The sequence below is a fragment of the Echiichthys vipera genome, assembly GCF_963691815.1.
Source record: "Echiichthys vipera genome assembly, chromosome: 1".
Classification (NCBI taxonomy): domain Eukaryota; kingdom Metazoa; phylum Chordata; class Actinopteri; order Perciformes; family Trachinidae; genus Echiichthys; species Echiichthys vipera.
The window spans coordinates 30642291-30714379 of NC_139826.1; the positions used below are offsets into that span (position 1 = coordinate 30642291).

A 72089-nucleotide genomic window follows, 5' to 3' on the forward strand; every position below is an offset into this window, starting at 1 on the left:
CAGGAGAAGGTGATGTACAGATGTACAGAACTGCACTGGGAGGTCAGATGTATGTGAGTTGATGCTATTAAGAAATAAAAAATACTAAATGAACAAAAAAAAAAAAAAAAAGACCATTCCCAAAAGATATAAGTAGATTTAATGAGCCAAATAAGGGAAATTATTGCTGGATTGTTTATTAATGTTAACCCTTTGAGAAGTACAAACATTATTGTTAATTACTCCTGCATTCAATATTTAACTTGAGTAAAAGTACACAAATATTATGAAATTGTAGAACACTTCTCTCAAAAGAATTCTTATATCCAGAATGATTAAATATTACTTAATTAGATTAATAACGTTGATACATTTACATGCAGCCTGAGCAGTTTGTATTTGGATCATTGCTTTCTTGCCATTCATTATTGGTGGGGGTGTAATATTTTGTGCACATTTAAAATCGTATATAAATGTTTTAAAACTAAAGTATCTTTTTTAGGTCTTTTTTTTTTAAACATCATAGGCTAAACTCTAACACATCAGCATTTTACCCCAGTTGTTGAGTGAGCACTGTCTATCAAATAATATTTTTGGTTTATTTCCCTGGAATCATTGAAGTTGACCTTATTAAAAACGTTTTATTTCTATCTCCAGTAACCTGTAGTGTAATATAGAGGAATAAAGAATGCAGTATTTCTCTCTGAAACGTGATGGAGTAAAAGTACATAAAGTAGCCTAGACACGTGTAGTATGTTAAGTGCCTCTAATTTATCTAAAGTACATTACTTGAGTAATTATGCTTGGATACTGTTACGGCCTCCTAACAATTGAATAAATTGACTAGTGGCTCAAACTGGAGACCGAAACATAAAAGAAGGACACCAAAGAAGATAGAACTTTTAACATTTTTTATTAAACAACTTATCCTAACAGGAAACAAACATTCCTGAAGGAAAACTAGCAAAATACAAATGAGGATCTTACCCAAAAATGAAATCAGCAAACCCAAGATGGGACCTGGAGATGCCGGCCAAACTCAGCAAAAATGGAGGGGGGACCAGGCCACCCCTTATAGGGACGTCGGAGCTGGCCCCCCTCCCAACCTAACAAAACCAAATTATAAACTAAAAACCAAACGAAGAAAGAAGGCTGCCAGCCATCTCCAGGCCAAAAATAAAGCAACTACTAAAACAAAGATTTTAACAAATCATAATGTGGGACCAAAGGTGCTGGTGGGTCTGTGTCTCTCGAGGGGATGGTCTTGCTGGCTTTATATAGCAGGTTGGCAACTAGGGAGTTGATCGGCTGCAGGTGTGTCAGCCTGCTTGCCAGCCTGCTGAGAAAAGGGAAAACAGGTTTAGGCACATGGAGGAGATCTTTCATGGCCACACGCAACAATACATTTCATAACGAACTATTGTTAAAAAGAAGTTGTGACAGCAAAGTCTATCCATACTCAAAAACTCCATATTTGGCTTAAAATTAAGAACCCCTTCCAAATTTTCCATTTGTGAAACTGTCACAGACAAAATGTGAAATACTTTGTTTCTTATCTCAATTTCTAAATCTGAATACTGAAATCTCAAATCATAAATGTGGCACAAATGTAGGTGCGAACGTTTTTCTTTGGCGAGGAGTCTGACCAAATGTTCCACATCAAATGTCACTTCAGCTGCACTCCAGGCCAGATGGTTTCTACATTTATCTGACAGCTTTAGATTTTAAAACACAATAAATGACAATCTTGTAAATGATGATGTAGTGTTAAAGCTAAATCTATCCAACAGTGTGCTTATTAGCTCCATCTCGATCAGCTACAGCATTAAAAAAGCTGCATTTATACCAATTGCATCAGTACTACAACCATTTAATAACACTTCCAAAACGGTCTGCATTATACATAATGAAAAGGCTTTTTTTTAAAAAAAGGAGGAAAAAAAACACTTTTCTCATATACTCTTCTTTTGTGTAGTTTTATTGGTACAATGAATTCGCCTACTTATTGCATTGTTCTGGTAGAAATGGTCCTCTGGCTGTTGGAGGGGGAAAACAAAGAAACATATTCATCATCCGCATACATTAATTGTTCTTGTCATAGTATAAAGCTGCTCTTATCATAATCATCATAACTGTAACATAAAGTTGTTGCAGTGAGAACAATGAGCCAAATGGAGGATGTGGAGGTCAAACAGAACACACAGTCTTTGGGAGGAAGGTGTTTTTTTTTCTGCAGCATTCAATGAAAAGAATATCTGTAACACCTGCTCATTACGAAACATACCGTGCATGTCTGTGAATCCAGTGAATTCACACTGACTTTGCCAATTAGTGCAGTCATGAAGGGGAGGTGTAGGTGGGAGAGAGTGGAAACGAGCTGCAGGAAGAGGTTTAATCAGTGACACAACATGGACTGACCAAAAGGGGGGATGCAGCAGCCCTATCAGACACTCACAGTGTGACATATGTGTCTTATTATAGGGTGATTCATATCAGGCATGTTTAAATATGTAACAAATTATGAGCTGGATTGCATTTCCATCCCAAAGTTTTATTTGCTCACAGCTCATACTGGATCTAAAAACCACTGCTGGAACGCGCAGACGTCCGTGTTTCTATTGGCTGTCCGCAGCGTCGCTCGGAGGAATGACGACGTTGCTGCTATAACCAGCTGATGCCGAGGCTATGAACACGGAGCCTCTGAAGAACTGTTGACGGTACATGGATACCCTGTCATCGGCGTTATGCCTGCGGATTCGGTCTCGTCTCCATCCAGAGATTGAGTGAGTAGGATATGTGATCGTGTCACGACGCACAGGCCCGGGCTTTTCCACCCCGCTGTCTCTCCACATGATGTTTCTTCGTCTTCCCACATCATCATTTTCATGGGCATGATGCTGTGTGCTTCACAGATTGAGCTTTCTCACCTCACCTGCAGGTAAAAAGGGGCTTCATTGGTTTGATCGCGGTCGGGGCTGCGATGGATTCTTATATTTAAATCTGTGTGTGTGTGCGTGAAATGATGCCTAATAATGGGTTTATTGGTAAACGCTATTTGCGGGTCTTGTTGTGCAACACTGTCGTGGACACGGTCCGTGAACTACGTTATAATGTATGCACGGGTTGCTGTGTAGGCTGAGAAACGCGTGGACAGCGACGGAATGGTGGTGCGCTCCGCAACGCAGCGATGAGAGAGACGCAGTTTCGATGCAGAGAGCAGCATTACTATCCTCGCTCTCTCACCTCAGATACACACGCACACACACATACTCTCGTGCACGCGGACGCACGCATCAGCCCATTAAATTCACACTCCCAAACTCACTCATCCCCGTGGTTTTCTTTGCATGCAAGACACCAACAGGCATTTGTTGCAACATCCATGCTTCAGCCCATTCTATCAATATTTTCTGGACGTCCACCTTATTTCCATTTACCAGCCGTCTGCCTGATGGCTGCAATAGGGGAAGCAGCAGCTTATCAATAACCCACTCTGTGCTGAACCCATTTTTAGGAACATTTCTCCTCTAGTACAAGAAATATTGCATCCTTGTTTGCTCCAATTACAGACTTTCAGGTTATAAGCTATTAAGACAAGATACAGTATGGATCTAATCACCCCTCAGAGGCAGCACCATATCCTTAAATGACTAGCCATGGATGGCCTCAACATCCACCTTATCACTTCCCTTGGAAAGACTGTGTGGAGTGTACACTGCATAGGAAAACGCCCACACAGGCACACAAGCCAAAATCAACATTAAAGTGTTTTTGCACTGCTGAATAAATCAAGTGTTAAACAAATGAAGTTGGACTGATACTGCGAGAAGCATTGATGGTTCCAGTCCAACCTTATTCGCATTACAAAAGAGGCATTTAATAATCGTGATCAGTTTTTGGATGTGTGACAGGAGGAGATCTAAGCTTTTGGATATAATTGTTCTGAGTCTTTTTTCTTCCTAAAACAATATTCTTTATCATTGAGTGTGTATACGTGTAGAATATGCTCTTGGAAAAATTGAGAGAAAGCAAAGCAAGGGCTAAATATTAGCACATAGGAGGAATCAAAGTTGTGAGAATGTTAAATCATCACACAATTCAACATCTTGAATGTGGCAACAACAAAAGAGCTGTATAGGCCTAATTATGTACAGTATGAAGTTGCGCAGCAGAGGCTGATGGGAATGACTTAGTTTTGCCGGTATTTGGTTACAAACCAAAGTATTGGAAGTGATTTTTGATGATGGCACTAGATTAAAAGTCAAAGACCACCAAAGTTATTACAATTCATCCTGAGGTGGACATCATTTTGTGTACCAAATTCCCTAAAAATCCATTCAATAGTTGTTGCTGTGCCAGCAGCTCTGTGAGGCTGTGCTTTGAGCTACACTATAACATCAGCATGCTAACATGAGCACAGTGACAATGCTAACATGTTGATGCTAAGCAGGTGTCATGTTATTGTGCTAATGCTACTTAACACAAATTACAGCTGAGGCTGATGGGAATGTCATAAGTTTTGCAAGCAGCCTTATTTGGTCATAAACTAAAGTTGGATCGCCTGTCTTTGAAATTCACCATGAATCCTTGTATCAAATCATTGCAATCCATCCAAATGTTGTTTGGGTTTCTCAAAAATGTCATTGAAAACCACACAGGTCAACCTGCTGGTGGTGCAAGAAGAAAAGTAATTTGATCACTAAAGTCATTAGGATGCATCGTCTAGGAACCATGAATTGATGTACCCAGAAGTGTGCTAAGCAATCTTGTTGATGTTGAGCTATTTTACTTGATAAGTGACCTTTGTCCAGTCCCTTGGCACCATGGATACATGTGCCAAATTTTATAGCAATCCATCAAATAGATGTCAAGACATTTTATTCTGTACCAAAATGGTGGACCAACTGACCAACAGCGAACGGCATGGCTTAAAAACGGTGCCAGTCATGAGTGTTACCCTTTCAGCATGCCCCAGATTGAATGTGTAGCTGATGGGAGAGGAATGTGGAAGTCATGCTTAAGTCATCCATGATTTAAATTTGTCCTCAAGGAAAATGCTGCCTTTCTGTACATGCACATGACCTAGTTAGCCACCATCTGTGCCAGGAATACCACCAGCATGCTACTGCCTGTGTAAGGCATGATGGGAAGTTGGACCGTGGAGTGACCCTCCGACAGCATGTCTTAACACATTGCTTCTCTGTTTTGTCCTGCAGGTACGACTGTGTGGAGGTTTGGATTTAAGCACCAGACAGACAACCTCAAAATATGGAATAAAGGGAGTTTGAATTGAAACAACTTGAGTCAGATTCATAAAAAAAAGAAAACTGACGTAAAAATAAAAAGTAAGGCTGGAAGAAAGCTGTAGAATAAGGAAGAGAGGAGTAGAAGAAGTTGTGCAGATGGCATGTGGTCAGACAACGTTTCTCCTGGACTCTACAGTTCACTCCGCCAGCCTCCGGTCAAAGCAGGAGTCTCCTCGCTAAAACCTAGAGCCGCTCATTTCGCCTGCTGGAGGAGCCCCCACCCTCGGTGATGTGATGAATAAGTTTGAAGTCCTTGGCATTGTGGGAGAAGGTGGGTAGTTTTTACACAAATGTTTGTAGAACATGAGGACTGCACTTGTGCTGTTAACCTAAAACTCTGATTCTGGTGATCAGACAAGGTCATATTCACTCATATTCAGTGCTGTTTACATTGTACAGCTTAGACATATACATCACAGTTGGCAGGTCTTGAATCTCCAACATGTCCTTGGGATTTATTACACAATACAAAGGGATTTTAAAGGGGTTTGTGACCCTGAGAGGTTGGAGAAGTCTCTCATCGACTAGTTCACTCCTTCAAGACTGTCCTCACAAGGGAAATGACCACATTAGTCATTTGTTTACCATATAGTTTCCAAGGCCTTTATTTACTTTGACAGCTGAAATAACCATACTTTTATCTGAAACCGGCATATATGTGGAATGTTTCTTTTCCTATATTTCTGTATTTTATATCTTAGCAGATTTTAGGAAGAAGCCTGCCCTTTTCCTGATTAATTTGCTGTTGATGCAAACACAATGTTTACCTTAGTTGTTTTTTTTCCCACAGCACTAACTTCATCAGTGCACTAACAGAATCCTGTCATATTCACCCCTCTGATACTCTGTTACCCCCTTTTGACTGAGACATTTTGAGGGCCGGTTCAGATCCCGTGCCCAATCTTGAACCAGTTCTTCCCGTTTTGACAGCCAAAGAACCGGCTCTAGGCCAGGAAAACTGGTTCCAGAGGGGCACCAACTCTTTGCTGGTCTTGAACCGGCACCACAAAGTCTTGCATGCTTTAAAAAATGTTGTGATGTTAGAATTTGTGTATTTTATTGTTGTTTTTTTTGTCAAAATGAACAACCTTTCTAAAGAGACATGCCTTCTTTAGTATGCTTAATCGACAGATTAAGTAAGTAAGTAACAGATTAACATAAATTAAGTTTTTTTTAAATGTTTCTTCACATTTATAGCACAATAATTATACACAGTCCTTTCAGAAAATCAAAGAACTGTTAACAACTCGGAAAGTAAACATACACATGTACAGTATATAAGTGTGTTAGTCCACCATTGTTGTTATGCTTGAAGTGGGCGTTAGCATTTATGGGGAAACCTCAGACGTAAACAGTGACGTAATGACGTGACGGGTTCTGAGAAGGTTCCTAAGTTGAACCAATGGTGAACCAGCGCCAGCACTAGAACTAGGTCTGGGTTGGTCGAAAAGGGGTATGCCTTACTCTGCTTTAACAGAAATACTGATTTATTCTGTAGTTTTTTTTCCAGTTGCTTCCATTTTAATTTGTTTTTTCGATCAAAAAACGCTGTTTGATCGATACCATCAGAGAAATGCCACACTTCCTGAATTGGTGTTTCACATTAAAAGCCTTCCAGGAGCTGAAATATAATGATCCACTTGCTTGTGTTTTTTAAAAGTCTGCAAGAAGTGTCCCCGCTAAACTGTTACTAAAGCGAATTATATTTAGTGATGCTTTAATGTGTTCATCACTTTAATGTTGCAGCTGGTAAAGACGTAGCTCATTTTACTTGTTTTATAAACTGCTGGGTAGTTTAATCTCTAATATAACATGAGAACTTATTAGTTGATTTATATTTTGTTTTATTAATCTGAAAATCTGGTCCCAAATAGCAAACAAACGACAGATATACTGTAGCATTGCAAGGGGACACAAAAGTGTCTGTGTAAGTGTGTGAAGTTATTTGGATGAGCACTTCTCACAAGCAATCAACCCATCACGAATGGGCACTTCACTAGTACATTTAAGCCATGGACAAGTTTAGAATTTAATAAGGGGCTGAACATATCCTGACCAGAATTGTATGTGCTTTTGGAAAATACCTTAAACGCAGCTGTTATAAGCATACGTCTTGATTGTATACATCAGTATGTTTGCGTTCTGGCTGGTCTCCTCTTGCCCCAATGACAGTGCTGATGGCTGGTCAGAAAATGAAATAAATTAGGATAAATCTTTAAGTCTAGCTGCAAATGACTCTTGAGTATTCCACACACAGGTCTTTCACACATCAAACCAGGCAGGAATGATTTCTTCCAGTCAGCAGCGTCACTTGTGGCTCATATCAGTGAGTTGGTCTGAAGTGTGTCCCAGAAATCACTCTAATGTGAAAAGACAGAGTATCACTAACTGTGATCTATATCAGTGCTTGTCATGAAACATAACTCAAAACGTTAAACACATGAGAACCGTAATTAAGTGATGAGAGCTTTAAAATGGGACAATTTGTTTGTTCTTGCCCAGTTACCCAGTTGAATAAGATGTTTCATGTTAAACAAGCACACGACTGGGAATGATCTTATTATGTTGCACCTGTGATTTGAATGGTAACAAAAGCAGTTTGGAAAGAAAATAATTAACGTCAACCAATGCAAGTCTGTACGACATGCTTAACATAGAGCAAATGTAGACCTGACATCTGAAATATGGATGAACAACAGAGAACATGCTGTGCTTAGTGTAGGGACACTGTGTGTGTGTGTGTGTGTGTGTGTGTGTGTGTGTGTGTGTGTGTGTGTGTGTGTGTGTGTGTGTGTGTGTGTGTGTGTGTGTGTGTGTGTGTGTGTGTGTGTGTGTGTGTGTGTGTGTGTGTGTGTGTGTGTGTGTGTGTGTGTGTGTGTGTGTGTGTGTGTGTGTGTTCAAAGGTATAGGCATACGTGTGTGGGAGAGTAAGTACACTACGCCTCCACCTCACCTATTAACTGTTGTTTCTCTGGTGGTTCTCACCTACTGCACTGCACTCTATAAACATGTTTGTTTGGTGTTTATGTTCATGAGGCCGAAATAGAAATTAAAATGTTGGAACTTTATTGACCTTTTGTGTCTTTCTCTCTGTCTCAGGAGCATACGGAGTGGTGCTTAAGTGCAGGCACAAGGTAAGGCATTGAGAGATTCCTCATTTCCTTGTGTTGCATTGCATTTTGAGATGGTAAAATCAGACAATGATGAAGAATTAAATCTAAATATGTAGCGCCAGTTCCCTTCTTGTATATGAGGATTTGTGGCTTGTTTTTGGACTGTTTGTTGTATAAAGCAAGCAATTTAAGGAAACTACTTTGTATTATGGGAGTTTGTCACAGGCATTTCCGCTGCATAAACTAAATGATTAATTGAGAAAATATTCAGCAGAATAATCAATACTGAAAATGTTTTGGTTGCAAGACTAAATGAAATAAAACTGGGTAGAGGGTGTCTGATATTTCGGTTTCATTGGGCTTCTAGTCAGTATAAAAAGTAAGTCGGAGTAAGTAGTTAATATCTCAGAAAAATGTAATAACAACACAGAAATTTATAATAACTAACTAAGATATTAGAAAACATCTAAAGCTCCTTACTGTCACTAGCAGATTCTAATTGATTGCTAATCAACAATGGTCATTTTCTACTGTAATAACTGTTGTACCCTAATGGCACCACCAACAGGGTAATCACACGTCAGTCACAGGACCTGACCTACTTTCTCACATGCTTTCTTTATGTCAGATTGTATGCATGAATGTGGAAGTTGAAAGACATGTATAATGTGAGTTCCAGCAATGGCCCTTAAGAGGCATTTAATGTATGCCATTAGTTTGATTGGTATGCATGCAAGGGAGGCCCGCTGGTCTGACTCATCCAGCAGTGCCTCATACGTGACTTCATGGTTCCCAGCTCATGTGTTGCGTCTTCCTCTACTTGCTTCTGCAGCGTGTTTATCAAGCAAAGGCAATGTTTTCATACTGTGCAGTGCCGAGTTGCAAATCGTAAAGTTTCTAAGGGATTTTTGGGAAAAAAACTTTTAAAAAGTCTGATAATCACCAAAAGCTCTTATGTGCTATTTAATTTTTCCCCTTTGACTTCAAATTCAAAAAGTTCTCAACTTTGATGCAAGACTTTGTTACTTGTGCTAATTAGCGGCCACTCTGAAAACAAGTGACAAATGTGGGAGGATGATAAATGCTAAAAGATATGGGAGCACAAAGTATTACCTAAATTCATTCAAAAATGAGCCCTTTATGCTTGATACTCCTTTACATTATTGTATATGAGTATATAAGAAACAAATTGAGCATCATAAGATATCGGATGGAGGAAATATAACATGCACTTAAGAGCTTCAGATTGTTTTTCAACAGTGAAGTTGACTCATTGAGGCATTTTGACAGTTATTGTAGTCATTGTTATGAATGAAGCATCAAACTGATGTCTAGGGCTGAAGAAATGAATCAAGTAACTTGAGTTACTCAATTACAAAAATGCATTGAGGCAAAATCTCTGTCATGATGATTTGTTTAATTCCTATCTCGTGCGTTATGCCACCTGTTCAGCGCACGGATCATTGTTCCACACGGACCGTTTTTACGGGTGCTCACTACTACATCCGGAAAAGGCAGAGAATAAGTTTGGGATCATTTCACACTTAAAAAAGAAGCCAAAAAGGTGCAATGTGTCCACTGCAAACTAGAACTGTTATGCCACGTCAGCACAACATCGATGCTTTAGCGTCTGAGCCGAAAGCAGCCCGTTGTTAAGGTCACTTCACGGAACGCCGCTGTTCCGGTTTAAGACGGGCAGTTGCTGTAGTTTTGGAGAAACAGGAAGAGAATGCGTAACGTTAGCTGTCCTCTTGAATGCCTCTATGTTTAGTTTTTCATGAATGTTAAACATAACGTTAGGTACCTGATCAGTCTTTATAGTTTTGTTTCAGTAAATGTGTCAATGGCGTTTTGTACGTTGCTAGTTGTTACAGTAAACAGGAAGTGAGCGACTTGCTCTAATATCTATTTCTCATTCATTTTATTAATAAATCTATTTGTCTTCGAAACATTTTAAAGTGAACACGTGTGTCACGTAGAATTTTAAGCAATACTTTGAATCGTTTAAATAGTAAACTTATTCATGGTAAATTGTGAGCGTATTGCCTCCAACACCCACACATCTTCTTGTCTCTCTCTCCCCCTCAAGCACACATGCACACTCAAACACAAACCAACAAACAAACAAACAAACAAACACACACACACACACACACACACACACACACACACACACACACACACACACACACACACACACACACACACAGACACATAAACAGACATGAGAGGTGAAATATTATCTCTTTAGGAATGAAGTTTAGGAAAGCAGGAGCTTTTTTTGCCTCAAACTCCCAAATAACTTTGGGGAAAATAATCCCACATATACTAATTTTAGATGTTATTAGATAGTATAATATAATATATATAATAGATAAATGTTAGATTAATAGATATTCAAGAACCATGCCAAAAAAATGAAACATTTTGAGGGATTATTTTGCAGCGTGTAAGACAGAAATAGAAGACTCATCCATTAGTTTAAGAAAGAGCTTCTCTTAAGTTTACTTTTCTTTATTTAACGAGGCGTAAAAAAGAAAGGTTTGAAATTGTAATCAAAGATAGCTGCAAACAAATAAGCATTTCCACATTTATTTCTGCTGAAAGAAAAATGTAAAGGAATCAGCATAACAGCTATTATGCTCATCCCATCTTGCCAGACATCATCTTTAGAAATTTTGCAAAATAATGTGACATTATCAGAACACAACAGAACAAAATATGCAGGAATTGATGTTTGGGCAACCCTGTCTAATAGATTTCGTGCTTATATACTAATTTGATTCACCAGTTATATTTTGAAGGGAAATTTACAGCCTGCAATTTGCTTCTGACGGCCGAAAAACATGCGGTGTACACGGTGCGACGCGGCAGCCACTGCATGCCCGTGGCTAAACGTGTCCATTATATTAAATTGAAGCTGCTTCATGGACCACAGAAGCTCCACACACCTGAGCTATTTTTACACGGCAGGTCTACTTTCCCCTCCCTACTCGCAGCTTCACTGCCTCTCAAAGGTAGAAAAACGAGTACAATCTGCTTAAAAAGTCTTGAGAGAAAAATACTTTTATATTTCACATTAAAACATAATATTAATGATTATATTAAACTTAACATTAAACCTGTAGTTAATATAGCTTCCGCTTCCAAACTGTTTAACCAACTGCATTATCACTTGGCAAAGCTCAATATGCACACAGTGAAGCTGACAGCAGCCACACACTACTGACAGAGTCTGTGCAGCAGGTAAAAAACAACCGGTTGAGCCCCGCCTACATACGCTGCGTGTCAATTCCTCATGCATTTTGACTGTTATGTGCATGCAAGTTGTAGCGAGGTGGTTTGGATGATGGGCAAACATGCATCAGAGGTGTAAGGTGCAAAAATCCTGTAATGTCATAGCTTATAAAACATTGCGGTTTCACTCCATGTTTCATTTTGTTAAGTCACTTTTTACCTTTTCCATATAAAATTCAACCCATTGAAAGACTTCTCACACAGCATAGAGTCTTGTCCTACAGATAGACCCACACTTTATCTCTTTATTTATTTATACATTTTACCTATATGCTAAAATAGATTTTTCTCATTTGTGGGAATACTTTCACACTTCTAAACTGAATCAAACTGAGCCACAGTAAGCAACAGGTTCTGCTTTGACTGCATATATTCACATATTTTTAGTCCAATTTTGTACCATTCCTTCTCTCAGCACATTTATGAACACAATATATTTGTGAAAAACACCTCATTCCACACGTAGAGCAAGAGAGGACTACTGTGGGAGGAGTGACAGTCGCAGCAGAGTCAACAGGAGAGGAGAAAGGCATTTTTAAAGGTTTAATGCTGCTGCTATCTGAATGTGTTTCTCAGAGAGGATTTAACATTTAAAAAAAGAGTACATGCTGTTTCCTTTTTGGTCATCCTTATTGTTTCCTGCACTCAGTTTTAAGTCAAAATGAAGTATGTGTGGAGTTAAGTTCAAATGCGTGCTTGTTCGCAAACAAATCTAGGTTGTTACTGTGTGACAGATGAAGGGACATTTAGCTAAACTGGGTTGATTCATTATGGAGTACAGTGAGTGCTTGGTGTTTGCCCTGTGGTCCCGAACATGCCATTTGTGCATGTTTCTTTAATTTGAGGCACCACACATAAGCATGTTTTCTCAACGCTACGCTTCATGAAAATTTTAAATGAGCCATGAATTATATAGATTGAGTGAAACTCAAAATATGCAGACACTTGCATTCTGGAGACATGAACAAAATGACACGGCAAGCAGAAACATGATGGTTAAAGAAGAAGTTGCAACCCCAGCAGAGGCAGATAAAAGATGAACTAGTCTGCATTGTCGGACGTGTTAAAATGCAGAATGCAATCGACTGGAAATTTGTTTTCACATTTCTATGATGCGGGGAACGCTAAAGTGTTTATGCTCTGGTTAAGGTCTTTGTTTGAAGTTAAATGCTGCATTTGTCAAACAAATTTTCTCTTCATCAACACTAGTTTAGAAAAGAACAAATATAAAATCACTTGGTTTGATGTTTTTTATTAGTGTGCAGTAGCTAACATCAATTATTTTGATGAGAGAGAGAGAGAAAGAACGTAGTTATTGATGACTCCTATTAAATGTTTTCACTGTGTTGATATTTTTAACACATTAAACACAAACACACAAACAGGACCTTCAGTTTACACATGCACTATTGGAGAGATGTTGAAGGGAGGGGGCTGCCCATGGACAGTGCCTACCTCAGTAGTGCTGAGGAGGCGAACCGGCACCTCTCTAGGACCAGTCCACACTCTATACTTAGTCCCTACGGGGGCTCGAACCGGCGTCTCTCGGGTTCTAAAGTACATTGAACTACTGTTGCTGCTAAAAATATGTCAGGGAATCAGAACCAATTTACTCAATGATATGTGCGTACCATACAAAATATACTGTTCTGAACCCCAATATGTTTTCATGCGTGTATAGCACAGATAAACCAAAGCCAATTGCAATGAATTCTCATTTGCAGGTTTGTATGATAAGTTATGAAAACTTACACACAATAATTTGTATGATATCTTATGAAATATGGCGTTAATGGCCATAATGGTAAACATAAGTTAGCAATAAAGCGATAGTTAGGTCCAAGATTAGAAAAAAGGTTGTGGTTTGGCTTTGGAGTCAATGGGTAAGAATCAGTATTGTTGTTTTTATTATATATTTTTTTCACAATATTAATACTTAATCATTATCAGTGCGGTTACAAGCGGCAAAAAATGGCTTGTCTCTCTCTCTTGTAGGAGGGTGGCTGGAGTCTCCCTTAGAGATAGGGTGAGAAGTTCAGGCATCCGTGAGGAACTCCGAGCAGAGCGCTGATCCTTTGCGTTGAAAGGAGCCAGTTGAGGTGGTTCGGGCATCTAGTAAGGATGCCCCCTGGACGCCTCCCTAGGGAGGTGTTCTAGGCACGTCCAGCTGGGAGGAGGCCTCGGGGAAGACCCAGGACCAGGTGGAGAGATTATATCTCCACACTGGCCTGGGAACACCTCGGGATCCCCTAGTTAGAGTTGGTTAATGTGGCCCAGGAAAGGGAAGTTTGGGGTCCTCTGCTAAAGCTGCTGCCCCCACGACCCGATCTCAGATAAGCGGTTGAAGATGAGTGAGTGAGTGAGAAGAGCCTTTTAATTGAATCAGCTCATTTTTCAATTCATAATTTTCCGTCCTCATCTCCCTTTGATTTTATTGGACTGCAGATTTCCCAGAAATTTCCAGTTTCATTAAAATTAAGATGCCAGCTGTCAAGTGTGGTTATGTTAAGACCTTTCTGTTGCACTAAGTTACTATAAAGTGACATGTGACATGTTTCCCACTTATATAAAACGGTAGTAAGGGATTCATTTTCACACGAAGAGCCGGAGACCATGGCAATAAAAGCCTTAAAGCTTTGCTGCGAGAGAGCAGTTATTTTTACTTTTCACAGCTGGAAGCAGGGCAAAAGAGACAAGGGTGGCAGAGGGAGAGAGAGTGTGAGTGTGAAAGAGAGGAGGAGATGCCGATTGAATGTGAGACTATGCTGATGGTAAATGGGTCACCCTGTTAGGCGTCGACAGCAGATCTGTATAGGCACCTTGCTAAAACACAGCCAGGTGACTCCAACTGTACCAATAACTTGAATGCATTATAAATGTGTGGTCCTCTGTAAATTATGTATATTGTACAGTACGGTATGTGTTTGATGGAACATTTTATTAGCCGGGCGAATTTTGTGCTGGCGTTTGTGCAATGTTCTGCCACTTTATGGAAGTGTTGTATTAGGGTATGTGGGTGTGTGTATGTGGAGGCTTATGTGTTATCTTGAATTTGTGTGTTGGGAGTGACAATAGCGCAACCTACACGCTAGCCAGTGTTTCCTGGTGCCTCACATTATAGCTCAGTGCTGCATTGTAGTGCTTAAGTGATTCTAATTAATAACTGGTGGTTGATCGAGACTGGTGGTTGATCGAGAGGAAAGTCTTCATCGGTGACTCTTGGATAATTGATTTATTGTTTAAGGAGTTTGTAAAAAATGTAGTTCTATTGTAAACTTGTGAATCTTTGTAAGCTGTGCTCTTTTGACTGTTGGTAAAAGAGTGAGGACGTCGACTTGGACTCTAGATACTTTTGATCGGCATATGTCATTTTAAAAAAACGAATGTACTTTATTATTCTATATCTTGTAAAGATAAACTGCAATGTTTAATTGATTAGTTGTCAGCTATTAAATGTATTGCCAACTATTTTGATAGTCGGTTTGAGTAATTCTTTTATTTTATTTTAGGACATCATCTTGGACGTTTTTCCCCCATTTGACAGAACAAACAACTGATCGTCAATGAAAATAATCGTTAGTTGCAGCCCTATTGATAGAAGATATTACTTAGCGAGGAAAATAATTGTTTGTTATATCTTTGAAGAGCATAAGGTCAACAGTGTGGTCTATTTATATCACAATATCAATAAACATTGAGATATGGAACATTTTCTCAAAAGTAAGTGGACCTTGAGTTAAGCGTGTTTCACCAAATTCACCACTGAGATTTTTTCACCAGTTTTTGTCTCATTGAGTGAATTAAATCCCTGACTAATCAAGATGTAAAAATCCTACTCAAGAAATTACCAAATGCATATCGTCTTTCTGTAAATGTTGTTATATGGCCCACCCCTCATTGTCACTGCATTTGTAAGAAGAAGAATCCTTTATTAGTCCCGCGAATGGGGAAATTCAATTTTCACGCTATTATTTTTCATTTTACACACACATGCACAGACAGGATCTATATACTTGCAACCAATGGAGAGAAGTTAGAGCGAGGGGGCTGCCGGCGCCCCGGTGCCTTGCTCAACAGCATCTCATGCACAGCATCAGCATGAACTGGCACCTCTCCAGCCACCAGTCCACACTCATTCATGGTCCACACGGACTCGAACCAGCAACCCTCCAGTTCCCAGCCCAGTCACCTATTGCTACTGAAGTGGGGTTATCACTAGCCAATATTCTGATCTCTTTTTTTTTTTTTTTCAATTTACCAGAAAGATCAAGTAAACTTGATAAGGTCTTTCATGATTATTCAAGTGAAACCGCATGTTTGCAACAGAAATTGCCAAATCGAACAGAACTGGTTGTGCTGTAAGTTGAGTCACTGTTGTGATATACGGTATGTCGAGCATTTCCTCGATATAGCGAGTTAATATATACATTCACGCACAAACACAAAGGTAAAGGTTACAAAAAGATAACCATAAATACCGACACACAAGGGGGAAAAAGAGGAAAAATTACCGTGTTAATACACACCTGTACATGTAACAGGGCCAAAAGAAAAGTGGATATAAAAAGGGATTATGTCCAGTAAGGTTTGTGTCCATTAAGGTAGCAAATGCTATAAGTGCAATTAATTTACCGGAGCAGCCCTTTCTCCAATTAAACAAAGAGAAAAACTGAAATTATTGTTTTAGGAGCCAATGAAGAGGGATCGAAAGTTAGGACCCAGCTTCAAGCGGTAAAAGTAAAACCCACAGTTTTTATGCTCCACATATCAGGAACAAACTCCCAGAAAACTGCAGGTCTGCTGCAACTCTTAGTGCTTTTAAATCAAGACTGAGGACTTTTCTGTTTGCTGCTGCCTTTCAGTAAACTGCATGTATATGTGTTAAATATTTTTTATGTTTCATGTATTTTTTTTCTGCAATGCTTTTAATGTTTTATGCAAAGCACTTTGAATTACCTTGTTCTTGAATTGTGCTATACAAATAAACTTGCCTTGCCTTACTATTAACCATTCACAAAAAAAGAGTCAGTCCTAGTGGCTCCTTTTAATGGGGCCCATTAATAAATAATTCACATTTAGCATGATAATTATGACCTCTGCAACAAACTTGTCGATATGAAAAGTGCAGCAACATCACTGCTTCTTTTTCACAGTGTATGAGTGTCTGTTTTTGTTTTTGGCATCTATCGTGCCATGGTACTGTAAGACATTCATGGCTGATGTGAAACGTTCAAGTTTTACTATTTCGCGGTGCTGCAGAGATAACCTGAGGCTATTTTTAGGTGTGCTGACTTATCAGTGGTTCAAAAGGTAAATGAGTGGAGGTCAGAGGCGCCGCACAGGAGCATCATCAGCACATTGCAAGGTGCTGCCACACAGCTTGAAATGTCACGTGCTCTATGTGTGTTTTTTAATTTACCTGGTAAACACAGAAAACCTCCCAGTTCGCTTTTCAGATGTACTTCCCTTCACTGGATTTTTTAAACTAAAGTGTGTTCAGTTAAACAATTGGCTTGTGTGAGCGGGAGCACTGCCGGTGGCATGCAGCTCCTTCACCGCGTGGTCTGTTCTCCCCACTGAGGCCGACTCTGTTTTCCGACCGTCCGTAAACAAAAGGACAATAGAGGAACATGAGAGTAGCAGAGGACAGAGGGAGACTGGCCTGTATGTTGTAATTCTCTCCGGACTGCCCTCGTCACTCACAACAGCCTCCGAGTCCAACAGTTAGATTGAATAGACCAGTTTCTTATTTAATCAAGGATGTGGGCGCACCGGTCATGACAGCATATATGTTCACATTTAAGAATGTAGAAATGAACACAACTTGCTGTAAAGTGATTCTTTTAAAAGTATGTTTGTACATGACACCTGACAGCTTTAGTTCAAACTTTAACTCAGACTAAAGCAATGATTGGTCCACTCAAAGACCACTGTGTTTAAAGCATATATGAAATTGCTGCTGTGGTGAGTAACAATATGCCGGATATATTGTGAAAAAGCTCATTATGTTACATGCTTACAAGTGTATGCAGGTCAAGCTTCACTTCATCATGAAAAGAGACCTGTGTGCTCACCTACAGTATCAGTAAATGCCCAACATGCGTCTATAAGTGACTTTTATTTTTCTCCGAAAAATCACAACATGATGCATTCTCCATTCAGAGCCCTCAGTCTCCCTCTTCATTCGTTGTGGTATATATATAGCATTTTAATGTGATCAATAATGAAAAAAGAAACATGAAAATGTAATAAAAATTGCACTAATTAAACCCAATAATGTAATATATTGACCAATAATGTAATATAATGTACTGGCTGATATTGTAACATTTATTTCAATAAGAATCACTTTGGACTCAAACTGTATTTATTACATTACATTTATTTAGCTGACGCGTTTATCCAAAGCCATTTACAAACAAATCAAATCAAATAGGCAAAACGGTTCATGCTCCGTTTTATAGAGCTTTTTTTTTGGGGGGGGGGGGGATCATGGAGATTGAATCGACTGTTTTACCTTCATCGCATGCTTGTGTAACATTAGCCATCTTCTGATGGTGTCTTATCTAAGATCCACTCTGGATGATGAATGGATGATGGTCTACATGAAGCCTAGTTTATATTTCCAAACAGGAAATCAGTGTCAAAAGGTTACCATGATTAACAGTATTACACATTTCCTTTATACTTGCACACTTTACATTTCAGAGAAAAAAGGCGTCAATTGCTGCAATTTTCATAAAAAATTCTTACATCATTAGTTTAAAAAAAGACCCACTTGAAAGGAGTTAAATTCTAAGTAAAAATGTGATTTTAATATCAGTCAGGATATTTTATTTATTCCTTAAAGAACGGCACAGGAAATCATTCCTACCTGCTGCCATCAGACTTTACAACGCTGCACAACAACGCTGCACAACAACGCTGCACAACAACGCTGCACAACAACGCTGAGCAACGCTCAGGCAATAAACTCACACTACTCGAAGTGATCTATCACTGAAATGCACCTTTCTCTCTCTTGCACATTAAAATCCACATAGCATATTGTAATATAGTGTTTATCTGTGGTACTGTACTTTTATTTTATTGTTGTTGTTATTTTGTATTTCATATTTTATCTTATTTTTAGTACTTCTGATTGCTTTGTGCCGCTGCTACGATGACCTCATTTCCCCTCGGGGATAAATAAAGTTATCTATCTATCTATCTTATAACATTATTGGTCAAGTTACGACATTATTGGGTTTTTATTACATTTTTCAAGTCCAAATTCTATTTACATTTTTTGGAAATTATTATAGTATTGGGTGCTTCACAACTTTTTTCACAATTCATAACAAAGACTCCATAAACAGAGCATAATCATAATGTTTCTTCCTCACTAGACGTGACGTTTAAATGCTGATTCCACACTCTGAGCCTTGGCTTGCTGTCGCAACTGTATGTTAGGAATTATTTTACCTCATCTACACAGCTACAAAGCCACACATCACTTTTAATATCTCCATTTTCATTGGGAGTAACACTTCCCTTACAAACACTTCTACCCTATAATTGACTACAGAGTCTGAGTCCTCAAAGGTTGTGATTTTGAGGATCTATAAGCGACCTTACAGGGCTCCAGACCCCATCCATGTTTGGAGTGAGAGGCGTTTGGACTGCAGATAAAGGCGATGAACTAGATGACCATACCTGGGATGGGGCACCGAATCAGATATTTTCCTCCTCCTTTAGTGCCAAACATGATTTAATACCATTAAAAAAAACTCCACCCAACTTTGACCCTACTTGTATTTGATGTAAGACCACACCTGCCACTTTTATACCACCAATTGTGAGCCCGTTTGCCCTGCAGTGGCAAAACTCTGGGACAAGATATTCAAATGTCTCTCTGAAATATACTGCCCAAATATTCCTCGTGCTTCGCGTTATTTGAAGTCTTGCCAGTAAATCCGCCCCTGTCTAGATCTCAGCGTGATGCGGCGGCCCTGGCCACGCTTCTTGCAAGAAGGGTCATTCTTTTAAATTGGAAATCATCTAACACTCCATGATTTAGACACTGGGTTAGGGGTCTGCTGATGTCTCTGGGTTTGAAGAGAATCAGATATTTACTAAAGGGTAAACCAAACACTTTGTCTAAGATCTGGGAATCCTATAAAACATATCTGGCAAAGACTGATTTTGGACCAATTTCTTCTGTGTTTTGTTGTGTTTTTCATGTGAAAGACCTTCCTCTGCGTTGTTTTGTTATCTTTTTGTTTTGTGTGTTCCCTCCCCCTCTTTTTTCAATACACTGCTTTCATCAGTAGTATCGTTGTCATTGTTATTTTTTCATTGCATAATCTGGCTAGCCGTTATCTATATCTGTCCCCTTGGTGTGTGAATGTCTGCTTCATCATATATTTAGTTCGTCCCTTTGGCTGTGTGTGTCTGTAAATCTGGCTCTTGTGTTATGATATACGCACCTGAGTTGTTCTTACCAGTACAAACAATGCCGATTCCCATCAGTTATAAACATATACAGCTCAGTCCCCTCAGTTGTTTCAGTTTTGAGAATATTTCCCGTTTGGCTGAAGCTTCTCGCTGGACTTATACACAGTCTAATGGGGTAATCGTTTAGGCCTTGAAGCTATTTAAAATCATATTTTTAGTAATCAGGAGCTCATGTTTAAGCCTGATATGTCTTTACATATACCACCAGGAGGAAAGGGTGGTGAAAGCATGATTTCTATCTGGTTGTGTTCACTGTATTCTACCCAATTCCCTAACGCCATCATGGATGTAGCGAGTAGAACTTGATTCAATATAACCTGATAGAGTATATAAAGATATTTGATTATCCTAAGAGTTAACTGTTGGCAAAACATATCTGATTTTTTTTTTTAAGCCCAATAATGATCATCTTGACCTGTGAAACCTTCAACAAAACATTCCCTTCTTAATGCTTTCCAGTAAAACTCTACAATATGTTCTTGATGTCTAAAGCTGCAGCACAGCCTTTGGAACAAAGCTCCGGTAAATCTCTGAATCTGCAACCACACCAGCTTGTGAAATTCAGCAAGGTCAATCAAGCAACCTGCGAGAGCTGAAGCAGACCTACGATGCATATCAACTATGCCAAGGATGTGCTGTTGTTTGTGTGAGAATGCCCTGTGGTAAAATAATTGAAATGAGAGCACACAGCATGGCTCTTGTGTTGGCACTGCCGACAACTTGGACACATTTTTTTCTATTTCATGTTAAAAGTGGGGAAAGGAAATTCATTTAAATATCTTGACCATTTATTTTCACCTTTCGTTCTAAACTTAGTTTTTTATTTCTTACTTCTGCTTTAGAGTTTGATGCGTCTGTGTACCTGACTCTATCTTTGAAAGTCGTTGCGGCCTCTCTTTTTTTTTGCTCAATTCAGTAAGTTGTTGTCTCTCATCCTAACACAACTCACGTCCTCATATCTTCCCAGGAAACCAATGAGCTGGTGGCCATTAAGAAGTTCAAAGACAGCGAAGGTGAGTGAAGGAGCGAGGGAGCGAGGCAGGGAAAGAGGAACAGCAGTATCATTTCTGTCTCTTTTATTTCCACGCAGAAAATGAGGAGGTTAAGGAGACGACGCTTCGGGAGCTGAAGATGCTTCGGACTCTGAAGCAGGACAACATCGTCGAGCTGAAAGAGGCTTTTCGCAGGAGGGGGAAACTCTACCTTGTCTTTGAATATGTTGAGAGGGTCAGCTTTACACTATCATTATTATTTCGTGTTATACACACTTTTACATATCTCTAAGTCTATCTAGGCTCCAGATTTCAGGATGTTGAGACTGCTCAGTTTAGCATTAAAAAAGCATCACCATGGCAACATATGAACTATGCTGTTGGTGAATAATGGTATTCCCCACTGTGTTGCCAGGGTATTCAGCCAAGGGTTCATTTCATGACAGGTTTTATTTTCATACTGTACTCAAGTCATTTTTGTTTAAGGTGTCCCCTCTTGCTCCCCTGGTCAGGGTTTAAAGAATAAAATCAAGACCAGGGAGAGGTATCCTTTCTTTAGGATTTATCTAAAAAATACTTCAAAATAAGGCTTAACAACAGTCATAATTTAGAGGAATAGTTTGGACTTTTTGAAGTGGTGTTGTACGAGGTTCTTATGCTTAATCAGTGCATTACCTTCAGTAGATGGTGGTTGGCATGCCCCCAGTTTGGAAAAGGAGGGAGCGAAGGCATGAGGGCTAAGCAATGTACTTTGGAGGACGGGGGCAGCCATCTAAAAAAATGAATATCAGTTAAGTATTAACTGTATTTAGAATATCAATCAGCCCTGTATAAGAAAGGAACTGAAGTCATTATCTATGCTCTCATCAAAGCCACCAGACCAAAAACAATAATTTTATCTTGCAAAACATGGGAGTTAAAACATGTCTTGTTATGCGCAATGGGTTAGTTTGTTAGTTTTATTAGTTCCTAACCTTTTAAAACACCAAAGTCAGGCAATAACACAAACAAACTTATCATTCAGGGCAGCGGTAGACCAGCAACTCCTGTGTTCTGTGAGGTAAAATTTCTGTTTTTGTAATTTAAATCTGGTGGCTTTGATAAAAGCATAAAACGGCTTCAGTTACCCCGGTCGTAAAGTTAAACAGAGCTGTATAAATATAGCGTACATTTAAACTGATATAGATATTTTTAGGTGGGCCTTTTCTTACATTCTGTGTAAGGGCTCCTGTCTGCTTCTCCAAACTGGGCATGCAGGCCGCCATCTACTGTGGGTAACACACTGACTGTGGATAAGTACCTCATACAGCCCCACTTCCAAAAAAATCTATCTTTTTTGAAGCACATTTTCACCAAGCCAAGCAGCTGGGAGCCACACATCTGAGCTTTTTTTTGTTGTTTGCAGAACATGCTGGAGCTACTAGAGGAGCTGCCCAACGGTGCACCGCCTGATAAAGTCCGCAGTTACATCTACCAGCTCATCAAAGCCATCAACTGGTGTCACACAAATGAGATAGTACACAGAGGTGTGGTGTTTAACTTTATTTCCATATGTATTTCTCTACATCAATGTCACTTAGCCATGGCTTTGAGTCTCAAATTTAAATGAGGGATGTTGTAATGTTTTTAAGTAATGTTTCTCAACAGTGAATTGCCTTTTGTCTGCGTCTCTCATTCAGATATCAAGCCGGAGAACCTCCTCATCAGCTCGGAGGATGTTCTCAAACTCTGTGACTTTGGTGAGTCTTTGGTCTTCTCCTTCTGTTCTTTACAGCAGCCATATTGTCACGTTGAGTTGTTGAGATTTACACGTGCGCTGCGGTAAAACCTCTCTTGCACGTTTGTCTTGTCAAATAAAGGTAATTGCTTGCAGAGTCAGATAATTTGTTTAAGGGAGTGAATCAGCTTTAACTGGTGGTTTATGAGACATCCTGCTGTATTTGCAGATTCATTGTAAGGTGATCAAATTATCTGTGATTTCTGCAGTTTATAGCTGTGATTTCAGCTTCGCTGGTTTGGTTTCTTGGGCTCAGTCCCCTGTGAAAAATCCCACCATTAATTTATCACCTTGTAAGTTGTAAGGATCGATTGTGGCACTGGGAAGCAGCCAACCAGCTCTATAAAACGTACTCCAGTCTGCCAAAGTTGTATTTCAAGAAAGTCAGGTTGGTGTTAGGCACCTGTTTCCCTCGTAAAAAACTAATAAATTGTGTTGATACTGAATTTTTTATTTTATTTTACAGTTTCCCAGGTATATTCTACATTTGTTTTAAGTATTTGCAAAGTCACAGAGTCAGTTAACTTTACATAATTGGCTAATGCCATCCCACAGAGTCGGCTGGGGGTGAGATTTGTTTTGTTGTACACTGTTGGAGCTGGCATTCAGTTTATTGTGATTTTCCATGCTTAAAATGGACTCTGTGTACACCAGTTATCTAAAGCACGATCCCAGCCTCCCTGCAGTGACATAACTCATTAGAGTCTGGTCACATGGGATGATGGCCATGTTGTTACTGTAGCTGTCCAAACGATTTGGGTGTTGATTTTACGTTCTTCTTACTAATTAGCCATTTGTATTTATCACAGAGCCCAGGATCAGCATTTATGTGATTTATTCATTTCCGTGTTTCTTTGGCTCAGGTTTTGCTCGTAACCTGTCTGAAGGAACAGATGCCAATTACACTGAGTATGTGGCTACAAGGTGGTACCGCTCGCCTGAGCTGCTGTTGGGGTGAGTCTCTGTGAGTGTGTATGTAGGAGACGACGTGAGAAACAAGTAGAAAGAAAGAGGGACTTCATTCTGTCGGCTGTCACAAATCATTTCTCAGCATTTCTATAAATCTTCTCATAGACAGGGACATGCTGATCCATCCGTTTCTCTCCTGATGCAGTTTACAACACCTCAATGCAGGATATCATTCGATGCAGAGTACCAGTCCAGTACCGCGGCTCTCATTTAACCAAATTAAAAAAAATCTGTCAAACTCACTAAGTGTTGTTAACATGTCTTGATAACTTGTCTCATCCCCAAGCTAAAGCAAAGCTTAAAGTGCGTAAGAGCATCCCATGGGCATGAATATACATCAAATAAACCATCGAGACAAGTTTTTTGGGTGATCACCCATTAACAAAAAAATCCTGGATAGTTGCTAGCAGCCAGACGTGGCTAACACTGAGTAGCTCGGAGCACTGAACCATTCAAAACGGCGTTTTTTACCACTGCTCAAAATAACAGCAAACCTCTGCAGTGGCATGATAAGAGTCCCCACACATAAAACGAATCTCCAACAACGTAGTTAGTGAACCCGAAGTTTATTACAAAATACTTTTTTACTTTTAATGCTACAAGTCTTAGCAGGTGGCTACGTCCATATTGAAATGCAGTCTATACAAGTTGCAATTCACAGCATTAGTTCTTTGAGAATCTCTTTTACACTGATATTGTAACTGAAATATTTCCAATAAGATTATTGTTGAATCCATTTGAGTTGGGAAAGCCACTCTTCATCATTTTTAATAGCTCAGTATTGTATGCACCATAAAAATGTGTGCTTTAGGCAACTCGACCAGTATTGTAGGCCCAGTTTAACATGCAACTCCATTTGATACAGAATCTGTCTTCTAATACTCCTCATTTAGTATTGTATTTTATTTATTTTATTAATTTTGTGTTGTCTATTATTATAATTCAGGAGCTATATTGTTTTTGTGTGTGTTTGTACACAAGGTTCAATCCCACAAACATTTCTGTGTCATTTCTGTGTTCGTTCTTTCATCAGATCACAGGGGAAACAGGTGTTATTCTTTTCCCCCAAAAAGAGCCGATGATTCACCTGCTTTAACATCATGACACGACCCATCGCACACACACCGTACCCCCCATATTTCTGGTTCGCCGTTGATTTTATGTTTTTGATGCTTTTTGCTGCATTGAATGTCCATTCTAGCTTGGAGACAGCTGAACGTCTTCTAGCCTCACTGCTGTAGCCTGATTTAGTAAATGCCCTGGAACATTTATTGAGACAGCGTTTGAATGCCGCCCACTCAAATACTCTCTCCCTCCAACACCACCGCTCCTCTGCTTCTCTGCTGCCAGATCTATCGCCCTTTCTCACCAGACTCCTCTGCTCCGTTCCCTCAGAAATGACCATCTTCTCTATCCACCAGATACAGAGCATCCACCCTTTTGTTTTACCCCACCGTCACCATCACTAATAACAGTTCCATCATTCTCATAATCATCTCTAAATAATATTTTGTCTCTTTCTCTCTCTCTGTCTCAGGGCTCCCTATGGGAAGGCGGTGGACATGTGGTCGGTGGGGTGTATCCTTGGGGAGCTGAGTGACGGACAGCCCTTGTTTCCGGGGGAAAGTGAGATAGATCAGGTTGGTGATGAAACAAGTGATTCATTAATCAACGATTAAATAGAAAGGATTTGTAGATCATAGCTTCTTGCATTTTTTCTTTATCTTAAGTATGTCCATTTTTATGTTTTTAGTTGTTTCCATGTACCTGACGAAGAGCCCATATGGATTTGAAATGTTTGAGACAAAAGTCTCAGTCACAGTTTTTTGGATTCAACACCTAAACAAGAAAGATGTGTGTTTCTTTTTTACACAGATCTTTTTGTATCAGATAAAATAAGCAATGGTGGGCTGGTACTTTTCAATACCACGTGTTTCAAAACGATACGATCCACATTTGATAGCATTGAAAGTATCGAAGTTATAAAGAAAGCCGACCAACAAACTGATTTTCAACCCACCGCTGTACAAATGCAACGCCAGGGGAGAAAATCAACTGTGTTGGTTTGTGTTAAGGGATTTTTTCTGTACCAAACCTTTTTGCAGGTCTTTCATTGTTTTTCAAATGGGGGAATGATGCTATTACTAACCGCCATCTGCTAAGACTTTTTCTTAAATATATTTTTGCCATGGTATCGAAAAGAGGTAATGAGTATTGTTTTTTTATATACTAGTATTGTATCAAATTTTAAAATTCTGGTATTGTGGTTGGTGTTTTATAGACTACAGAAATGTAGACACATTTATTTATATACGGACCAAAATCACAAGTTTGTCCCAGAGGGCTTCACAGTCTGCTTATATCAATGTTAAATTTACCTCAAGTGGACGAAAAAAACAATCAATGCGGATTTAAATAAAGAAAAAGGTAGACATGTTCCCATATAACTCATGAAAGAGAATGAAATCTCTTAAATGCTTTAACGTCGTTTCCCCCAGAAAAGGTGTTAGGCCCGGTGGCAAGTGCCTTTTTTGATGGGGGCCCGGCCATCGCGGACTGATGGCAGCATTAAGGTAGACCCCTGTAGTTTCTATGAAAGCAGAATTATGAACTAATTTGCGAATTTAAAAAAAACTATAACACAGATTCCTTAGAGCTCTACACAGATTCCTTAGAGCCCTACATTAAGCCAGTGCGAAAGGCTGACTGAAGATTTGAAAATATGACTACATCCGGTTTCCCAATCGAGCCTTCCCACTGTGAGTGTAGTTTAAAAGACATCTTAAGAATAGATTTCTTTTTAAATTCCCAGATGCTTTGACCCACCAGGGGAAACCCTGCAACACTTTAAAGAAATCAACAAAATGTCAGTTAATCAGAACTTTTGTGACAAAAGAAATCAATTCATATAGCTGGCAAAAAATTCACCTCATGGTCAACTCAGGAGTTGTTTGATGATCTTCATCAGCAGATATAGTTTACCCAGTTTCCATGGCAATGTACTGTAGGTGTTAACATTTCTTTTTTTGAGCACGTTGTGGACTTCCTGTCCAACGTTGGCTTAGAAGTTGAGATTAAAAGTTCACCGTTGACCTTGGAACCTCGGCTGACAAAACAATCTTACCTCTAAATGTGCACACTAAACTCAATATTAGCTCAATATCCATATTGTTTAAAAAAAGGCTAATGTAATACTATTAACTGTTATGCTTCTTTATTTTATTTGCCTCCAGCTCTTCACCATCCAGAAGGTTCTGGGGCCACTTCCTGCAGAGCAGATGAAACTCTTCTACAACAACCCTCGCTTTCATGGAATCAGGGTAGGAAACGTTTCTCTTTTATCCTTTCTTCTTTCTCCCCCTCCTCCTCCTCCTCCTTTCTCTTACCTCCTTGCCTTGTCTCTCTCTTTCTCTCTCTCTCCCTCCCTCCCTCTCTTTCGTGGCAGTGTTCCCAGCACCATGACTGAGTGGATTGCTATGACTCATGAGATAGGTGGTTGGTGTTCAGTTTAGCAGCAAGAGAAAATGTCCCAGAAGGCCGAACAAGACTTTGCGGATGTGTGTGTTTGTGTGCGTGTGAGAGATATGGTAGTTTGTTTAGTGTGATCCAGTGATAGATATCTGTGTGATCTGAACCGAGAGATATTTTCTGGCAGAAACATCTACTGTATATTGGAAAAACGTATAGTTATGTACGAAAAAGGTCAGTTTACTTTGTGTGTGTGTGTGTTTGTGTGTGTGTGTATGTGTGTGTGTGTGTGTGTGTGTGTGTGTGTGTGTGTGTGTGTGTGTGTGTGTGTGTGTGTGTGTGTGTGCCAGTTTCCCTCAGTTACTCATCCTCAGACTTTGGAGAGACGGTACCAGGGCATCTTGAGTGGTTTGATGTTGGATCTGATGAAGGTAAAAGTGAATCTATATCATGGACATGTTGTGTTATCCCATCCTTAATCTGTCCGCTTACATCCCTGTTAACCTTTGTCGATAATTTGTATTGATAAACATGTGCACGTCTCATCCCATCAGAACCTGTTGCTGCTAAACCCTACTGAGCGTTATCTGACGGAGCAGAGTTTGAACCACCCGGCCTTCCAGCCTCTGAGGCAGGCAGAGAGAGAGAGACCTTCGCCCGCGTCCCCCAACCCACCGCGCTCCTCCAAGAGGAAAACACACCACCATGGAGAGAACACAGTTCCCACAAGGTGAGATGAGACTCCTTTGTTTTGACTTCCTCTCACAGCTTCTACATGCGGTCGTCTTTCAATGGCTATTTTTTTTTATTGCACTTGGTAAACACTGGGACAAGGGCTGGATGATGTAGAGGGTATAGCTGATAAACTCTCTATCATGTCAGGGTATAGGTCATCCAAGCCTCAGGAGCTTGTGGAAAACTTTGCAGCTGTGTTTCTTGCATCGACTATGATTTATAGGATCTATATGACTAGAAACATATTTTCTGTTTCACAAAGGTTTGCTCCCCTTTAAAAATATGTTTCTTTATTACATTTATAAAGAACTGAACCTTTGAAACACTAATTTGGCTCTTCACCACCATCATCATCACATTCAGATTTTTAGTTAAAAAAAAAACAATATAACTTTAGGTGGCATTTGATTCACAGCAGTTCAGTTTTTGTGTTGCCTTCTTTTATGACATAAAACATTTTTTTAATTAACAAATCATAGAAATTAGCTATAACAGCTGCAATTATTGCATCTTGACAGACGCATTGTTTCCTGAGAGATGTCCCGTCCAAAGATAGATTTCTTAAGAGAGTGGGTGTTAAAGAGAATGAAAGATTAGGACTTTTAAGATGAAGCCTCATAAAATCGAGGATTAAAGTGGCATCTGTCAGGTGGGGGAACTCTGTCCGTCTTCAAAATATTTAACAGTTTTTTGGAAACCACATGCACCTCCCATCCCTTTCTGTAAAACAACCTTTCTTCCAAAGCAGCAGTGAAGAACACCAGGAGTTTTCATTTCACTAAATTATGACTGGTGTGTTAACTGCATGCATTATTCAGAGCACACAACTCCTAATTGCCTTCTAAATTACAATATGACAGGTTGATGACAAGCCATGTAGCATTTAAAAGGTTTTTTTCTAAATGTTGTCCTACCGCCCGATGTAGTCACTCGACTTAAAACACACTGGGGCTACATCACTTTCAGCAAACTTCACAAAGAACAATGAGGGCAAAGCGGCATCACATAAGTGTTTTAAGATAATATTCCCTGGTCCAGCTCAGCTATAAACACAAAAACATAGATCTGTCAGCACATTAGCGTTCCTTTCACTACCAAGTTTGGAACCGGCGGACAACAGATAATGTTGTTTTCACTCCATTTGTTCAACTGACTTTAGTAGTTCAGAAAAGAGACACTCAACTGCTTTTATTTCAGACGTGTGACCTTGAGGGCGGCAGTAGCTCAGTCCATAGGTGACTTGGCTGGGAACTGTAGGGTTGCTGGTTCAAGTCCCTGCGTGGACCATGTATGGAGTGTGGACTGGTGGCTGGAGAGGTGCCAGTTCATCTCCTGGGCACTGCCAAGGTGCTGTTGAGCAAGGCACCGAACCCCCAACTGCTTGGGTCGCTGGTCACTGGCAGCCCCCCTCGCTCCAACATCTCTCCTTAATTGCATGTATAGGTCCTGGTTGTGCATGTGTGTATTTTGGGCCTGTGTGTGTAACATATATAATAATAAGAGTGAAAAAAATTCATTTTCCCCGTGCGGGATAAATAAAGTAGTTCTTCTTCTTCTTCTTCTAACCACAGGCCTCGTTCATTGACTCGGCAGTGCATCGTTGACGTTTACAGGGCCGGCCGCTGTAGATTTATTTATGTGATTTATGAAACTGTCCACCAGATTCATTCACTTATTAATCAAAGGTGCCTGAACACAGTTCTGGATCACTTTTTAACCCCTGAATATAATGTCAATGTTATCTGCCCCTCCAGGAGTCACACTAAGAGCACGAGCCGTCGCTCCAACAGCAAAGAATGTTCCAGCCTTCCTCGCCATGGTGACCTCCATCACCTCGGCAACAAGAGTTTCCTGAACGGTAACAAACCGGCCCCGTCCAGTTTAAGTCCTACGCTCCACCCCAAGGCCCAGTATATGTCCCAGACCCTCAATCGTTCTGCTTCATCCAACAAAGACCTGGCTAACAACAACCTGCCACACCTCCTCAGTCCCAAAGAAGCCAAAGGCAAGACAGAGTTTGATTTCAACTTGGGACCCTCCCCAAAGCTGCCAGACCAGGGACATGGGGCGAAGTACGGCCACAGCAAACCCAGCTCCTCTCGGTCTCAGCAGCAGCAGCAGCAGCAGCAGCAGCAGCAGCAGCAGCAGCAGCAGTCCGGCCGCCACACCTTCCTGGAAGGCAAGACCAACACACTGCAGTCTGGAGCAGAGAAACAACATGGCCGACACACCCACAGCATGGCCGACTCTGCCCACGGATCCATGTCCTCCTCTTCAAAGAGTTCAGCCTCTTATCTCAGCCTGTCCAAGAGCCACAGCGGGCTAAGTGATGCCAAATCTGTAGGGAACCTCAGCGACGGTCGACTCCACCCAGATGACCCAAACTCCAACACAACAGCAGGGGTGGGGCCCGGGGCCCGCTTCTTCCCTGCCAGCTGTTTAGACCTCAACGCCCCATCGGGTCCCCAGGGGCCGCCCGGCAGTCCCTCTGCTCGACACAGTGATCGATCAGGGCACAGTCCCGCCTCTCGTAGCAGCGGAAATGTCCGCATGGAGAGCAGCACACTGGACTCCTCATCCAGACACAAATCCAGACATAAAGCTCTAGCACCAGGTAGGTTTGAGAGTCTCATTTTTCTTAAAGATTCAACTTCATTGTCCACTGAATTAAGAACGGAAAATTTTCTTTTGCTTCAGTCTTCAACCAGCAACCATTTTTTTTCAATATTATTCAAGGTTGTTCAGAGTATTTAGTTCAAACACTAGATCTCCACAGCCACCCTCACCCAACAAATCAGAAAGATTACAAACACAGACGTATCAGCTTTGACATTCACAGTCCCTACAGACAACACTTAACTGCAGTCTTATTTTAACTTTCTCGGACGAGTGTGCCACATTCATTCAGCAAACACTCCTAATTTGAGATAATACCATATGAGACTCGGCGTCTTGCACCATATGTCCTATCGAAGTCTTGCTTTTGGAGATACATAACAAGAAGTCTATCATTTTAACAGCGTCAGCAGCAGTGTAAGGCCATGTGTCCACAAAAAACTTTTTTATTTCAGCTGAAAACGGCAGGCGCTCCTCTGAAAAAGTCCAACTTTTTTTCAGCTGAGACTGGTTGTTTCTGGTTGCTATGATACATGAAACATATAGGGAGAGAGTACGTTCTATGTGATCATTTTGAGTCATTGACGGTTAGCACGCTAGTTTGTTTTGGGCTTTTTTTTACTGATCAACTGGCTGATTGTTGACCGCCCCTTACCTCCTCCAAGCAGCTCAGCTGATCAGTTGAAAAACCTGTAACGGTTGGTCTTTGTGATATTTGTCTCCTGCTCCTGTGATTGAATGGCTTGGTGCGAAGTGTCAGTGAAGAGAGCCACGCTTTACCCTAGCTTGAACCATCAGTGACCAGAAAGAAAGAAAGAAACAAAAAAAACGTATTTGACAAGAATTAAATACCTAAGATTTTTTAGTAAAAGCAGATATTTTCAAGATGTCCCACTGGCCATGGGCATTTTTCACATTTTTCACACAGTTTATAGATGAAAAGGTTGATATATATATATATATATTATATAAAATAATCAATAATGAAAATAATCGTCACCCTAATGATCTTTTCGCTCCTCTCCAGAGGAGGCCGGTGCTCCGGAGCTACTAGACCCGGGAGGAGCAGGGATGCCCTCCACTCACACTCTGCCTTCCCCACATGAGTCTTATCATTACGGTTTGGGCTACACCTCCCCCTTCTCCTCTCAACAACGGCCGCAACGCCACTCCATGTACGTGAGAAGGGAGCGCCACCGACCACACGCGATCGAGGGCGGGATGGTGGGTTTGCCTCCACCGGGGCAGGCGATACCGACACGTGCCAGTAGTCTGCAGCTCCTCTCCCCCCAACTGCAGCACCGGACCACCCTCACCGGACACTCAGTGAGCTCATCGAGGGAGGACTGCACCGATGACATGACGAGGGTTAGTGGCAGACAGTCCTGTGAGTGTGGTGCTAATAAAAGGAACCTTACATTCAAATATACTGTACAAAGAGCACATTTTTCTTATTCCCAGAGATAAAATGCCACATGTAAACAGTACATTTTCTACCAAAGCCAAAAAAAAGAAGCTTGATTTGCCGCTCAGGATAGAGTTACACAGAGTGCAGGGTCTTTTTAATAAATAAGTTATATCACACCAAAATACAAAACATTTTGAAAGTTAAAGTTAGTCAGACAAGTTAGTTGTATGGTAAGGATGTCCTCTTACCTTTTCTTAGCTGACAATTTCCGCTGTACTTTTCTCCCAAGCGAGGAACGGACACAACCGAGTCGGGGAACTTTATTTTGAAGTTCCCCGGCCCGGTCAGCTGTTTTCATAAAATACATCATACCCGGAAGAAAACAGCAGCTCTGAGGAAGGCCGGAGTACAGCCGACACTGTCAGCTAAGAAAAGGGAAGAGGACATCCTTACCATACAACTAACTTGTGATGGTTTGCAGACTAAATTTTCCTTTTTTTAAAAAATGTTTTAGGCAAAAAATAGATACATTGAAAAAAAAGAAAAAGGACTCGTGGGGTATTTGCACTTATGACCTCAGTATTTCTAAAATCCTGGCATCCATGGCAACAGCAGCATCTGTACTTTCAGTATGATTGTTGTTAGTGTCAAGAAGAATCTGACGTCTTGAAAGCACTTGTAGATAAAATAAGTTTTAACTGCATGTACGAATACGAGTAACTATTAGGTTTCTTTGTTTGATAATGTATTATTATTTTTTCTTAAATAGATCAATTTACGATCAAAAGTCAGACTGGTCACAACACATAAATACACAAAAATATCAACACTACAGTAACACAATTCCAAGAGGACATTAGTGAAGCTCTAGCTCCACATTATTAAAAAGGAAAACTATATAAATACAACTAATCAATTAACAATATCCAAATCATAAGAGATGGACACAGGCAGTAAATATACAGATTGACAGTGTGGCTAATTTCGACTTATTTTCACTATAACCTGACATTTTAACTCAATTTCTCCAGTACACAGCACAGTAGCCTCCAGGGGCCATAATGCAATGCAGCCTCAAGATGTTGATGAGTTTTTTAGGAAGTTTTGGAAAACATTTTGGTGCTAAACCATCACAGAAGGTCTCCACTTGCAACTAAAACTCACATCTGCAGATCTTGGTGGTTGTAGCAAATATTCAAACGATAGCCAAGGAATCTTTTCTTTAACGTACGTATTGAAAATGTGTGCGTATTTCACGAGGAGGTGATGCATGTGTGCAGGGACTGTCACTGTCTCACATTATCATTGTCACTGCTTCATGCTGCTTTTCCTGTCTGCTTTGACCTGCACCTGTCCGTCTTCTCAACAGAGTGAGCAGTCCCCTAAAGACATGAGCCACCCTTGTGCCCCCATCAAAGACTCTACGAGGGACAACACTGCTGCTTTTCATACACAGCGGTCTAAAAACGAGGTCCGACCCCCTGACCCCTGACCGCTGGTTTCCATAGCTTTTTCTGTTTCTACTCAGGTCAACAGCTTCACCGCACGTTGTCGCTGGTATAAATGTAACCTCACTGAAAAGATTGTCCCGTGATGTGAGCACCAGAGAATGTCATAGCTAACGATAAGAAATGAAAACAGATGAAATGAGATTATCGATCACAAATATGAAGATACTGAGGACATTGTCTGGCCCTGTCTCCATGTGTGTACTTGTGTGTCTGCATGATGCGTGTGTTTATTAGGTCCCCATGTATCACGACCCTCATGGTGAGGATGGAGGTTCCTCCAAGGAGAACCGGATGATCTTCACTGAGTCCATGCCTCGGAGAGTAGGCAGCTTCTACCGAGGTAAGGAACAGGAGCCACCGCACTGTGTGTACTGTGGCATCAGGAAAGAGAATTATTTAGGCAAAGCAAAATTATTTCTAAAGCAACTTTCAACAACAAGGCAATTCAACACTACAATTAGAAATAATTAGACAGTTAGAGAAATTGTAAAAGAAATAAAAGCCTACATAGAAGACACACAAATAGAATTTTGAAAGAATGAAATACAGTAGAGACATCACACCCTCTGTGTGTGTGTGTGTGTGTGTGTGTGTGTGTGTGTGTGTGTGTGTGTGTGTGTGTGTGTGTGTGTGTGTGTGTGTGTGTGTGTGTGTATATGTGCGTGTGTGTGTGTGTGTGCATGCGTGCGTGCGTGCGTGCGTGCGTGCGTGCGTGCGTGCGTGCGTTCGTGTACTTCTAGCACCCTTGCTTGGACCACACCCGTCTTCAAACTCAGCCATCATTTTGCAATACATTATCATCAACAAGTTCGTATCATACAAAAAGTAATGCACACAAATTTCATGATATCTTACGAAATACATGACCGGAAGTGGATCCCGACGGTTACGTTTCGTTAACCAGGAGATCAGTGGTTTTATACTATGGCATCTCATTTTAATATGTGGATTACACAAATACATACTTATCATAGGATACATAGGTTAACAGCCTGCATTTTGATGTCAACTGCACACCTGTAACTTTTCATGACTGTATCATGCCGTTGTGACGCTATTGTGTTGACAAAACCTGTCCGCAGGCGGACAGACTGAGCGCAAAATACTCAAAACCACTTCTGCGTCCTTCTACCATCACATCATATCCAGGATCACATTTACAGACTCACAAGTTCAAGTTAAACTTTATTGTCCCCGTGGGGAAATTTGTCTTGCGCAAACAATACCAGCGTCACTGTCCCGGCTGATAAATATGGTGCCTAAAAACTGCTTCTTCATGTTTATTTTTGACCCTGGGGAAGAAATCAGACATGTATAAACCATCGAGGCAGAAAAAAAACAAACCAATAAAGAGGACCCAAAGGAAAGGGTTAAAGGAGAAACATACTTAAAAGTATTAAGGGTTCTTTTTCACACACAAGTTGGGATTATTGACAACTGAAAATATCAGGTTTTTCCTTCTACACTTGCCATTTTGTATTGTGCAAAATCCAACATTGCTGAGGAATTCGGAGAATACATGAAGCATCACAGATTAATAACACCCAAGGCAGACTGTCCTCACTACTTTTAATAACTTTCTCTCCTCCTCGTGTCTCCTCAGTCCCCTCCCCCAGACCAGACAACTCCTCTTCTTTCCATGACGGCGTCGGGCAGGGTCGAGGGCCGGTCGTGCCCGTTGTACCTGTAGACCCTGTTGCCATGGTCAACCACTCCAAACGCCAGACCGCTTTTGACTGGTGAGAATTATTTATTTTTCAACATGGCTTTTTTCTTGACTGTGACTTCAGGCAGCGCTAAAATACAGCAGATGTGTACATTCAAGCTTGTGTCAAGGAAACGGAAGTTTGAAGTGTCCACATGCACAGGTCTTTCCAGCACAGATGCTTTTCTTTACCTCCTCTACAATACTATGTGCTTTGACCTCAGAGGTAGACATGGAGAAAAACGACTGTTTCTAAAATACTAACTTGCATTTATTTGTCTGTCACAACACTAGTTAAGATCCATCACGTTCACCATCACAGTCTCTAATTGACTGCATGTCAAATTATGCGACATTCATTTCATTGAGAAATGTATTTTCTCGTGTTGATGGTTAAAAAGAAGCAATAATTACTCTATTTACTGTTAAAATGACCTCTAAGGCCCTGATCAGACGGAGCGTGTTGCAAATGCGAAGCGCACTACACAGTCTTTTTTGTTGAGGACAACCCTGATCCGACAGAGTGTTGCTAGCTGCTACTAGGCAACCACCGAATCACCCGTCCTCAGCCGTTGTTTTGCTGCGCTCTGTCTGATGAGAGTCTAAGAGTACACATCTAGCAAGTGATCGAGAAACATGTGTTTATATATTCTTTTTTTTTAAACTCAATGTTTTCTGTTTTTTTTTTCATTTTCTGTTTCAAGAGCGAATAATTACTGCTGTTATTTTAGGACCAGTGTCTTTTCACAGTGTTTATAAATATTCCATTAATTACATTATCTGTACAGGTTGTGCCATAGCATATGAGACACAACTGAGAAGAAGTCACCGTTTAATCCTGAGCCTGTAATTGCAAACATGAGTCATACAGTACAAACAATGTTTCTACGCAGGACCGCGGCAGAAGCAATGGTTATGAATCCTCCAGAGCCCGCCAAAGAGAAGGAAAAACAAGGCTTCTTCAGAGCCATTAAAAAGAAAAAGAAGAAGACACAAATAGTAAGATCATTTAAATCGTTTCATCCAGCATACTTTATAAATAGTTCCTTTGGTTCAATGTGTTGTTTCCCATGTTTATAAAGTTTCTTTCAGTGTGTAAATGATGATCAATATGCTTTTCATTTGAAAATGATCTGCAGCATCGTTATCTTCTGGCCTCAGTGTTTCACGTGCACATTTAAACACTGTGAAAACAAACTTACTATGTGCATGAACACTGATATTTAGGGTGGGAGTTGTTCATATTTTATTGATACAAATGCGTTGATTCTGCTTATCTGTCCGATTCTTTATTCATTACGTTATTGACTCCTGATCAATTTTCTGTGTGGTAAAAAAGTCAGCCTACACAGGTTTTTAACGTGAACGCATCTATTTAATTATCTCTGAGTCTGAACACGATGCAGATGAAATTACTGAATATTTCTTTTTTATTTAGAATTTCAGAGGATTTTTCAAAGAAACAAATCTGCTAAGCCTGACTGCGTTTCACTAATGTTAATATAACACCAACATTTGACTGCTTCTTCCTCGCCGCCATGGCTCCTTCATGTTGCAAGTTTTGGAAGCGTAGACTCATTAGTTTGATGTAATTGTTTCGCAATAAACTGTCAGAAAAACATGCCAACATCGATAAAAGGAATTAATAAGCTCAGAGGCGTGCGATTCTGGTTCTGATTCTGATTTGTTTTTGGTTCTCAATTCCCATCCATAGTGATATTAACCACCAACATAGTTAAAGGATAATTCTGGTTTATTACAACACCTTGCTACCATGATTCCTGTTGGTAATAATAACACTAAACTCAAGTTAACTGCTAAAATCTGGAAACACGGCAACATCTCTTAAGTGAAGAAAGATGAGCCCAGAAAGAGCAGTCAGACGATCAGATTGTAAAAAAAAACGGCACAGTCAGTCAAACTTTTCACACCGCTGTCAACCGCAATGTAAAGCGTTTTTAAAAGCAGCTCCAGCAAAATCTGTGCACGTTCATATCCCTGCCGCCGTGGTCAAAACCACTTCCCCCCTGCCGGCTTCCCTCATTGAAATGACTGGAGGCGGGGAGTTACCACCCGTCAGTGTGAATGCAGCTTTATCCATAAGAGACAACAAACATGATGTATAAAATTATTACCCAGACTGTAAACATTTATCACAGTTTACAGACATGCTTCCCAGCTCATCAGTGACCTGCTGTACTGAATAAAGTTGTGCACCTTCATAAGTAGAGTTTTCATCCAAATGGAGTTCACATTTTCACAAAAGCTTCAGAAAAACTGGCAAAAAAAAACATGAATGCAGGTTTGTAGTCACTACAGTGAAGCTAGTATTAGGAGTTTGAGATAAACAGTGGTGCATACCATCACACGTCTGCAGAAGAAGAGAGTGCAAAGAAATTACGTGATTAAAAGAATGCCAGTCAAATAGCAAACAATGGAAAACATTAAGGAAAAAATGCATTCATTTTTATCTACTAATCTGAGGAAGGATGCAGTCTCCTGATGGGTCCACAGATGGGATGTTTTCAGCTGCTACCATTTTTTGTGTAATGTTTAATGACACGTTAGGCAGACCTCAGGATTGAGCTACCATTTTCTTTTTATCAATACACTTTTCGATCTCAGCCGAGTGTTTTTTTTAATTATTTTAGGTTATCAGCACAAAGGAAGTGATACAAATAAAGGTATAACAATAAAAACTACATAGATTGAGCAGGAGACGTAAGAAACATTGAAGGGCTTTTTAGCATTTCCACTCGTTTTTTTAAGAAAGAAGAAAAAAACATTTGATTATTACCAACAATTTGGTTTTACCTCCAAACAAAGTGGTTCGGATAACCTGTATGACTATCTTACCACTGATTTTCTTGTCCCACTGGACCCTTATTGAAGTCAATGTCAAAAACTTTGGATAACACAATGTAATTATAACAGACAGAAATCCAGAAATATAAAACAGAATTATCTTTTAATGCTGGCCAGAAATTCCACCCTCCTCTGATTTCTTCCCTGTTTATCTTCATAGAAATATTCACGCTGTTATTGATATCTGTTGTTAATTGGTATTTCTTTAGACGGGTGAGGATCAGGTGCTGCAGTTGTTTTTCTGTTTTGCTGTCAGTGCTTGGTGTTGAGAGTTGTGGCTGTGCGTCTTCTGCTCCACAGACGGACATGGAGGACGGGAGGAACCCCAGCATCAAGAAAAGCCTTTTCCCCCTCTTTAGCTCTAAGAATAGCTTAAAGCACAACTCAGCTGTCAAAGTCCTACCTGTAGTCGCCTCGCCTATGGTACAACACCAGCCTCCCGCGCCCTACCCTGCCTCACCAGTAATCTAACCTCAACACTACGGCTGCATGTTATCTCACTCTGCACTCACAAGAATGAAGTGGTTTGAAATCTTCTCAAGCGCTTCCTGATTGATTGATTGATTGATTGAAAAATATTCCAAATTGAAAGGATTTCAAATATGTTTTGAGTCTAATACTACTCGGTGTCTGTGCATCCATTATGTCTTCGCTATAATGTGTGTCAAATGCAGTCACCTTGTATTCATGTCGCATTGTGAGACGTGCTGTTTGTTTTGAGGTCAACACTTCTGCACGTTAACGCTCATCCTTTTCAGATAAAAACATCATCGTATCATACGAGGGCCATCAACATCTTTGACACATTTCTAAGCACATGAACCCGTACATGTATCCAAACTCATACTTCACACATTCAGCTCCGAACTGTGCTGTAGGAAGGGATAGTTCGACCTTTTGGGAAACGCTCTTATTCGCTTTCCTGCTTAGAATTAGATGAGAAGGTCGATGCCGCTCTCATGCTACATGTATACCTACGTATATCTGCTACATATGAAGCTATGGACAGCAGCTGGTTAGCTTAGCTTAGCACAAAGACTGGAACCTGGGGGAAACTGCTAGCCTGTTTCTGTCCAAAGCAAATAAAATCTTTTTAAAGTTCCACCTCTCATGTAATTAAATGATCATCGATGAATTGTTTAGGGTCAATCATAAGAGAAATGCCAAATATTATAATGACAATTTACAGTTTTTTGTAGTTTTATATTATTATTAATCTCTTTTATTTTTGAACTAATTAACTAAATTTAAAGTCCTTTCCTTGACTTATGGAAAATTATGAGATAAGCCATTAAGGACATAACAAATACATTAATAATACAAATTCAATTAAGAATAATAAAGCTGCAGATTGATAATGAAAATAATCATTGCAGCCCAACTGTAGAGTATATTATAGTCTGTGAAAACACACTCTTTTGGAGGACAGTGCATTTTCACTGATCACCATCACCACCTCCCTGTGTTTTGTCTGGTGCTGCCAGAGGGGTGCATGAAGAACCTCGTCGAGATTTGAGATGTGATTTGAGTGAGAAGTGTGATGAAAACACGTGAAGTCAGTATTTCTGGAAAGCCGGTAACGATGTCCCTGTATTTTCGATTCTGAATCGTCAGGTTCCGGGTAACGGACAAGAGCACCTGTCCCTGCAGAGGAGCTCCAAGTCGTCCTCTCACCACAGCAGCCGACGGAAAAACCGGGAGCGATCACGAGACAGAGACCGGGAGCGGGAACAGAGCCGAGACAGAGACAGAGACCGAGAGAGGGAGAGAGAACGGGAGAGAGAAAGAGAGAGAGAGAGGGAGAGAGAGAGGGAAAGAGGCAGGGAGAGAGAAAGAGTGAATGACTGGCCACAAGACAAACCAGTGGACTCACACTCTCAGGTATGTAGCCTGCGCACTGGAGACTTGAGTTTGTACTTGAAGAGTCTATATTATCAAAATGACCTTATCATAAAGTTGTGTTTTTTTTACCAAAACACCCCCAAAAGTGTCATGAAATACATACTAACCTATTATCTAGATCCATTTATCCCAGTCGACGTCTCGGGCGGCTGGAGCTGGTTACAGCTGACGTTGGAATACATATGAATACATGAATTATGTGTAAATCATGTTGCAATGTTGTTGTAATCAGAATACAGAGGCGTTCTCTGATCTGAAAATATTTAATCATTAAATTAAAACTATATTCTGTATATATACTATAAGTTTACATGCTTTTTGGCTACATGATTATTATTTTTTTTACAATAAATTGAGTTTTCTTATTTTAAAACAGTTGATAAAAGGAACATATGAGCAAAAGTAACAAACAAACAAACAAAAACAGCTCAGATCAACAAACGTATACAGACGGTTGCTAAATTTAGTCAATGTGACAGGTAAACATTTGTAAGATATTCCAAAGTTACCACCTGGATATAACTTTACACCGACCTTTAAAAGAAGAGACAACACAATAATAATAATTATATATTCATATACATCTTTCATTTTGGATTCAAAAGCATTTAATGAGTTTCAAGTCCTTCTGCAACATATGAGGGTGCAGAGCACACTGATGCCTGTTTTTATGTCTCTGTACGGGCACTTTGGGACTATCATGGATACATCCGTGACATTGGGTACATTTCATCTTTCTTTCACGTAGTATTTAAATTTATTTAAATTTAAGTTGTAGTGTCAAATCATAGCAAAAGTTATCTCAAGACACTTTCCATATAGATCAGGTCTAACACATATTTCTCCATTTACAGAGACCCAATAATTCAGAGCAATGCTTCTTTAGTTAAGGGCTAAGGCACCTATTTTAGTTTTACATTTGAGACACAGAAAACAAAGTGAGGGTTTGAAAGAATGCCTGCAATATTATTATAATTATTATTATTATTATTTGCACTCTATATACAAGTCTGAACTGGATTGCTTTTGTTCGAGTACAGATGAATATCTTTTTGGCATAACTCTAAATATCCAATTCCAGTTCCTTCTTTCATCCGACATTAATCAAAAGAGTACAATGAAATATAATAAGATGAATAATAATAAAAAAGGAGGCTGGGATGTTAAACCTGTTGCAGCTCCTTGTAGTCACTAACCAGAATTCACAAGAGTAACGTCCTCGTCAACTCACATGTTCATTATTCACACAATTCCTGCAACATTTATTATTCCTACATCTACCTTTAAGTTTTACATCTTCAGTAGGAGAGGACACGGACAGGGTGGGAAGTAAGAGGATTGAGAGACGGGCAAACATGCTGTTGGGTTTGGTCTTTTCATGGTATGATAAGAATAATATAGAAGCCTTATCCTTTATGATAATTCATCAACTGTGTCCTTTTCTCTCCTGACAGAGTCAACCACTTAAGTCACTCCGCAGGCTCCTTCACCTCTCCCCATCATCCTCAAATCAAGGACAGCCTCCTCCTCCTCCTCCAGACCTGCGCTTCCAAGCCCCGCTCCCCAACCCCCCTCAGCCCTCCTCCAAAGCCGGCTACTCCGAGGGTCGAGGTCACGCCGAGAGCAGGGGCCACTCCGGGGTGAGCAGCTCCTCCCAGGCTAAGAGCCGCAAGCCCAGCTATCCCCTCCCCGGACAGATCGAGTCCAGCTGGCACGTGTCTGCTTTACAGAGGGCAGAGGGCGCTCAGTACACCCCCGAACAGCTGGGCATCAAACCGGGGCAGAACGGACCCACTTTTACCCGAGCCTCCCGCACCAGGATGCCAAACCTCAACGACCTGAAGGAGACCGCGCTGTAAAACCTTTCCCCACAAACCACTCCGCCTCCAATACATCTCCACCATGGACGCATCTGCCAGACACAGGCATCACGGTACTGTAGTAAAAGTTTACATGAAAGCCATTTTCACTGGATCGAGTCCTCGTTCAGAAACGTAGTTATTTGTTGATGCTCATGCCTCTGAAATCTTCAAAGATTAAACGTCAAAAGGCCGAACGCAAACACAAGTCACAGTGTTGTTTAGGGAGTCAAAGACATTACAGGGCCCACTGTCTCCCGGTATGCCAGTACTGTATCAGTTGTGTGTTATTCTCTCTCTTCTTAACAAGGTCAGAACGTCAGAATAAGCAGATCTTTCCTGTCAAGGAGACGCTGCCCACGAGGCCTCTTTGCTGCCATCTTCTGCTCACAGGACACTACAGCAAAGCAACACATCAGACAGCTGCCACACCGGTGGCCAATAAACTCAAATGTTTTTCAATATTTGATAAGAAAAAAAAAAAAGATTTATATCAACATTATTTATTAAATATTTATTTGTTTTAAATTCAAGGATATAAGCTATAAATGACACAGTATGTAGGCTATATGGGAATATTATAAGGTAATGTAGAATTAAATGTGTAATTGCAAGAGCTTTAGTTTCGACACAAAGAAATGCATAGATATTTATGTGTTGATAAAACAATATGTCAAAAGGAATATTTAATAATGGTGAATGTCCTTCTTTTTTGTTCAATTTGATATGTTATTAACAGATTTCCACTTGTTATTTTTACCTTTTTTTCTGTTGGTTTCATCAAAATGTAAAGAAATATTGATGAATACTTGTCGCCTAAAGTGGGGCAAGAAATCAACCTCATGACATCAGTTTTTGACGAGTCAGGATGTTTGTGAACAGGGTTTGGTAGCAGAACAGCCAGAGTGAGACTGTTAGGCTCTGTGCTTTACATACAGTAACTGTTAGCTCATTTAATGTCCCACTCTTAGTGGGACCATTTTCAGTCCCTCAGTTCAGTTCAGTTTTATCAGAGACAGCAGCTTTCCAGCTCTGTGCTGCCACGTTGGTTTCGTCTACAGCCTTAACAGCAAGTAACCGACATCCAGACTTTAGCGACCATTGGTGATGAAAAGTTAGTTCTAAGCGTGCAGGATAGTAGAAAGGCATTCTGCATAAAGGCGTACATCACCTACAACCTTTACGATCCGAGAGGTGAAGTCTGGTGGAATTTCACATTTTCTTAATGTCAACAAATCCCATAAAAAGGCCAAAACCAACAATGAATGAAAGGAGGCCTCGGGGAAGACCAAGGACTAGGTGGAGAGATTATATCTCCACACTGGCCTGGGAACGCCTCGGGATCCCCCAGTTAGAGCTGGTTAATGTGGCCCGAGAAAGGGAAGTTTGGGGTCCCCTGCTAAAGCTGCTGCCCCCGATGAAGATGAGATGAGATGAGATGAGAACAAGTGTAGTCCATTCAAAACTGGATATATCTTATCTGTGCCATAATTATTGTCAAAAACACGTCAGTGAGCTCTGTTGCACTGGATGACATGATCCTCCATCACAATGAACATCAGCTCTGGAGTTTATTTTGAATCAATTCCACATACACCATGCTGTTGCTGTAAAATATCACTGTGTGTATAAATACGCAGCTGAAAATAGTTCCCAACAAATGCATGCTTTACTCCTGTTTCAGTAACGTTTGCTCAAAACTTCAATGCCCAGCTGTTTTAGGAAATTATTTAGACTTTCCAAAATAGTAAACTATAAATTTGTGACTCATGTTTAAAAGATTTACATCTTCATTAGAAATAATTGGTCTTGGAGTCGCATGATTGTTTGGCAAAACGGTTTAACAACTTTGCACCTTGCTGGTAGATTACTTAATTTAGATTACTTGTAGCCTTTCACATGAACGTTGTATCTGTTGCACACCCGATAGGTAAAATAATCACTGCAGTGATTATTTTCACATGTTGAAAAAATCCTGCATCAGACTATTACAAACCACTGTGCAGTGTTTTTGTATCTAATGCCCTTTTTTAAAAGCAGTCATCTCTTACTCCAACTGGACTTCCGTATACTTCGTATTTTAGAGCCTCACTTGTACCTGAAACTGTGAGCCCCCCTGTGTAGTTTTCTGCAAACACATTGTTGTGATTTGTTGACAATAAGAAACACACGGAATAACACCAGACTTATCCTTTAATGCGTGTTTACATTTTTCTGTGTGCATTTTAAAGGAGCAGTATGTAGGATTTAGTGGCGTTGCAGATTGCAGTTCCCCTCCGCTCACCCCTCCCTTTCCGAGCGAGTAACCTGCAAGTGGCCTTCGGGTAATGTAACAACAGGAAAGGCCCTCTCTAGAGCCAGTGTGTGGCGTTTGTCTGTTCTGGGCTACTGTAGAAACTCGGTGCAACATTTAGCGGGCTGCGCTGAATAGTCCCGGCTTCCTGTGTAGATATCACGGACTCATTCTGCTCATGAGAACTTAATGATTTATAGTTTCAGGTGATTTAACACTGATGAAAACACAGTTATTGATATTATAGTCTACTTCTATAACAAGAAATCCTTAAATCCTACATACCGGTCCTTTAAAAACTCTTGTTATTGTAAATGCCTTTTGTAAATCTGAATTTGGTTTTCCTACTGTATTCGCATTACAACTTTTATTTTATAATCAATAGTCATGATCAGGGACGATTTTACTTAACTAGGTTATTCATAAAAGCATTTACTTGTTGTCTCATGACCAGTAGATGAAAAAAATAATAATAATATATATATATATAAAACAAAACACTATTAGTGGCCTGGGCAAAATATACAGCATCATTTTCTTTCAAGTCTTCTGTTTATCCTTCCTTCTCTCCTCTTTCTCTGTGGTTTTAAAAGCTTAAAGTGAAGCAGCTTTTTTTATCACAGAAGGAGGGAGCAAAGGAAAGAAGGACGGATGCATTTGTGCCAAATTCAAGACATCTGTGGACTAAAAAGAGTAGATTTGGAGAATATCACGTTTCGTTTCTCATCTGTCGGAAGGATGAAAATACACAAGAAAAAAAAAATCAACTGAACCCAATTGACTACGCGGCTGATTGAAAGCAATAAGATTCAGAGAGGGACTGGGGATGCAGATTGTACCCACTAAATCAGCGGTTAGTTAAATTGGAGCCAAATATAGCACGGAGAAGTATTTCTGTGATTAAAGCAAAGAGAAGTGTCCACATATGATATCAAAACATCGCTCTGCAATACATTTTTTATTTCCAATTTGTCCTTGAACATGACCCAGGGCAGGTGAAACTGTGTATTAATGAAAACCCTGATTGCTAATGATTGTAAGTGAGTGCTGACGTGGGTTTGTCTTTATCCTTGATGGGACAGAGTGATGACAAAGCTTGCCTTGCCAGTGACCCGAAGCCTTATATTAGCTTACTGACGCAACACTTCAGATGGAAAAGGAGGCTTCAACCCCCAGCAAGTCACGTACAATGACAACTGAGATGAGAAGATTTTTTTTGTTCACAAATATGAATGTGTTTCCTAAAACATCCGTTCTTATTTTTTCTTTTTCATTAAGCTGTTTCCCACTTCTTACAGGGTGTAAATAGAAATAATAGAGTGTATCTATACTGACCATTCTACTTTAAAAATGATAGGGTCTCATAATAAAAGCCAACTGTACATTTTTGAACGGCTCGCACGTTTGTTTTCGTAGCACAAACAGACACGACGACACGACAACAGACATGATACAAGTATTGATTTAATCAAGGGAATAGATTAAAGATACAATAATAACAATATCCCCAAAGCACCATGGAAAACTGAATTGAAATGTTACAGAAAGATAATAATTATCAGGAGTTAAGCACAATACAAAACCACATCTGAACATTAGTGAATTTCCCATTTCTCAATCTGTGTACAACACTGAGGAGTGACATCTGTAGAAATGTGTCTGAGGTAAAAAAAAAAAAAAAAAAAAGGTTACAAACAAAAAAGAGAAGTTTAAACAAGAAAGTCTACAATTATTCCACAATTTATCGTATTATTAACAAATCCCACTAAAAGACCAAAATCATCACATTTTAGTCATTTTCTCACTCCTGTCTGAAGAACATTTGTTCATTTTTTTTATTAGTTTGTTTGTTTTATAAAGGGGCTCACAACTATATACTTTTAAAGAGTGATTTCCTAAAACAGCTGCACGTTGTAGTTTTAAGCACTTGCATTGGTTGACACCTGGTTTCTGTTGAGACTGAACCATCGTGGCTTTAAAGCAGCGGGATCGTCTTTGTGTTACTGACTCAAAATAAACTTCAGTCACACATATGCAGGAACATGTCACACATATGCAACACTATGGCTGACTGGTGTGTTTTTAATAGTTTTTTGGGATAATAAAAATAATAGACTGCCTTTGATCAAACAAATTATACTTATTGGTTGGCTCAGTTATTTGTTTTGGTCTTTTTATGGGATTTGTTGTTAGTTAGAAACATCACCAGCTTTATCTTTTTAAGGGAAATAAGCAGAGACTGACTGAGAGGTCCCTGTTTACTGTTAAATATCAGGAGGAACAGACCGAATTTCACAGGGCACAAATGATTTGGAAGAGCGTGTCTCAGACCGTTGGATACGACCTCCATAGCAACGCTGCCTTTCCCTCTCCATGCCTAATTATGGCTTTGAATTTATGCCATTTCATTGCAAAAGGAACAATCTATTGAGAACTCACCAAATTAAAGCCCCCAGTGTGAGACTGGTTAAACAAACAATGGAGAGTGGAGTGAATGAAAGCTCATTGAGCATATCAAACATTTCAATTAAATCACACACAGTCAAACTGTTTTGTTAATATTTTAAAAACAGAATGTTTTCGTCTTCAACTCGTGGTTTTGTACATGTAGCTGGATGGGGCCCGAATCTGTGGATGTGGTAATAACAGACTCTACGGTTTAGGTATGAAGTTTTGGGACAAGGCCTCGGGGACAGCAGGGAGGAAAGGTTCAGGTGCATTTGTTCATGCAGAGCAGCAGCTCCAGGCGCAGAGCGATGCGTGTATGCCATCCGAGGGGGAGGATGCGGATGTAGCGCGCCACGATGGGCGGCCGCAGGAGGTTCTGCACCGACGATGAGCGGTCAGAGTTTCCGTAAAACACCTGAGGGAGACAGAGAGGAGCAAAAGGTCAGGAAAGACTGACATTAATACTAATAAAAAATGACTCCACCACTGTTTACATTTACACACTTTACTTCTTATCATATGAATAATAAATTGTAATGTGGGACTGATTTACAATTAGTTGTTAAATCTTAGTTTGCCATAAAATAGTGAAAAATTCCAAGGTCAAGGTAACATTTTTATTGTTTCTTTTGGCAGAACAACAGGCTAAAACCAAAAGCAGATTTGATTTATGATGATGTGAAGTAAAGGAAAGCAGTTTATTGGAACCAGCAAATGATTTTGCATGATAAATGACTTAAACTACTATCGTTTATAAAATAGTTGATGGCTTATTTGTTGTCAATAAACATCTGTACAAGAGAGTATTGTGGGTAAAACATTAAAAATAAAAGACATTGACCAGTAGCATATATTCAAAATCTAGCTTACTAACTAACAAACTAAAAACATGTTAGAATACCAGTATACAATATACATGTGTTTGAAATGTGTATTTTTGTAATTAATTATGACATCCCCATCCCCATTATGTCAAAATAAGATGAACCATCAAGCTTCATGTTTTGTTTGAGTCACACACACTCTGGGTTCAACTAACCCTGTTGTTTCCAGTCTGGTCTTTGTAATAGATCCAGTTGAGGGTCTCGTCGGTACGGTACTGAACGCTGTACTTGGTGATCCACTCCTCAGCGTCACAGCGGCCCTGAGTGAGGATCCCTGACACCACCAACACCTCCTTCAGGTCGATCTGCACCCACTGACTGCTGTCCTGGAACTTAGACAGCCAGGCACACCTGAGGAGAAACACAGCATATTTACAACACACACACGGTTTAGTTTAACCTGCCTATATTTTCTTGATGCACAACTAGGAATCTAAAACTAAGCAACTAAATCAAATTCAGACATTCATTTTATTATTTACTCCTGTGCTTTTCCTGGTGCCACGCTAAAATATCTAAAAAAAAACGACCTGTTGTTTTGGTTGTGAAAATAGTTTCCAGGAAATATCCAGGCCGATGTTATGTGGTTACATAATACTGGAGGAACTAAAACAACAGAAACAGATCAGAGTATTCATCCCTGAGCTGCTCCTCACAGTCAGCAGTTTCATTTAGTGTCTATTCTTGCATTTCCTGTCTTATTTTTAGCTCAGTGTTTTTAAGTAAAAGCATATTGGCGTGTCATTCTCACCAAATGCATCTTACATAATGAGAGATGGATTACATCTCCCTCTTCGACTGAATGTTTTCTCACACTGTTCCTCACAGATGGCAAGTGCCCAGACATATTTATAGGGTTAGAACAGTCGACCATCTCTGGTAAAAACATTTTGTAGGTTAAAATTCAAACAAACATAGCATTTGGCAAAATAGGCATTCACTGCTAGAGATTAAAATACATTCAGCTACATAATTATGCATTTATTTGTTCATTTTTTGAGGACAGAAAAGTCCTGTTTGTACTTACCCAAAGCCCTGAGTGTTGAGCCGGGCCTTGCTCGGGAGCCACGAGGAGAACCAGCCGGTGTACTGGTCCTGGTTGGAGCAGGTGATCTGGTCTGGACTCACTGATCCGGCCTCGAAGCCCAGTGGCTTGTGGTATGGACACTCTGCAGGAGGATCAGAAAACAAAGCACCAATGGTTTTGGACTTTGGTAACCGACTTGAATGGACTTTACTATGAGAGGAGCTGGTACAGGGGCCAGTTGGTAAGTCTTTCAAAACACTCTTTTAATAAACTCCGGGTTCTCCAACTACGTTGTTGGTGCTTCGTTTTATGTGTAGGGACTCTTATCATGCTGCTGCAGAGGTTTGGTGTTATTTTGAGCAGTATTGGTGGTTAAAAAAGACATTTTAATACGTTCACCGTACTGCCCGAGCTGTTAGTGTCAGTGATAGCCACGTCTGGCTGTTAGCGACTCTCCAGGATTTTTCTCCGTTAATAGTTGTTTCACAAAAAGAAAAACTCTCGATGGTGTATTTGATTAATGTAAGTGCCGAAAAAGACCATGGGACGATTTTGCGCCAGAATTATACTTCAACTCTGTAGTACATACTGTTGCTCTCAGGAAACAGAATATATTGCCCACCAATGTTTTTTTATCTTATCATCTCATCTTCATCCGCTTATCCGGGGTCGGGTCGCGGGGGCAGCAGCTTTAGCAGGGGACCCCAAACTTCCCTTTCCCGGGCCACATTAACCAGCTCTAACTGGGGGATCCTGAGGCGTTCAAAGGCCAGTGTGGAGATATAATCTCTCCACCTAGTCCTGGGTCTTCCCAGAGGCCTCCTCCCAGCTGGACGTGCCTGGAACACCTCCCTAGGGAGGCGCCCAGGGGGCATCCTTACTAGATGCCCGAACCACCTCAACTGGCTCCTTTCAACGCTAAGGAGCAGCGGCTCTACTCCGAGTTCCTCAAGGATGGCTGAACTTCTCACCCTATCTCTAAGGGATACTCCAGCCGCCCTCCTGAGAAAACCCATTTCGGCTGCTTGTACCCGCGACCTCGTTCTTTCGGTCATGACCCAGCTTTCATGACCATAGGTGAGGGTAGGAACGAAGATAGGAAGTGTTTTGAAATGTTTTTTTATACATATTTATATTCATATTTTATTCCTATTACAATGAGGTGCAGGTCTAAGTGGAAGCTATGTTTAAATAGAGACAACTTGACGATGAAAATATGTGTACATGTGTATGAACTTCTAAAAGACACACATTTGATATGTTTTTTTGGGGGGGCGGGGATCATATGTACATAAAATAAAGTTTTCTTTCCTTTGTTCTATAGGGGAAAGGTTGTGCAGTTAGTCATCAAAGCACTATAGCACAGCATTGTGCTCAATGAAGGACTTGCAATGTGATATAAAAAGAAAGTCTCGGTTAAAGTTTTTTAGGAACATATCCACTGAAATTTACATGGACGCAGGGAAATTTAGGGTCATACAAATACAAAGACTTCACCCCCAGAATCAGGTTTGAAAGGCAGAAAAATACTAATGTACCCCCACTCTCTTCCTCCTGAAATAATATAATATAATCTGTTGAATAATCTACATCATACAGTATAAGAATACATTTCAAACAACAGATGAAGTTTTCTTTTTTAATGCATAACCACAGTGTGTACAGTAGAGGGTTCATTTAAATTTATTTTGTTATTCCAGTTAATAATAATAATAATAATAATAATAATAATAATAATAATAATTATGTTTGAGAGACCCCCCTGGCTACGTGGATTTCAAGGTCGCCACCCTGACAGACGAGAACACAAACATGTCTGCCAAGGCTAAGCGGTGAAACACTGAAATGTGCAAATGATCATCACTATAAGCCTTTGTAGACGCTTAATTCTCCATCTCTCCATCCTCTCCTCTCTCTCTCTCTCTCCGTCCTCACGCCCCAGAGCCCCCGCCGTTAGCAGACCCAGTGTGACCCATATCCTGTCCTAAAAGCCTGCAGTTTAATTCTCCACAGTCAGAGATCAGCCATGTCCATTAGGGCGGCAGGTGGACAGATGGCCATGTTCTACTCTCCACAGCTTTAGCTCCGTGTTGCTCCCATGTTTTGATCTGTCAATCTGCCCTCTCACTTCCACCAAAAACACACAGGAGTTAAGTGTTTTTGTTGACTTCAGTTAATGCACATTTTTAATACATGAATGGGAGAGATGAGTTTCCCTCACTTAAAGTTTCAAAGATGACATCAGCTGTGGATCCGATGAGCAGAAAAACTGCTTTTGTTTACTACTGGTTTAAGCCTATCTGGCACAGGGTCACATCCTGTCTAATCCCAGTATTACAACGCATACAGCAGCAGCAGCAGCGCCTGTGTGAGTCAGGAGATAAGTGTTTACATAACAGTAATGACTCTATAGTCCTCCCTAATGTATTTCAAGAGGAGAATAAAACATATTCAGATGGCTGAATTACTGGGGGTAAAAAGAAAAACGATAGAGGTGGAATGAAGTCTCAGGCCGCGCAGGAAAGTCTGTCTCGCTCATCATTTACCATCAACGGGTCAATGTCGAGGTAAATACTAGTTTCTGTGATTGTGCTATCGGCACAGTCTATTCGAGACCCATAATCTGAGCATCATGTTCAGAGATAATTAATATCTGCTGAACTTCTTTCTCCTCTCCGTCACCCGTTGCCAGGTGATTTGTGGCTCAGTTGACACTGATTCACTGAGGGAAACCCTTCCACTGTACACCACCTCGCCTCTCTCCTCTCTTCAAGCCTGACATGATTCCAGTCTGATCTTTATGTCTCAGGCCCAATGAGGATGCCATCTGTCTTCTTGTGTGTGTGTTTGTTTGTTTGTTTGTTTGTTTGTTTGTTTGTTTGTTTGTTTGTTTCGCTCAGAAACAGGTTTACAGATTTCACAGGGATTTGGTGGAGAGTTAAACCCCAGTGAAAAGTCCTTAAAGGGATCCGGAAGAATGGATATTTCCATCTGCTGATGAATATGCTGTGATATGATCCATACCAGCCACTAATGGATTATTTTGTAGGCTGCTCTTTCCAATCTAAAAAAATCAGTAATTTAGAAGACTGTGTGGCTCTCTTGTTTCTCTTCATGGCTCCATCTGCATCATCTTCTCTGAGGATGTCCAGTGGAGCATGTCGACCCTGTGGCGTTAAATCTGGAGTCTAATGCACTCATGCATGTACGTGAACCTATAGAGATTCTAGTCTCTATCACACACACACACATTAACACTCTCCATCCATCTGCACATAGATTTATTTATTTATTAATTATTCGTTAATTATTTATTTAAATGATTTTTCAAATGTCCCTAATTTGGTGGATGCAGCCTCTGAAATGTGACTGTGATTTACTGAAGAGCTTTGACTTGAGTGAGTGCTGCCTGCTTTATTTCAAATAGACGCTGAAGACCCACTTTTTTACAACTGCTTTTTTCTGTTTTATTATGCATTTGAATGTTTATTTTGTTTTTACTACATATTCCGTGCTTTTGCCTGCTTTCTTTAATCGCTCGCTTGCTTTTGAATTATTTATCAATTGTTTCTCGTTGTATTCTGTATTTATTTGTATAGCACTTTGAATTGTCCCATATAAATACATTCGGCTTGCCATTTGCCCAGGGGTATAGTAGATTTATTTGGATTTTATAAAATATGATTAATCCATGAATAGAGAAAACATCTGTCAAATTAATTGATGATAAGAAATAATCAGGATTTGCACATATACTACGTTGTATATTGGATTTCCAGCAGGTGGAATAGTCAAACAAACCATTCTTGATTCTTGTCCACCTCCACTCCCTCAGTCAGCTCACATCTTTGCAAGTTCATTATCTGAATCTTACACTGACATACTACAGTATTAATAGTTTAATGATTCAATTTCATCATCTAATCAACAATACACGTCACTTAGTTAGTAGGTCATGGAAACCTGTGCTCAGTGTGCCGTAAAGTGCATGTGAATGGACAAAATATCAGTTCGACACTTTAATGCACTAAATAAAAAATAGAAAAACATGCATTTTTTCCACTAACATGACAAGTTTCTGGCACAAAAAAACAGTATTTTCCTTTCAGGGAGAGGACTATATATGATGGTTGTTACCTGGCATGCAGTCCACTCCTCGCACCATGGCGCTGGTCCCAATGGTGGAAAACTCAGTCGGGGATTCTCCTCCTTCACAATCACATTTGCAAGACCTGCTGGTCCACGCCTCGGACACTCCCGCCTCGTACAAACACACACAAACAACATTTAATGGATGCAATCCAAAGGAGTGTCACCACAAATACCAAAAATATGAAAAACACCATCTAATAATAAAAAAAGAATTTCATGGATGCTTGAAAAGACAACGCTGCAGTAAAGAGACTGAAGCTTCAAATGTGTCAAAATCATTTGACATTGACCAATGTCAACTGGAGACAGAGTGCTTTAAACGAAGAAAAACTCTGAACTGCATTTACTGGAAACCCTCTCTGACATTTGTCTGAGGTTTCTTCTCACCTCTTGAGCGTGAATGCTGATGAACACTGTTCAGGCAGATGGACAGAAAGCAAAGAGGAGAAAAAACAGACTGTTAAGACACAGTAGTCACTATATAGCAAAGACAATCTGTGCATTAATCTGTCAATTTAACCACATAAAAATAGGTGAATAAACACAACACAAGACACAGAGAATCAATGAAGTTTTCCACAGAAGAAGAAGAAGCTGGATGATCACTGAGGAAATCTGATTTATTTGTCAACTTCTCAGTGATATATCAGTTTGACTTCAGAGTTTCAGAGGTTTTCTTCAACAAATGGTCCAGTTTGAGGTGACTTAACTCCTACAAAGATTTCTGACAAATCTAAATCACACACATTAAGTGTTCACAACTCAGCAGCAGCACAAAGTGAAGAATGTAAAGACTGAAATCGTACCGTTAGCTCCCAGAAGAAGCGAGGCCAGCAGGAAACGCTGCACGTACAGAGCCATCTTCCAACCTGCTCCAAACCAGACTTCACCGACTGCTGACTGAGCAACCGAGACCAGCAGAGAAAGAGAGGCTGGATTACAATAATCCACAGGACACTAATGGCCTCACCTAATACCATCCTTATCTGACAAAGCCCCTCCTACAGCTGTTCACCCACCACGACCACCGTACATCCTGGATATCACTGCACAGCTACAGGGGTCAAGTCAAAAATCCTGCAGAAAAATGTTTGTTCGGGTGTGTGTGTGTGTGTGTGTGTGTGTGTGTGTGTGTGTGTGTGTGTGTGTGTGTGTGTGTGTGTGTGTGTGTGTGAGAGATAGAGAGAGAAAGAGAGCGAGACTGAGAGAGAGCTAGAGGATGGTGATGGCTTACGCTGGGCCTTGCGATCCATATGATTGACCGCGAAGGTCGACTTTGGTGTGACTGTATCTCTCTCGTCGTGTGTTTATTTTATGTGCCTTTTGCATTATCATGTTAATTTAATACGTAATAAAATACCATAATTATATAAATGTATAAAGTAATACAATCTAATTTAAATGATTAAATTCAAGACAGAAGACCCCAACTGAAAATGCTTTTACTATTTAAATATATATACAGTAACTGAAACTTCTGCCATAGATACAGTATGTTTAAAGTCATTTGGAAACACTTAAGTTGATATATCAAGTGTAAATGTCTCCTCAAATTTCTACATATGTTTATTTAAAAAGGGAGAATATCAGTTAATATCAATATTAGTATCAGGCTCTGTAATCCAGCATTGTTGTTACGCCAAATAATTGAATTATTGTATTGTCACATGATGATTAGAAACCATTAAAACAAATAAAAGTGTAGGTCTACTTTAGTACAGATCATCCCTATTTATGTTCCCAGGGTCCTGTGTCACTGTTGGAGTTTGATAAGGGCTAGCTTTACAGTTTTCATGCAGTTGGAATCATATATATATATATATATATATATATATATATATATATATATATATATATATACCTGTATAATCTACATATATATCTATGGTTTGAATGATACAAATCTGTTCGGCCATAGTGGAGATATCAGTTTTAATGCTTATTGTGTTCCATGTCTTTGAGCTTGACACGATGTACGAATACTAAAAGTGTGACATGAATATGGCAACTTGAGAACCCTTTGTTTAAATGCAGAGACTTTTCTTATCTTCTTGAAGATTTACAACTGATTATGATGTTTACTGGTTTTTGTGGTTGTTCACATTTTATTGTCATTGTTAGTGGAAATAATATAAAGTTGAAAATTATTCATAAAAAAACTATTATTATAAAATATATCGAACTGGGGAAGGACACTGGAAACATAGATACACTCCCACTATAATCTGCGCTCCCCTCTACGTCCAAGTAAATCTACAACTTTTCACAGCTGAAAGTTTCAAAAATATCCTTTAAAATGAGCCCAAACATCTTCAAAAATAAATCCAACTTTGCTTTTCTTTGAGTTTATTTGTCTGGTGGTGAGTTTTTTGAAAGAGAATCACTCCAGAAAAACTAGATACATTTCTCTGTAAGATGCAATCGTGATCAGGATAATGATAAGGTTAAACAGTAATCTGTGTGCTGTAGATCAGGCCAAAGAGTCTGAACTCACACTGAGGGTTTCAAAGCCTGCTGGGTGAAAGTAATTAAGCCTAATTAAGCAAAGCTGTCTTCAATTTGTGTTCATTAAAACGTCCTTTTCCCTCTTCTCTAGCCAGCTCTCATTCTTGGTGGCCTTTTGCAAAAGCTGCTGTAAATCTCCTCAACTGATTTGTGTGTTTTTCGACAAAACTGACACCGCAAAAATGAAGGCTCCTGTCAGAACAACTCGCAGGATCCCTCCACAAACGAAGAAGAGGGTTCGGGCTCATGCCACTCTCGTCTACAGAGCTCATAAAGAGGTTAGAACCAACAGAAAAAGAAGTAACTTGCACAAACATGTGGTGTTTAACACTTGACGACATTCTCTTCATCTCTTCTGCAGGTCAGACCGGATGGGATGAGGAGTCCAGACCTCTTGACCAGTCGGCTCAGTTTCCCCAAACCGGTCCTGCTCAGACTGGTGAGCTCGGAGGCGTCCCGCCTGTCGAAAACCAACAGACTCAAAGTGATCACTCTGCAGGAGATCAGTGCTGCTGTGACACTTGTACAACAGAGGATTCATACGAGAGCTGCTGCATGAAGAGTTTTAAGAGTGTGTATTTTAACTTTATCATTAAAGAGTTTTAATTTTTAATCTCTCGTCTTCATGCAGGTTTTGCAGTTAGTAAGTAAAATAACAGTATTACTAGCCAATATCAGTAAGTATTTATGGAAGATTACTAATTCAAGTTGTATCCTCGATGTCCAGATTTGACAGGGTGCAGGGATGTGCTCGTTGTTTTAGATGCAAATTCTTGATACGGTAACTCTCTGAATAACCTTCAGTTGTAAACAGAGTTCAGAGTGAAGATGTTTGTTGAGTGCGCTGCGTCTTTAGTTTGGGGTTGTGAAGTTTCATGAGGCTGTGATTATCCTAGAGGTCACAACCGTTCATTTTATACAGTGAACGCAACGTTTAAAAACCCATAGAGACCCATTTTCGTATCTCTTGAGGTCAAGGGACCCTTTTTAGAGGAGGGCCATGCCAGTTTTTCCATCACCAAAATTGACCATAACATTAGATTATTTAACCCATTCGCCAACAAACAAGCACGATGTGGTTGAGGCCAATAGACTCCTTAGCTTAGATTGGGTACCCTGTGGGTCTCTGTCAGTGTGGGCAATAGAAACATCTCTGTATGTTACATGTTGGACTCTTTGTTCTCAGAAAGCTTGTTTTTTTGGGGGGGCTAAAATGCTTCAGTTGGACACTTCTTATCTGGCTACTTTCATCGTTTTAGACAAATGATAAATTGAGGTAGAAGGTGAATTCCAGTAACATCCGCTCTGCGTTCAGAACAAGCTACAGCGAAAAAAATTAACAAAGAGAGGACGCAGGTTTTAACATGAGCAAAGGTAGCCCCGCTGTTTGCTTTAAATGTACATTTCAGCGTCGTCTGCTAACATCTGTCCTCACTTACTGTGAAATTGTTCTGTCTCTCTTGAATCTCAGCCTCTAATTTGACATCTGAGGTTCTCCAGTAGTTGAGAAAATTTTAAAATTCACAATATAGGCTACTTAAGTACTTTGACTACACATGTGAATGTTGACTTTGAAAAGAATATTTGGGTGTATGGCTGTGAGTTTAAATAACACTAAAGGTCTAACCAACCCTCTAGCAACCATTAAAAGGAAAATACTTATTTTGGGTTAAAACAAATAACCTGTTAGAATTGGACTGGGGGTGGAGCCAGAGTAAAGGTCATTGAGAATGCATTATTCATCCTGATGATCATGATATAAACTTTTATGGCTGGTAGTTTTCGTCACATTGTGTCAAGAACCAAAAGGTAAACCAGCATCCTTCTCGTGAAGCATTAAAAAAAATCACAATTTTGCTGGACGCCCAGGGCACAGAAGTCATTATTCACAAATGAAATAAGTCATAATGGAAATTTTCCGGGGAATATTTCAGATGTATTTCAACCCTTTATTGTCTTTACTTTAAGATAAAAAAAGGTTTTACTTCCTTTGGTCAATAATAACAACAATGATTATGTTTTAAATATAGGCCCTAAATCATGGTATATGAAAAACAGACCATGAACTGTTATAATGCTAGTGATGTGTTAGTAAACCACCATATTTATTACTGTGTTGAATTAGTATTACCAGTACTAGTATTATTTCCACATATTTATTTTTAATATTTACATTGCAGCATCTTGCATCTAAGAAATTGTGAGAAATTATTCACTTTCTTCATCACATACAATGGAGTTACTGTATATTAACAGTGAAAATATGTAATTCTTTATCTTATAGAAATGCAGGTTTACCATCTTAAAATCACTACATTTATCATAAAATGACAATTTAACTGTGTATTTAGATGGTAAAAACTTCATACTCATGAAATTATTTCAGCATAATTCTATATAATGGAATAACATCAAACCGACCATATTAATAATGAATAATAAGAAGTTTTGTTATTTTGTAAGAACATTTTAATTACATTGGGTTTACCATAAAAGGACAAATCACATGGTTGGTAGAGCAAGTTTTAGACGATTATTTGGCCCTTAAATACATATATGTATGTATACTATATATTATATGTTCAGTAAGACCTGAAACTATGTGTCTCCCTTTGGAAATCCACCCACACAACATTCATCATGGTTGAAGTGTCTCGATGGTAACCAAGGATTTGTGAAAGTCTGGTGAGATGGTTAAGGTTAGGCATTGAACTCTAATGGTTGAGGTCAGTATAGGTAAGGTAGTCGGGAAGAGACTCTCATGAGAGTTTTTGCAGTTTTTGCAAATTTAGAGTAACCATCCAGACCCCTCATTGTGTCTGAGTGACTTTTTTGTTACTAACTTCCTGCAGGGGGGAACAAAAAGGCAGAGTACTTAAACACACAGCGACATCTGGTGGGTTCCTTTAGCATAAAAACCTAAACTGACCTGCAGAGACGACTCACAGTGACTCAAAATGAGCTGAAGGTCAAAGGGAGGAACAGCAGAGAGGGTGGAGCAGCTGGCTGGACCCTCCAGTGTGTGTTGTGGGCTGTGCGCTTTAACTCCACCTGGTGACGCCTCCGCCTCCTGTGTGCGCTCCCGTCTCCTCCTCCAGCTGCAGCAGCAGCAGCAGCAGCTCCTGCAGCGTCCTCTTCTCCTCAAACACTTTAACCGCTGATTAAAAAAAAAACCTTTTTTCAAGATTAAAAACCTTCTCTGGTTTTGAAGACAGGTTGCGCAACGTTTTGGCTGCACTTTCGACGCAAGTTTTCTTTTTTTTTGAGCATCTCATGGATGGATTTTGTCCCATTCATGATTTCCGGATCAGAAGCTGCAGGTAGGAGCAAAACAGAAGCACACCGGGTACGTAACAAAAAAGCACGTACGTTGCAATATGATGCACATTAAGCGACATTTGCCTTTGAGTTTGCGGTTGTTGTGCGTGATTTTCCTTTTAAAGCCTTAAATGACTGTGAATATATCATTAGCTCACTGTGCACTGTATATATACACTATGTATATATTGGATGCTATTTATGTTATGTACAAAGTGTTTATTTGCTGACCCATTACTGCTGTTTCAAAACAATTTCCCAGTCTGGGATCATTAAAGAAATTCTATTCTAGTCTATTTTTGGCATATGATTTGTCAGGTTTTTATATTGAAGCCTAATTTTCATGCACACTCGCTGATCATCGTTAAAAGGTTTGAATGAGCTGGAAGGAAACCCTTATTTTTTTCAGACTTTATATCTGTATTCGAAATCTGTATTATGTGCATGTTCACATATGATTCTATCCAGTTGTCCAGGAGGGCTCTGACTCTGTGGAGAAGTTCTCACTGAACTGAACCCTGCCGCAGTGATGATGTGACACCGGATGAAGTGTCTCTGGGACTTTAGAGACATCTGATGAACTAAAAGAGTGAAACACAGTTCTCCCTTTCAACCAAACCTCTGACTGATGCAGCATGACAGCAGCGATGCTCTTACTTTCCAGGTTTCATGCCACCTGCCAGATGTGACCCAGCTCTGGAGAAACTGATGTGACGCCCCTCGGGACCTTCTAGTTGACCATCATGGGATGTGGCGCCTCCGTTGCTACAGAGACACAAGGGAAACGAGTAAAGACAGGTAAAGACAGGTTTATGGTTCAGGACTGACACGTTTTCCATCTTGTCAGCTGGAAAATTTGGACATTTCGACCCCGAGGGACGGTGGAAAAAAAAACACATTGGCATCAAATTAGAGCTGACATGTTGTCAGCTGCACCTGGTCTGTGGGTCGACCAGCTGAGAACAAACAGGCCATAAGTGCCGGGTCTGCTAAGGTTTGGGGATGAATGATATAAAGGGCCGTAGCGTAACTAACTCTTTTGTGTCCTTACAGACTTCCAGTTAATTTTATGTCATAAATCACATTGAAATCCTCCACACAGTCTGAATTTCACATTATAAATCATCAAATGTTTGTAGACAAATAGTCCGTTAATCGACTGAAAATCAGTCCACAACAGTTCTGACATTTGAATCATGAAAAATTTAAACAATTTTCTGTGTTTGCAGCTCCTCAGAAATAAAGATTTTCTAATCAGGGATGAAGATAATGATTAGCTGCAGTTTTTGTGTTGTTCTCCTCTGTGAAGCATTATTTAACATTACTGGGGAGGTGCACCTAATGTATTATTTTATGGCAGTAGCATCATGTCTGATGAATCTGATGATAATTAATTGTTGCTGAAGTAAATTTTCCTTAGACTTGTTGCACACACACCAGATGTTTGGCAGGTCTTCCTTCACAGTCTGTCTTCTCTCTTTAATGAGTGCTGTCTCTCCTGAAAGCTCTTTTACTTTTTTTTCAGTTTTCCAGTCCCTCTGTTGCTCATGACCTCCCCTGTGTCTTGTTATCTCTGTCTCTCTCTCCGTGTGTGTGTGTGTGTGTGTGTGTGTGTGTGTGTGTGTGTGTGTGTGTGTGTGTGTGTGTGTGTGTGTGTGTGTGTGTGTGTGTGTGTGTGTGTGTGTGTGTGTGTGTGTGTGTGTGTGTGTGTGTGTGTGTGTGTGTGTGTGTGTGTGTGTGTGTTGTCTTGCATATGATTTTATTCAATTACCGGTTTCTTGTGCTGAATTGTAGTTTTTTTCTTCTACAGATGACACAGTTAAGACTCCCAGCCCGGCTCTGAGTAAGACCTTGCTCTAAAGATAAGTCTGTGACATTCGTTAGTGTGTGCATCCGTGTGCATTTTTACACTTTGCTAATTTACAAAAGACGCGGTAGAATAAAGCCATTGGATCCGTATCTGTTCTTGAATTAGAAACACAGATGTAAGGAAATATTTCTGTCACTTTTTATCGTCTCATATTCATGTAGCTGCTGTGTGTATTTGCCTCAGACATTTCCACGTCTTCCATCTATATGAAATGTAACAGCTGCTGTTGTGTCGTAGCTATGAAGGCAGCTGTTTTGATCCAGCGATGGTACCGGCGCTACATGGCCCGTCTGGAGATGAGGCGCAGATACACCTGGAACATCTTTCAGTCCATTGAATATGCTGGAGAACAGGACCAGCTACAGGTGACCCCTGCTTAAAAAAACCTCAGTTACACATGTATGTTTATTTTCAGAAGCATCATAAAGCTTTAACATGTTTTTGTTTTTCTCCAGCTCTCCAGTTTCTTTAGTTTCATGCTCGACAACTTCACTCAGCTGAACGGAAACGGACCAGGTCAGGAGCCAAAATGACTCGTTCATCCACAGGATATTAACATTTAATAGTAATATGTTCACTGAAAACCCTGATTTCATTCTTGTTATTTGGAAATGTTGGAGGGAAAGTTGATTTTGGTGTCAAACATCATGACACCCTCAGGGCTGCCTGAGTCTCTGCTCTACTGCATTTATGAGGTTATTCTGTCCTATTTTGTTTCTTATTCATCTGTTGTTGTTTTTTTGTAGCTTTAAACATTTTCTTACTCTTATTTGATGCTGGTTTGTTATTATGTGAAACTGGATTATTAAAGAAGGCTGTTTTCAACTCATTTTTAGGTAAACACAAATAGAGGGAAAAAATGTTCATGCAGTCATTTCGACTAGTTTATTAATAATCTGTTGCTGTTGGAAGGTTATATACGGTACCTACTTTTTTACCTCCATTAAATTAACACCAGTTTTGAAGTCATGCCACTGTATTTTGGTCTACATTAGGAAACCCATTGCATATACCCTGTTGCTTAGCAACTACTGTGAACATGGAGGCCAACGTGTTGGTGTGTTACACTGACACAGCTGTGGCGTAAGCATTTATTGACCCTCTCCTCAGCTAAAAAGCATAATGCCCCATTAATAAGCTAATTCATAGGTCAGCTCTTATTGCTAAACATATGCAGAAGGTGCATCCTCTACGTGAGTCAGCATATGGGATGCAAAGAATCGTGTTGTCTATTTGTTATAAACAGCATCTGTGTTTGTGTGTGTGTGTGTGTGTTTGTGACGATATAGAGGATATTTAAAAGACAGTAGGGGGGAAAAAGACAAAAGACAGAGAAATAGGCCTGGAGGTAGATGTCTGTTCATCATATTGTTTGTTTGCATAAATTAGAGGTGCTCATTAGCATATTGGAGTGGTCTTTTAATCTGACAGTGAGGTCACACAGAGCTGGATGTGCCGTTGTGTCCAGCTGTTTATTCTGTACATGGGTCTTAAATTCACTGGTTAAACCTTCTCGTTTTATTTCCCTCCAAAAGATTTAACTTCATCCTCACACACACTGTAGAAATACTGCTGCATTCATATTTTGACTGTAATAAACGCACAAAAGAATTAGCAAAATATATATTTAAAGTGTCCCATTTCAGAATAATGTAAAATAATGTTAAAATGGATGCATTCGTGTTTACATCCCTTTAATGTTGCAGCTGGCAAAGGTGACGCTAATCTTAATGACTTTGCTGCTGGGTAGTTTATGATTTTCTCTCTTTTTATAACCTAAAAAGATATATAATTTGTTCTGTGATATTTTGTATTGTCAATTCTGCATTAAATAAATGTAGTAGAGTAAAATGTAACGTGAAAACATTTCCAGCTGAAATGTAGTTGAGTGATAGAAATATAATGTATATTAATAGAAAAGTATGGAACCTCAAAATTGTACTGAAGAACAGTTGAGTAAAGTATTTAGATACTTTCCACCATCGCTGTTCAGCCTTTTTACAATGTTAGAGCAACGACCAGCACGTTTGCGTCATTTTCAGAACCTGGAGCCATAAAAGGATTTATACAACATCTTAACTCCACATATGCAGTCGTACTCTCCAAAACAGACTGATGTATAAAAATCTGTGGGTTAATTCAATTCAATTCAATTTTATTTATAGTGCCAAATCATAACAAAAGTTATCTCAGGACACTTTTACAAACTAGGTAAAGACCACACTCAGACCCAACAATTCCCCCGTAGAGTACAGTGGCAACGAAAACCTTCCCTATTACAGACAGGAACGTCAGACAGACCCAGCTCTGTAGAGGACGGACATCTGTCTTGACCGTTTGGGGAGGAAGAAAAAGGAGAGAGAAAGAGAGAAAAGACGGACAGATGGACAGAAAGACAAAGACAGACACAAAGACAGAGACAGACACACTTCCAGTAACTATAAAAATATCTATAGTAATGTGACTATGACTTATATGTTATGGCAGTTAATACAGCAGAATAGTAGAAACAAGCACAGCTAAGGTTAGGGTTAGGGTTAGGGTTAACATCTCCAGCTTCCAGTCCACACTCTGTACTTGGTCCCAAGCAAAGTCCCTACGGACTGAGCTACTGCCGCCCCTATCAGAGTTAGTTGATGACTGTTTACTGTGAGGGGATATAAACTTGTCACCATCAGGTTTTACTCTATAGTTTTACTCCATGGTATCTATCCATTTAATATATCTTGGCTTAGGACATTGTGAGTAATGTTGCAGATCAATAAGAAGGACTCTTTTATGGCAAAATTGGATGGAATATTTGTCAATCAGTATTAATAACATATCACAGCATATACTGAAATGTGCAATAAGTGTGTAGACACTATCGTAGAAGATTGTATTGGTATTTCCCACTTTTGGTATTTTGTATAGAGCAGAAAGGATGCTGTACATCATTCTCACATTGTGTGTTTGTGGACCTTTACCTTCAGATATCCGTAAGAGCGAGCTCAGCATGTTCACTTCTCCTCACACTGTGTCCTCCAGACTTGATCTCACACCTGCTGGACCCGGTGGTGGACCCCTGGTTAGACAGAGAGACCTGCTACAAGTTGATCCCTGTTCCAGAGTCGTACACAGGGCCCCGGCTGTCGTTCCCTCTCTCCGTCTCTGATACAAATGCTCTCCTTGGTGCATTTAAGGAGCAGCAGGTGCAGTTATATGGGTCTTTTCTCTCTCTTGCATTGGATTGTGTTGGTTTTGGGTGCTTTTGTTTTTATAACCAAATTTAATACAACAATCTGCACAAAAGATGAAGCAGTATTACAGATTCATGTCTTTCTCATTTAGGGCAGCAATTTCCCCTCAATTCTCCCCAAATAACAATAACAATTTAATACAATACATAAGTATAAATAACACTCCTTGATTAAAATATATACAGAATAAAATAAGAAGCATAAAGAAATAAAACTAGAACATTGTTTGCACCCCACAACTCCGCACCAATCTACGCACTCATACACAAACAGTTGCATCTGTGCATACAGAGTCAGATTTCATCACTTTTCTTTCTGCAGACTCTACATGCCAGATATGTTCTGCAGCTGCTGTACGAGACCAAAAAGCTCCTGAAACAGATGCCCAACATCAGCCATTTGTCAACATCCTACACCAATGAGATCACTATATGTGGTGGGTGACCTCAGTTTCACTTGTCAATTTTAATTAACGCTTCACTATCATTGTTTTGCTTCCTTACGTGCTACATCGCACAGTACAGAGGGCCACTGAGTACATGAATAACCTGCTTACAGATAAAAGATCGCTGATGTCTGTCAGTGTGTTTTTAAAAACGGCTGATTGTATATTAATGACAGCGTTCCAAGAATGGAGGTCTTTATTAGCACACTGATCGGGCACTAGACTCCTCTTCTGCGGCCGCCTTCTCCTGCAGATTCACATCTCATTATGCTCAAGAATACTTGTGACTAAAACAGAAAACAGGTTGAAGTGTTTTTATACCATTGGGGAATGTTTTCTGTAAATCAGGAATTAATTAAGCCAGAAATAATGTTCCAATTTCCACATTGCTTGTTTTTTTTTCTTCTTTTGGTGCAGGTGATCTGCATGGGCGGCTTGATGACTTACTTCTCATATTTTATAAGGTAAAGCTATATTCATTTCTTCATTTCTTTAGCATTATTCACTACTTGTATCACAGCAAAATGTTGTCTTATGCAGATGATGTGATTTTATAAGTACACAAAAGACGCAAACCAGTGAATGTTCGTGACTGTTAAAACCACATCAAACACAGCTGACACATGCACTCAAGACTTCTCTACGATCTGGTTTTGTTGATTTCAGAATGGCCTTCCCTCTGCGGAGACGCCATATGTGTTCAACGGGGACTTTGTGGACCGTGGGAAAAAGTCCATTGAAGTGGTCATGCTCCTGTTCGCCTACATGCTGCTTTACCCCGACTACATGCACCTGAACCGAGGAAATCACGAAGACCACATTATGAACCTCAGGTTGGCAGGAAGAAGAAAACATTCAAACTATCTAGGTTTACCACAAACACAAGGGTTGTAAAATTACAATATGTTTTTACATTGTTGTTTCAGATATGGGTTCACAAAAGAAGTCATGCAGAAGTACAAGGTACAGTAGAGTCCAGACACACGTTATTATTCTGCTTTCAATATGTTCAGAACTCAGGCTGTAGCGTGTAACTGCTGAGTGGATTAATAATCTGGTTGATTGTGTGCAGGCTCAAGGCCGTGAGATTCTCCAGCTGTTTCAGGATGTTTTCAGCCTTCTGCCCGTCGCAACAGTCATTGACGGAAAGATCCTAATTGTTCATGGAGGGATATCAGACCAGACAGACCTGGACTTCCTCAGCTCCATAGAGAGACACAAGGTCAGCGGAAACAAGCAGATGACCTTCTTTCTCCAGCTGAACTCTTTAAACTGCAGTAATCAGTGTTAGCCACTAAAGGTCAGAAAAGAAAATTGCTTCAAATCCTGAGAAATCCACAGCCACAGTGGAGATGTAATGACCAATATTTTGGCAAACAAAAGGCTCTGTTCCTATCCAGCAGACATGAAGCAACAGTAACATTTGGGTGCATATTTCTCTTCATTTGGGTGTGGTCTCCAAAAACTTTGGAATTTACCTGACTAAATAAAGGTTAGAAAAAAATAAATGCTATGCAGTTTTTAAGAAGCCAGTCCCTGCTAAATACTTCTATCACACAAATGTAAAAATAACTATGATTTCATCACGAACAGCAATCTCATTGCTAGAGGAAGACATGGGTGCGACACAATGTACAATAATTAATAACAAAGTTACTCCTAGAATACAAAGAATCATCTGAAATGTATCTCTAGTGTGTAAAATTGTTATAAAGTGTATTTTTAGGTTGTATTTTTACCTTTTGTAACTTACTTTAGTTGAGAACTACTGCTGTACATAGGATATAAAGTCATTTGTTGTTAATGGCTTTACCAATATGTACTTTACCCTCTACCCTCTCACACTATGTCAGTTTGACCTCAATTTGTAACAGAAGTACCTCTTTGTCCTCACTTTATTTCTGTCTTCCCTTTCTGCTCCTGAAGGTGAAGTCTGCCTTGAGGTTTCCCAGACGCAGTTTGCAGCAGCTGGACATCAGTCAGTCCTGCAGACGATCGCGATCGTCAGCCGGCTCTCGTCCCAGCAGCAGCCGCAGCCACAGCAAGAACCAAAGAACCCCCAACCTGAGGTCTTAGCCCACAGACGCTTGCAGAAACAAATCAGACTTTGTGTTTAAAGCGACAGACTCTCTCTTATCCCCTTTTTTTTGTAGAAAGAGACAACGCAGGCACAGCCGACAAGACAGCGCCTTATCCACTTCTTCCTCCTCCTCCTCATCGTCCTCCTCTTCGCTCTGCTCTCCTCGAACTCCATCGTGCCTCTCGCCTCGCCCATGCCCGTCTTCTCCCAACATGCCTTACGCTATCAATGTCCCCCAAGTGCCTTTCCTGGACTCTCTCTGCTCCGTCCCCCCTCCTTCCCCTTCACAACATGATCGGGAATGGAAACAGGTCGTTGGCGTGGATTAAGTGGAAAATAAATCAATGATATTCAGCTGATCTTCTGTGACTTCACGTTTATCTGCTTTCCTCTCTGTTGCAGATAGTGGATATACTGTGGAGTGACCCTAAAACCCAAGGAGGCTGCAGTCCCAACACATTCAGAGGAGGAGGCTGCTACTTCGGCCCCGATGTCACCCAGCGACTGCTGCTCCAGCACGGACTCCAGCTGCTCATCAGGTCCCACGAGTGCAAACAGGAAGGCTATGAGCTCTGCCATGGCGGACAGGTACAGGGTCGTAATTCAGTTAACTCAGATGGTACAAGAAAATGTGTGTAAAAAATGATGCATGTTTGTTCTACAGGTGATCACGATTTTCTCAGCGTCAAACTATTATGAGGAGGGAAGCAACCGTGGCGCCTACATCAAAGTGGGGCGAGAACTGGTTCCCCGCTTCTACCAGTACCAAGTCAGCCGCACGACACGTAAACTCACCCTGACACAGAGGTACAACAGGGGTCTGGTGTGTTTGTATATGTAAAATATTTTTGTGGAATAGGGCCGATTACTCACAGCTGGGCTTTGTATAGATGATTAGTTGATCAATGGATTAGTTATTTCAACTAAACGAATAACATTCTCCAATTTGACAACTGATTAACTGTTTAAAAGCTGGTTCCAGAGTTTCCTATGTGAGGATTTTCTACATTTGTCTGTTTTTAAATTGTTTTAAATTGTTTTAAATTGTTTTAAATTGTTTTAAATTTAGTGTCTTTGGGTTTGGGACTGCTGAGTGATCAAAACAACAAAATTTGAAGATGCAACCATATTCGTTTTTTAATATTTTAACATATATTTTAACACTGAATAGACTAAATTATCTTTGGTTTAATTGATTTACTAATTGACGGATTAATCAACAATGAAGATAGGATGGGAAATTGGAATCAGAAACAGTATCTTATGCCTCTGAGTTTATTAATTCCTTTTCATCGATGCCGACAAGTTTCTGGCAGTTGTGCATTGCAAAACAGTGACGTACAACTCCAACTGTATATGCTGCTGGAAGCAACAGCACAGACTCATGGAGAGGAAGAAACTGTCCAAACCTTTGTGTTATAATAACATGAGCGCCCCGCAGACAGGCTTAGCAGATCTTTTCTTTGAAAACCTTAATAGAGAAGAAAACTGTGCAAATATTCTCTCATTTCATCTACACTGTGTTCAGACTGTGATAATAAAACAGATGCATTGACACTGTAAACTACAGAAGCCCTAAATGGTCATATATACGTACATTTTATTTTCCTTCGTTTTCCTGTGATAACGAGATAATTTTCCCAAGGGAAAACAAAACGATAGTCTAGTCTATAAAATCATTGCAAGAAACATCATTCAGTGTAGCAATGTCAGAGGAGCAGGAGAATATCAATCACCATCACATATCTCTTCAATCAAGGCTTGACACGGGCCGAAATAGCTTTATGCCTTGCTATTACAGTTAATGTTCACATTATAGTGCTTCATCTAGGAAGACGAGGTTTTAGCTTTATCAGAGGCGTGAATGAGCCTTATGTCCTCATCAACTACATAGTTGTTGTTTTTCAACAAACTTTATTGTCAAAAGTATTATATTACAATAACAGAAATACAGGTACAGGGAGGAGTTTTACAATGTTCAGATGAATATACAGATTACAGTTTAATTTCGTAACAGTGAATAAACAACTGAAATAATCTGTCAGTGTTGTCCATAGTGTTCTTCAAGATATGAGACGTTTTTATGAAGCATGACATGTCATGTGTGATGGAAATCTCAGGCCTGTGACGTTTTGTTAATTATCTATTGAAATAAATGATCTCGTTATCTTGGGAAAACAGAGGAAATAAGATTTATGTATGTATGTATGACCCTTTAGGGCTTCCGTAGTAAACCTATGTAGGTTTGCATTTTTTACCACACAGAAAATTGCTCAGGAACCAATCAAGTATCGACATTAGCATGCCGATAAGCAGAATCAATACCATATCAATGAAATCTTATCAATTACCCATCCCTCAGTGTTAGTTACTGACCTGTGTTTGCATGCGTGTCTGCAGAGTACGAGCCGCTGAAGGCTCCGCTCTCAAGGCCCTGAAGGAGAAGCTGTTCTCCCATCGCTCTGAGCTGCTGTCGGGCCTCCAACAGTACGACCAGAATAACACCGGTGCACTCTTCTCACTCCGTTTGCATTACTCATTAACATGTTTATTACTCGGGTTGACATATATAGTTGTTATATGCAAATGTATCTTTTTTTTCAGGTTGTGTGTCAGTCAGTGAATGGGCTCAGGTGTTGGAGTCTGTCCTGAGACTGGATCTGCCCTGGAGGACACTTCGTCCACACTTAGCCCGTCTGGCACCAGATGGCAGCGTGGAGTATCTGTCCTGCTTCGAGGACATGGAGCCAGGGATTCCTCTGCCTCAGGTCAGAGAAGTGAAGGGAGGGGTACTGTCCTTAAAGGGTACTTTTATAAACTTGTATTGAGCTGAGTATTTGATTGCAAAAAACTGAGGGTTTAGACACTTAGTTTACTCTTTATATCTGCCTGAGGAACGGTATCAAGCTTAAAACGTGCAACAGAGAGCCAGAGTAGCTGGCAATCCAGTCCTTTGAGAAGTTTTCCCTGGTAATACTTTTAGGATTATAGTGTATATTCTACCATTTTTGCTTTTATTTCACACAGCTGGTGGTTGTTTAGTTTTCTACTGTTTTCTTTTCTTTCTTTTTAGGTGACTCCAAACTTGGCTGAAACGCTGTTCAGATACAGGACAGACATTGAGATAATATTCAACATTATAGACAAAGACCATTCAGGTAAAAAAAAACATAAAAAACGGTATCTCTTTGAAGACAATGCGTCAATAATTAAAAATGTATTCCTTACAGTTCTGTTTGTGTGTCGTTGTGTTCAGGTCTGATCTCCATCGAGGAGTTTCGTCACACCTGGCGTCTCTTCAGCGCGCACCTGGGGGTCGATATAAATGACGGAGCCATCGATGATCTGGCCCGAAGTATTGACTTCAACAAGGACGGCAGCATAGACTTCACGGAGTTCCTAGAGGCCTTCAGAGTGGTACACAAACTGGACAACAAGGATCAGCATCTCAACGGAAAGACAGATGGAGAGAAGTGTTAGTGATGGGAAGAGTAATATACATAATTTAAGAAAAAATATTCCTTTTGTATAAAAAATGGACTTAGCTTCTCCATCAAGGGCCGATCTCTCAACTTGATCCAATTGTACTCGCCTAAGGGAGTCGCCATCTTGTCAGACGTTGACTCCGCGTCATTTCCTCTTACCCAAAAAGGGCATTAATGTGATCTTGGGGGGAGGGCGATGCGTCCATCCGGCTGACGTATACCTCCGAGGAGAAGTGAGGGCCAGAGCCTAGCTGTCACTCAAGAGGCTGCGCCCCTAATTATTAATAAACTTTAACCTCCAATAAAATAAAAACAAGCCTGGTACAAAAACAATAGCTTATAATTATAAAACCTGCCCCCAGTGAACTGAAGTTTTTGTCACTTCCTTATTGGATCAACCGGGAAGTTGCTGTGGTGGGGGCTTGCTGTGAACACTAAAAATAGCAGTGATTATTGATGCATTTTTTGGTTTTTTAATGTATGTTTGGATCTAAAGATGGCAATGTCAATCTGTAGTGGGCTTCCATCCACAACTTTCTCTACAACTGGTGGATGAATCGCCAAAGAAACTTTATACTGACATTCTTGTTCCCCAGAGGATAAATCCTTTTCCTCTGCGGGGGAACGTTGATGGATCACTTCACAGCTCCCTCGAATGCTCTTGGAGCTTTCATCTGGCACCACCAGCTGGTCAGGGATTTAAATGACGTAAAATATCTCCACATCAACCCGATGGACTGGTTTCCAGCCGATGACTCTGGTGATTCACTGCCTTTTCATCGAGTGCCACCAGCAGGCTGACATGTTTTGAGATATATTATAAAACAATTATGTTAAATGGTAAATGGCTGCATTTACTGTAAATAGGGCTTTTATCAACCACCCATCCACACACACTGGTGGCAGCGAGCTACCATGAAAGGCAATGCATCAGCAATCAAAGACCACTCAAAGCCTTAACAGATGAGGAGGAGGATCTTGAATTGAATCCTAGATTTAATCAGAATCCAGTGAAGTGCCATCAGAACTGGGGTGACGTACTTTAGGTACAGTTTGATGTCACCTTTGACAGCAGTTGCAGACTTGTGGGGAACATTAGCGTACAATGGATAGACAGCAGGAGTACCGGTGCGATGCCACACACACTGTAGTATTAAATGTATTTAATGATGCTTGAAGGCTCCAGGAGTAGAAAAAATAGAAACACGTTTTTGCTAATAATAGACTTTCAGCTGGTGTGTGTTCAACTGTTTACCAAAAAGCAATACAATGGCTTTTTTAAAAAACGAATTATGGTTCTTTGTGTATTTTTTTAGTGTGTGTGTGTGTGTGTGTGTGTGTGTGTGTGTGTGTGTGTGTGTGTGTGTGTGTGTGTGCGTGTGTGTGTGTGTGTGTGTGTGTGTGTGTGTGTGTGTGTGTGTGTGTGTGTGTGTGTGTGTGTGTGTGTGTGTGTGTGTGTGTGTGTGTGTTAGTGTGTGTGTGTGTGTGTGTGTGTGTGTGTGTGTGTGAAATGTACTCTGGCATCCTGCCCACTATAATTACCAAACGGTGAGAGCAGTTAAACAGGCCCAGGCCTCCTGTCAGTGAGTAAATGATGGGTTCAGATTTTACTGAACAACTTGTGCAGCATACACACACACACACACGTACTTTACACATGCACACTTTCTAGACAGACAAATGGGTGGGTGTGGAGTCTAATCATTTTTTAACTGATTGTTTAAGCGCCAGGTTTTTGTTTTGACCTAACTGTTTATGTCTGAGTGTTTATATTAAAGCAGCAAGTAAATGTGTTCCTCACCAATCTCACCTTATCTGTCAGTGTTTTGCATATGCACCGTCTTACCCCTCCTTCCTCCCATCTACCCATCCTGCAGTAATCCCAGACCACATCTCCCCTCCCCTCAATCTTCACCCTCTCATATACGTCCCCCTTTCACTCTCCGGGTTCTTCTCTTCTTCCTCCCATCACATCTGGGAGTTCAGATGGGGCTCCTGGCATTGCTGGTCGCTCTGCTCTGCGTCTACGCTCCAGGTACTTCTTCGAGTTGATTTTCATACTTGTGTGTGTTGTTAAGAGTAGGCAGTGTTTTCAGACAGTGGCAGTCATTCACTTTGCAAACTGCCCTACAGCGTGTGGAGCCGAGGGATGCAGCAGTCTTAGACACCTGGAGAACGGGCAGACGTTTTTCCGTTACGGTGGACTGCTGGTGATCTTCCGCTGTCGTCCTGGCTACAAGCTCCATGGATACAAAACAAACAGCTGTGTGTCCGGGCACTGGTCCCGGGACACCCCAGTCTGTGTCGGTGAGGAGCACTTTCTATTTTAGGGTTTCAATCCCGGC

At 40.2% G+C, this 72089-nt stretch overlaps 3 protein-coding genes across 3 annotated transcripts; 2 read left to right on the forward strand and 1 right to left on the reverse strand.

The window, feature by feature from the left end:
* Window positions 1-5513: 5513 nt before the first annotated feature.
* cdkl5 (cyclin dependent kinase like 5) lies at window positions 5514-41998 on the forward strand (the record flags this gene model as incomplete). Its single annotated transcript, XM_083912023.1, has 20 exons — window positions 5514-5556; window positions 8385-8419; window positions 21159-21204; window positions 21282-21418; window positions 22589-22709; window positions 22863-22922; window positions 23824-23914; window positions 25467-25569; window positions 27163-27249; window positions 27748-27828; window positions 27952-28127; window positions 29887-30746; window positions 31776-32116; window positions 33526-33627; window positions 33902-34007; window positions 35271-35406; window positions 36266-36371; window positions 38538-38699; window positions 39852-40118; window positions 41594-41998. Exons 1-20 carry the CDS (start codon window positions 5520-5522, stop codon window positions 41996-41998), a joined length of 3459 nt encoding a protein of 1152 aa, XP_083768149.1. The 5' UTR covers window positions 5514-5519.
* Window positions 41999-47001: 5003 nt separating this feature from the next.
* Window positions 47002-53672, reverse strand: rs1a (retinoschisin 1a; the record flags this gene model as incomplete). Its single annotated transcript, XM_083921008.1, has 6 exons — window positions 53609-53672; window positions 53190-53215; window positions 52788-52911; window positions 48651-48792; window positions 47779-47974; window positions 47002-47154 (listed from the first exon to the last, which is right to left on the reverse strand). The coding sequence occupies exons 1-6, from the start codon at window positions 53661-53663 to the stop codon at window positions 47002-47004; spliced, it is 696 nt and encodes a 231-aa protein (XP_083777134.1). The 5' UTR covers window positions 53664-53672.
* A 5696-nt stretch (window positions 53673-59368) lies between these two features.
* Window positions 59369-69739, forward strand: ppef1 (protein phosphatase, EF-hand calcium binding domain 1; the record flags this gene model as incomplete). Its single annotated transcript, XM_083920455.1, has 18 exons — window positions 59369-59423; window positions 60436-60468; window positions 60733-60860; window positions 60951-61011; window positions 63523-63686; window positions 64056-64170; window positions 64597-64643; window positions 64846-65012; window positions 65106-65142; window positions 65252-65401; window positions 66106-66248; window positions 66333-66570; window positions 66662-66847; window positions 66924-67066; window positions 68660-68766; window positions 68864-69027; window positions 69333-69417; window positions 69516-69739. 18 exons carry the CDS (start codon window positions 59369-59371, stop codon window positions 69737-69739), a joined length of 2247 nt encoding a protein of 748 aa, XP_083776581.1.
* Between the last annotated feature and the right edge of the window lie 2350 nt (window positions 69740-72089).